The sequence below is a fragment of the Camellia sinensis genome, chromosome 6 (assembly GCF_055761805.1).
Source record: "Camellia sinensis isolate YWXY chromosome 6, ASM5576180v1, whole genome shotgun sequence".
NCBI lineage: Eukaryota > Viridiplantae > Streptophyta > Magnoliopsida > Ericales > Theaceae > Camellia > Camellia sinensis.
The window spans coordinates 101762262-101834350 of NC_138966.1; the positions used below are offsets into that span (position 1 = coordinate 101762262).

The 72089-nt window shown below is 34.8% G+C and overlaps 1 protein-coding gene across 4 annotated transcripts; it reads right to left on the reverse strand.

Moving 5' to 3' along the window:
- Positions 1–6991: 6991 nt before the first annotated feature.
- LOC114287286 (putative WD repeat-containing protein C2A9.03) lies at positions 6992–16025 on the reverse strand. Of its 4 annotated transcripts, none has more exons than XM_028230591.2 (10): positions 15744–16025; positions 13290–13446; positions 12935–13102; positions 12629–12715; positions 8987–9121; positions 8787–8897; positions 8577–8668; positions 8381–8486; positions 8187–8273; positions 6992–7826 (listed from the first exon to the last, which is right to left on the reverse strand). In XM_028230591.2, the coding sequence occupies exons 2-10, from the start codon at positions 13440–13442 to the stop codon at positions 7413–7415; spliced, it is 1353 nt and encodes a 450-aa protein (XP_028086392.2). In that variant the 5' UTR covers positions 13443–13446; positions 15744–16025; the 3' UTR covers positions 6992–7412. The 4 variants fall into 4 exon arrangements, with proteins under 4 accessions (XP_028086392.2, XP_028086394.2, XP_028086395.2 ...); XM_028230593.2 differs by having other exon boundaries at positions 15731–16003; XM_028230594.2 differs by lacking the exon at positions 15744–16025 and adding an exon at positions 13835–14422.
- Positions 16026–72089: the final 56064 nt, after the last annotated feature.

A 72089-nucleotide genomic window follows, 5' to 3' on the forward strand; every position in this document is an offset into this window, starting at 1 on the left:
GAAGGCCGACCATAGGAGGTGCCCCAGGCTTGGCTTTGCCGAGATGCCGCCTAGCCCGGTCCTCCTTGGGCCTAGCCAGTGAAGCGCTTAGGTATGAAGCGTAGCACGACCATGGATAGAGCAGCTCGGCTGCCGAGCTCCAGCTGAGAAGGCAGGCAGTTGTGATTAGGTGATGATCGGCAAGGTTTATGCTGACAGATGGAATAGCGGAGCCACGTGTCAGGAGATGACTGGGAGTGAATATGGGGCGCAGAGGGTATATAAGTATGTCTGCGCCCCCCCATACGGGACAGATGAACACTTTTGTAAGGAATTTCTTACATTCAAACACCTCTCTCTCTCTCTCTATCTCTCTATCCTAAGGTGTGTGCTAACTTGATCGTCGGAGGGTTTTTCCGGCCACACACCGCCGGGTAGCTCACCATTGTTTGCGCGCAGGTGATCGGACATAAACGGAGCTCGGAAGAAAGGAGTACGGACTTGCCGGAATATTTGCTCCCCGTACATTTGTATATATAATATATATTAAATATGATTTAATAATATAAATTACTTTAATATCATGTAATGACTAATAATTTATATATATATTTAATATTTTTATAAATCTATATATGTATAATTCGGATTTCGAGTTGTTCGGGTCGTTTGACGTCTTTGTCCAAGTCTGTCCAAATTTAATTCGGACTTCTAAATTTTTACCCAAACCCGTACTAAATTTGAAAATATTTTGTCTAAATCTTAAAAAAATTTAAGCTAAGCTCGGATTGTACGAATTGAACCCGCTCAAGTTACACTCCTAGATGAAACCACTTCATTAAGCAACAGCAACAAACAAAAAAAAATTGATTTGTTCACGTAGTATGACCAAATTTGATTTTCATTAATACTCTCGAAGAGCCATGCCAATGAAGGGTAGTGCTATTAATCTTATTTGGTTTAATTCACTTTTCAAAAAATTGCTATAGACTAAGAGTGTGCTTGTTTTGAGGGATTATTCCATGGGATTGGACTATTGGTCCATCCGAACTAAAAGTCAATTGTTTGATTCAATTTTTTTGTTCCGGATTAATAGTCCCTCCAGACTGTTAGTCCCTCATATGAGGGATTACTGTATCCTAAGGGGGAGGGTAGGATTATTTCTATGGGATTATTTTACCATCATGCTATTACTTAATAAACAATTAGAAAATGGTAAAATAGTCTTTTGAACATTTATAAATTATTTTTTTTAGTATTGTTAATTTAAAATTATATATTAAATTAAAAATATAAATTATAAATTATAAATTATAAATTTAATTTAATTAAAAATAATAAATTAAAAATTATGGCCTTATAATTTTTTTAGTGTTGTTAAATTAAAAAGGGTAAATTTCATTGACACCCCCTGAGATTTATGTTTATTACAGTTTCTCTCCTCACCTTTTGAAAATTATATCTCCCCCTGAGATTTAAAGTTTCATTACAGATTCTCTCCCTCAGCAATTTAATTTTTTTAAATACCAATTTTGTCCTCATTAGATAAATTACATTGATACTCCTCACATTTTGCCCTCATTGGCTAATAATTTATATGTATATTTAATATTTTTATATATCTATATATGTATAATTTGAGTTTCAAGTTGCTCGGGTTGTTTGACGTCTTTGCCCAAGTCTGTCATAATTTAATTCGAGTTTCTGAATTTTTACCCAAACCGTACTAAATTTGAAAATATTTTGTTCAAATCTTAAAAAAATTCAAGCTAAGCTCGGATTGTTCGGATTCAGCCCGCCCAAGTTACACCTCTAGATGAAACCACTTCATTAAGCAACCAAAAAAAAAAAAATTGATTTGTTCACGTAGTATAACCAAATTTGATTTTCATTAACACTCTCGAAGAGCAATGCCAATGAGGGGAAGTGCTATTAATCTTATTTGGTTTAACTCACTTTTCAAAAAATTGCTACACACATTCTCACTACCATATAATAAACAAAATAAAATAAAATAGAAAAAATTATATATTGAATACATTAATATGGTAGAGATGAGAATTGATCTTGTCTTGTTTTGTCTGTCTGTCTCGCATCACTAATTTATTTTTAATTATTTTTTTTATTTTTTGGTGAAATTCTATGGTATGTACTTTTAGTTATGATTTTTATATCTTTCATTATAATTTATTATATTATTAATTATGACATTATTTTGACTATGATTCAAGAATTATTTAGTTATAACTCATGTGATATTTGGATATAACTTAATTTTTTTTTTATTTTAGTTATGAATTTATAGTATTTAGTTATACTATTTGTGATAATCAAATTCACAAATGACATAACTTGCATATAGTATTACTTCTTTTTTTTTTTTTTTTTATGCATGGAAAAGGTCAAATTTCATTACGTAACATGAATGATAAATTATAAATACACCACATGAGATTTGATTAAATTACAAATTGCTCTTGGTGGTTCTACAAATTACAAATACTCTCCTATCAACAAAAAAAAAAATTATAAAATTCCTAAATACTTTCCTATATAATAATAAATTACCTAAATTATTATACTTTAAATATATTTTTGATATCATTAAAAACTATTAATTGACTTTATAATTTGTTAATAAAATGAGTCATTTGTTAAGTATTAGAAACTTAAAGTAGCAGAGATTAGGGTGTGTTTGGTTTGTGTTTGTAGAGTAGTTTTTGAGATAAAAAATATGAAAATTTGTTTGGTTTGCCTTTTTTCAGAAATGGTTTTAGAAAATTGTTTTGGGGAGAGAGTTTTAAAAAAAGTGATTGATTTGATGTGTATGAGAGAGAGAGTGATTTTGGAAAGTAGGTAACCAAACAAAATTTTGAGATTTTTTTTTGAAAAAATTTGTTTGATTTAATTACTCTTGAAAATTTGTTTGTAGAGAATTTTTCTCAAAAAAATTTCTGAAAAACAAACCAAACAAAATTTTCAAAATCACAAAAGACAATTTTTATTTTAAACAAATCGAAGAGGATATATTAATGATTTACCCTAACATTAACAAGAATCAGAGAATACAACTTAGGTGAAAATGCTCTGCTGCTGCAAATGCTTCAACGCAATATGCCTAAAATCTTTTCGGGCGTCCTGCCCTGCGGAGTTTCAACAAACCATGTTATATGTATATATGTTACTTGTAGTTTGGGAAATTTAATTACACTTGGACCCTCCAAAATTTTCATATTCTTAGTCATATGTATATTTTTTGTAATCTTTATGAGTTTTTGTGGTATTAGATACAAATTATTGTAGTTATGCTATGAAGGGATACACCACAAAAAAAAAAAAAATCTTAGTTACAATCAATTGTAGTTATGTAACGAATTGTTGTAGTTATGTTGTGAACATTAAAATTAGGGCAAATTACATATACCCCCTTGAGGTTTAACAAAATTACAGATACCCCCCTAAGGTTTGAGAAATTATAGATACCCCCTGAAGGTACTATTTACATAACAAATTAGGGAGCAAATTGTTTTGAAAATATAAACCTCAAAAGGCAATTTGTTATGAAAATATAAACCTCAGGGGGGTATTTGTAATTTCTGAAACCTCAGAGGAGTATTTGTAATTTAGTCAAACCTCAAGGGAGGTATATGTAATTTTCCCTTAAAATTATTAATTAGTGTGATTTTCGGAGTTTGTACTTTAATTTTCTCTTCACTTAACCATTTTTTTCTCTTTCATTCGTTAGTATGAAATAGCTTCAAAAACTTGTATAATTCATTGCTATTCATGTACAAAATGAATTATGTAATATTTTGATTTGCCTTTTTTAATGTCCAAAGGTTAAGTGTATACCTAATTTTTCTCCTTTTAAACACACATTAATATATACTAATTAAACGTCATTTTTATTTATTTATTTATTAACTTATTTTTAATAATAATTTTTTGATTTTAGTTATGTAACGCCCTACTTTTTAGTTTATGGATACCATTATCAAATCCATTAGTATAAAACAATTTCAGAGATAACGTACAAAAATTCAATACTTTAATAAGAACAATTAAGTAAAAGTTCTCTTATTTGAATACATGATGAATGCAACATGAGTTCTAATTAAATAAATTGTCTATAGGCTTACATCATTACATATAAAGAGAAAGGGTTAAATCCTTTTTATTTACAACGACGGCGTTCCGTTAACGAATAAAAGGCCCCGTGACCAACAGATAAAAAAAGCTCCTCGATCTTGAACTATTTCTCAACATTCACCTAAAAAAAAATTTACCAATGTGAGATAAACATAATGTCTGGTAGGGATCCCAACATTATCCTAAAAAATAACAACTTACAGATAGCTATGATCATGAATGTTTCATCTCATACTATATAAATAATGTGACGGTTTATAACCAAAGTATACTTATATAAGTACTTTTCCCAAAATTATCTAATTTATTCAACAATACAAATGATTCACTTTTCCTTCTCATTTTTCATTTCATAAATATCACTTACTACTGGTTGTTTGAAAATATGTTTACTTTTAAAATATCCATCACATTTCCTGACCTTAAACTCATGGTACAAATAAACACTTTCGATAACTCACCAATACGTCCAAATACATACGTATGCATGTTACACGAAAATAGAAACGACACATGCTTAACAACCTCTACCTAATCATATAAGACAATCCGTACTCATCTAACCATAACGATTGCCACACTTGATATACACAGATACACTGAGATAATAATGATAAACAAAACTCCATTTTACCTGCTTTAAGCACGATAAGCCAAGAGTACACCTTCTTAAAATGAAATGTCAATTTATCAAACAACATGTTGGAAGGTAATAATACCTCTGCTAAGTTCTCCAAACGCTAGCTGAAAAGTACTGGTACCTCTCATTCTCCGCGCGTCTACATCACCGATCATTTCAACATGCTAAAAGCATAAATAATGCAAGCCTAATACATATACATACTCTATTCAACACATCAATGTCATCTTCTACCGCTCACCAATGACAAAACCTCTAGGCACATGCATTTAATATGCGTAATACAATAATCTAAAACTCATGGGGCATTAAGCCCGACAGCAACGGTAACATGTAAAATGTTTAAAGCTTAATCACCGTTTATTCTCAATTTACAAAAGAATTATGATTTCATTTTCTTCTCCAAAAATCAATTCCATTATTCCTAATACTCCAATCATTTTCCACAAATTTCATTTTCTTTATTTAATCAAAAACCTAATCCATGGATATCAAGTCACTACCCAACTCAACTCAACTCAACTTAACAATTGTGTACTCAAAAACAATCTCATCATTGTGGTTAACCCTCTTTTTAGTAATTAACTCATAAATACAATCCACATAATACAAATATAATTATTATTCAACATTACCCCTTTATCTAATTGAACCAATTATATAACATTAGGGCTTTTTCCTCTCCCCAACGTAAAGATGTTTAAGTACTCTCCAATTAACCAAAACAACTACCAATTTAACAATTAAAATCTCCAAGTGTAAAACCCTAGATCCCTCTATTATGATTTTTGAAAAATTCATAATAAACATGATTTAATGCAATACCAATTTACGACATGTCTATCTATAGACGAGGTATTGGAAAGGAGCAAAGAAATTTCTACCTCTTGAAGTGATGATGAGAAAGCAGAAAAATCTAAGACGACGAAAACATGATCCGTTCAAATTAAATGGAAGTCCTCACTGAGCTCTACATTTTGGTATATGGAACTAGGGGTCAAAGATGCTTAAAAATAGATTAAGGCCTGGTTTGGCATAACCTATATAATCCATCTTTTTATCTTTTTTTCATCACATCACCTCTCTACTTTTCTGCACATCTTTTCGTAAAAAGACAAAAAGTGCACTTTATTAGGACACCCCAAACCAACCCTAAATCAAGGTTAAAAAGCTTGGAAATTAAAAAATAGCGGAAAGAGAGAGTGAAAAGTGAATAGATTTGACCCAAAAAGTGACTTTTAAATATATGATTCTAGACAGATCACTTGAGCGGTCAAAAGTGCATTCAAGTGGTGAATCGAGGCTTCCAGTATCTCAGACAATTTTGAAAAATAGAGCTGGAAGGGTCTATGGACCGCTCGAGTGGTGAAAGTTACTCTCGAGCAAACTATGCATATTGTACAGATTTACAAATTTCAAACCAACATAACTCTCTCGTTTGGACTCCGTTTAGGGTCATTCTTGTATCCGAATTGAAGCTCAGAAGTAAGTTTTCCAATGGTTTTAACCTTACATGAAGATTCAAAGTGTGGAGAGAGAAAATGATAAAAGAGTGAAAACTACTCAATAACAATTATTCGAATCAATAATAAATATTCGAATTTGGAGTTTTTGATCCAATCTTGCCTAACTACTATGATAACACCTCAATCAAAATTCAAATATCAACTAAGAAGGTTTTTAATCAAAATAATCAAAAAATCAAATATAATTCCATTATAACAAGAAATATAGAGCGCTACAAATTATTTAAACTTGACTTGACCTAACCACTTGAACTTGTTCATTGCCATGTCCTCCCCCTCCCCAACCAAAATAGTAACTTATTCATTGCCATTCCGGTCATGAATAATTTCATTTAAACTTTGATCTCATTTAATGTTTGTTTATTAGTTAGTTCTACCTTCACCTGGCAATGCCATATAATATCACATTTGTTAAGGATGTAAAGAAAATCAATAAAGCTACACTAACCGTCCAAAATTAATCAAAATTTCAATTTTCAATAAATTTTTCAAAAGATACTTTCTTGGTGTTTTAAAAAATGCTCTACACAGATACGGACAAAAATAGTACAATGTAGTACCTTTTTCATTCTTTTTTTTTTTTAAAATTTTAGAAAACAAATAACTAATGCTATACATTTTGCAATAATAATTAAAACCTATAGAGATTAATTTGACTCGTACAAAAATAGTAATAGTTGTAATAACAACCATTGCATTTCAAAGAAACAAGACCAACTTGCATAACAAGAAAATTTATCGAACAAATCTTCAAAACACACATGTAAACACGGAGTTGCTATAGCCTATATGCTTCAAGCTATACATTTTCAATTCACTTTTTTCTCAATATCAAGATTCTTCAAAGAAAACATAAAAACCCAAAACCCAACTGAATAAATGAAATACACCATTAAATCGTACAAAACTAACGCCAAAAAAGACCTTTACATATTGCAAAATTTCTTTTTCCCACTTCTACTTCAAAACATATTTGGCAGAAACATAATCTGGCTAATAGTAGGAACCATCAACTCTCAAACCTGTTCCTCGCCAACTCCAGGAGGATAAGCTGGAGGTATTGATAATGAACGCAAGCCAAGTCAAGTCGTCTCAGATGATGCATGGGCAAGCAGCTTCTAAAACATGGAATCCAGATAATGGTTATAATGCTTCCTGTTGAACTCTAATAAGCTACCATATGTCCGATCTGCAATGCCAACAAAAAGGGCTTCTGTGTCGGGGCTGAAGGAAATTCCAGCAATCTCTCCAAACAGATCGATCTCTTGTGCCTGGGCATAATTAGACTGTGTATCAAAGATATGAACAAAGTCTGCTGGCTCGGCCATAGCCATGAACCGGCCATCTGATGTGAACCTCACAGCTCTGATTGCACCCATCCTTCCCTTGAGAACACAGAGAGACTCGGACAGGTTTCTAATGTCCCAGAGTCTGCAAGTGGTATCCTGGTTTCCTGTGGCCAAAATTTGCCCATCTGGGTGCCAAGCTGAAGAAAACGAATAATCCAAGTGCCCCTTGAGATTCCCAAGGACCTGCAAAAGAGTCATTAAATCAGAAGGCAACCTTGAACAGATTAAATCAGTGAGTTCTTTACATAATACATTTCTCATATTTTCCCAATCTGAGTAGCTTTGAACTTTCTTTCTTTTTTTTTTTTAAATTCAAGCTTGAAGTTGTCTTGAAAACACAACTTCAAAAGATTTTACAAGTATTTATTTGAATTTCATTGAAAACTTTTAACACTAAAGTCGTGATACCAACCCACGATGCCAAGAAACATGTATTCGGTAACTATGTTTAAAACCACCTTTGTCAGAAAAATTTGTTTAAAAGTCACACAACTATGGTAGAAAAAACTTCTAAATCAGTAGCACAAAAGAGTAGCAACCAACCTTCCCGGACTGAGCATCAGCAAGCAAACAGTCTGCACTGTCCCCTAGGACTGCCAGCAATTTACCATCAGGACTGACAGCAGTGTTCTGCATTAAAAAAAAAAATGTAAATCTACAAATTAGAAATTTGAGAAATATAGCAGAGGTCGAGAATTGTATCACAGACAACACGACAGTTTTTGATGTCTACTCACATTCACGGACCAAGGGAAGGAGAAATGACCAACACATTGGAAATTCCCAGCATCAAAAACCCTGACCTGAGCATCGTTATTTGCCGCTGTGACCCGAACAGAGCCACTGTAAAGAATGTAGCCACATTAACGATGTTGCCCCAACAAATAGGCCGAGCTTTAATACTTTCTTAACTATTATAAGATTTGAACTCACTTGGAATTGTGGCATATGTCCACTGCATTAGTTATAGCATTTTCATCTGTGCTTACTTTTGTGCTGAAGGCAACCCCAGACTGGTTTAAGTTCTGCACAAGCAAAACAAATGTAAGCAAATATGTGATCAATTCGCAGGAAACAAACCACCGATGTATTTTTTTCGGAGGGGGGGTGGGGAGTTTCTTGAAACTTATATATTATATATACCTTGCAGATAAGCTCCCCCTGAAAACCACCTGCAACCAGTAGATTATCTTTAACAGCCATGGTGCTTATTTGGACTCTGGAGAGTGTCTGAGCCAAGGCTCCAGGAAATTTCTGTAAAAGCATCCTGAATTAACTCTTGTATGCTTCAAGGATAGATTGGCAAACAAAAGAAACCCAATGTAATACAATATACTACTTACCAGTGGGGGTACAATTGGTTTAGCAACATTTATTACTTCTTTGCCCCTCCTTAAAAGTGGGGACCAGTGCATTACGGAGTAGTTTTGCACAAGGTACACATCATGTTTTGAGGTTGCCCATAGAAGATTCCTCAGCTGCAAGAAGAAAACCCAGTTTGATGGGAACACTAGTAACAATATACAACCACTATACAATGCATTCAATTCATACCATAACAACAGCGATTTATCTTTTAGAAATAAACAAACAAACAACTGATAGCACAATGAAGATTATAGTATATACGACCACTATACAATGCATTCAATTCATACCATAACAACAGCGATTTATCTTGTAGAAATAAACAACCAAACGACTGATAGCACAATGAACATTATAGTATAAAAAACCAATCAGTTGTAATTAGCTGTATATATACAGTTGTATTGACAAAGAATGGAATTAATGAAAAATATGAAAACTTTTGCTTATGTTATGATTGTATCTTCTTCCTTTCTTTTCTAATTCTTTCAAGATTCCATCTGTGAGTTAGTTTGGCTTAAACATGATCGTGCTGACTGTGCTGAAAGACTTATGCTTGTTAGTTTGGCTTGCTTGGGAAAGCACCAAATGTAACTGCAAATTTGGCTACCAAGATTTCGTCAGAGGACATGTGATCAGTGAGCAACACAATGCAAGTAAAGCCAACTAAAACCTAGACAGCAACCGGACAAGGAACCAGAATAGAAGGGAAGGTATGACATGTGAACACATCAGGCAATCTGCTCGAAAGACCCACCAAATCAGTGTCATTCACAATAGTCTTCCATTCACTATATGAAAATTTTAAAGTTCAAAGCAGTACAACTTTCAGATCATGATTACACACTGCTAAACATAAAACAGAACTGGTAAACATGACTAGTTGTTCAACTTCAAGCTAAAAATTGACGACCTGGCAAAGCACCTGGTGGTTCAGAAATTCTAGGATGCATTATTTCCATAGTGAGCTTGTAGATGAAGTTAAAATGTGATGACTGTTAAATTAAAATGTGATGATGGGTCCTCTTACATAACTAATAACACTAACAAGTTTCACCAGGAAGAATAAATCCTCAAATGAGGATAATATCTAGTAAGCACCCAACAAAGAATATGAAGAATCCATTGAAGTTAAGATCATCCCAAGAGGGTCAAACAAATAAATGCCGAGCAAAATTTGAGTATCATTTGTCTCGGTGCAAAACATACATGCAACAAAAAATAAAATTAGTAGTAGAAGGAAAAGGAAAAGAAAATAGTGGGAAAAGGACCCAAAAACAAAGAAAATAATCAGCAACGTCTACCAATGGGCATCGTATTTCGCCAATCAAAACAAAATCCACACATGACATAATCTCAGTGAAACATAACATGACTAAAAAGCAAAGGAAGATGCATCACGCCAAGGAAATATGCAGCCCCTATCTTTTGGGTAAACATTAGCACCCATTTACTAAAATCCAAAACATCAGGACACAGAATTACCACTAATCAAGGAAAGACCTATGCAAGCATGATAGTGGGAAGTAGCTCAGAAGTTAAGTTAATCATGGAACTCTCCTACTCGATAAACATCACCCAAATCAAATGTGCATGCATCGCATTATTGAGATGATAAAAACAAGAAAAGCATAGTTTGAATTAGTCCCTGATGACAAGTAAATCAATAGTAACTACTAAGTGCAGGTATTTCTATAGAGGCCTCTTAAATGCTCAAATATTTCCCTATCATACCATATGAACAAGGATCCTTATCGCGCCAGCTGCTCAGACATAACTGCCACCCTGCTTCTAAAGCTGAAATCAAGATAAAATAACATTCCCAAATGCCACAGGAGTTATGTTAAAAAAGCCAAATTAAACAGTCAAGTATAAAAGCACAATTAAAAAGCAAAACTCTCAACGCAGAGACAAATCGACATTTGCACCATCACCATGATGAGTTAGTGACAATAGACCAACAGATCTAACAAAGATCACAGCAGAAGACACCGATGTAATATGAAACAGTAAAGTGCAAAATGACACTCTTATTGTCACTTGATCTGAAGATACATGCATATCACGTACTATTTTTTGACACTATGTACTAAAGGGTAACCCAATGTATGAGACTCCCACTAAGACAAGGTCTGTGGAGAGCAAGATGTATGTAGCCTTAACCCCATTGCAGGCAACAAGGTTTCTGTGAGTTGAACCTGTGACGTCAAGGATACTTAAAAGCAAGCCTTAAGGTTGGGCCCAATCATCATTTTTTAATGCTATGGACAAAAAGATTATTAAAAGAATGAAAAAGTGCCATGATGATAATGCTTTACAGATTGTTGAGTTGATAACATTATCAAACATACACAATACACAGAAACATGTGCGCATAAAAGTGCAAAATAGCAATTTCATATTTGTTAGCGTATATAACACCAATCCATCCTAAAGAACATATCAAAGCACTGGAAGGTACATTTACATCCGCAACAAATAGCAGATTTTAGTACAGCTAAGTTATATTCTCACCACAATGCTTCCTCATCCATAACTTAGCATCAAAACTATCCAGTTGTTTGCAAACCAATACCTACACATTCAAGATCGTACCTTCCAAATACAGATCTTGTAATTTTATTAAAATGCATGCGTAACTTGGCAAGTGTAAATAATCTGCACAAAAAGGATTTAGTAAATACAAGACCCGGCTCAATGCAAGTTGAACCGGCACAAACAAACAAAAAATAAAGAAAAAACACTTAAATTCTAAAACCAGCTGATATACAAAGAAAAGGGCTAGTGCGAGCTCAGTTTTTGTTGCTTCCAGAAATGTTCAGTAATATTCTTAACTCAGGTCCTCCCATCATTCCAGAAGCAACAAAATAACGCTGGCATAAGCCTAATCCAATAACATAGTCTACACTAGCCTGTATAGAATAACCTCAGCTGTCAGAAAGCTAAAGATAATTACGATATTTTAAATCAAGGCAAGGCAAATTCACCAGCTTGCATGCCAGAACAAGGTTAGTCCCAAGCATTATGGCCTTTACTAAAGCATTATTTAATCTGGAACACTTCTCAAAGTAATGTTAGTAGTTTGGGAGCCAATTACTTCATAATTACAAATGAATTACAAAAAGAATGGAAGAACAGAGAAACAACAGTAACTTAAGTTATTGATAAGTGTTAATAATAAATACACAAAACCTGCAAAACTATATTCACCATGGTATGCATATAACCTAGTCCAAAGGGATTTCAGAAAAAAGAATACAGAGTGTTTGACAAATCTCTGAAAAGTTACAATCCCAACAAGTATATGTAATTTTTCATCCCTGTAAAAGGAATCAAGGATGCCATAAATACAAAAATTCCAAAGGATTTTATTGTATTTTTAGTTCAAGCGCACAAGTAATAACTGGTTAGACTCCAATCAACATCCATTGAAAAGATTTAATCAGGAAACAGGACAATATTTGGCATAAAAGAAGTTAGTTGTAGAAGCTCTTTTAATTAACTTACTAATGTACTGTTTTGAACTAATTTATCGATAATTCTAATATTGAATATGAGAAAAAAATATATGCCTAGATGGAAACTCAAGCCTTAAAATCTGTTGAGAGTGCCTATACCTGAAAATGCACAATTGTCGATTTGACAAGCCTTGTATTGAACTGGAAGTCATAGAAGCTGTGCCCCTTCTCCACCTCCTTGCACTCCTGCCAGAACTCAGTATTTTTAGAGGCAATGCTCAACAGAGAATAAGAGGTGGTATTTCGTATAACGGGTAAATTAAATAAAGTTAAGAACAAAAATTTGCCTTAAAAGTTTCAAATTCTCAAAAAGGCCCTCTTCTTGATAGAACAATCATTGATCATATAACAACAACAGTGGTTGTCATTGAAACAGATGGGATGATTGATGAAGCAAAGACTGACCTTTCCAAGCTCCTCACGAGAGCGTGAGAGGTTCTCATAATTTTTGTACTGTTTTAATCTCGTCTCGCGATACTTGTCTCTGGTGTAATTAAGCCTATCCCAAGGAATTCCTTGAATATCTTTGCCATTTCTAGCTTCCAAGGCTGAAGTATCAGTCTTTGGCTTGTTCTGTAAAGCCAAAATCCATTATTGATGACAATACTATAACAACATATTTTATTTAAAAATTTGAAAATTCTAGAGCTCATATAATCTCTCTAGGATCTTCAACATACTTTAATATAATCACTGAAGATTCTACAGCTATAATAACAACAAAATTTAATATAATTGCTTATACCAGACTTAAACATACCAGCTCAATGTCATCCTCGAAGTCCGAGTCCAAAGACTCATCAACACCACCCCTCCGTGATTCAATGTCCTCAAAAGGGTAATCATCGAAATCAGTCATATCATAATAGTCATCGACCATGTATTCGAGGTCTTGATTCAGAAATTGCGCCATTGCTCTGGAATCAGAAATTGTAATTTCATGAGGCAAAGCACAATTTCATCCCTTAAGACATCCATGCCGCATAAATTAAAGGGCAAATCACTCAGTACCTCTAGGCTATTATCACTTTAGACCCATCTAAAAATTGCTACGTTTTACCCCTTAAATCTTTTAATTTATTTCAAATTAAACCTTTTTCTTTTTTCTCTGTTTCTGTTTTTATAATTCCGTATCCGGTCCGACTAATCCAGGACAGTCCCACCATCCACTAGGATACCTTATCTTTCTTATGAAAGGATGGGAAAAAAAAAAAAAGTGACATGAAGTTGTATATGCCAATTTTTTGGACTAAAATACTCATTTACATGTATGTAAAACATAAGTATATATATCTTTATCCTTACGTGGATCGACGAAGGGTCTTCACGATCACCTCGCAGATCTTCGAAGGGTCTTCACGATACTTCTTTGAAAGCACATGAAACCCCTAAGATGTTTTTATATGAAAATATACATATACCTCCAAATTCTATTTCTATAATCAGATATGAAATATATATATATATATATATATATATATATATGTTTCTTATATATACACATAAATTAACTTTTGAATCAACAATTTAACCAGAAAGTCTAGGAACCCAGATTTTGGGTCCCAGATTTTGGCCAAGAACAGGTTGTATGGTGGAGATTAAAATTATGTATTGTGGGGTCTATGGAATGAATACGAATCACTTGTTGATATCCTGGGTACATTCTGATTATATTTTTCTGGATTTGTAGTATCCCCCCATTTTAATCATACAACTATGCTAGGAACGTGAAGATTTCAACAAAATGTGAGACAACATATTAATCAACATTCCACTTGGGACACACCATTTATCTCTCATTTTGTAAAAATGAATAAAAATTTCTGTACGCTTAGATTAATTAAAGATATCCACACGTGTCACTTTTTCGTTCTAGGTTAATTAAAAACAAAAACATCAAAAACATCGTAATATAATTTTTATTTAAACGATAAAGTGAAAACGACCTATAATTAAAGAATTTAACTGTAATTTGTCCTAAATTAAAATATATACATAAAAAATTATTTTCAGGATTATGAAAGAAAAATAAGCAAATGAACACGAAATACAAAGCAAATTAAGAAAACTCCGAAGAAAAGTGATTAAGAATGTACGAAAACCAACTTCAAACCAAAACCACAACAAAAAAAACAAATCAGTGTGTTGGTTTTAGTTTTTGAAAATTGAATTTTTCATATTTTGTTTTTATTTTTTTATTTTTATTTTTAGTGTATATTTATAAAAATTTAAACATTTATTTTTTATTTTATTAAATACACCTTGCTTAGGACTCGTTTGAGAAAGTCAAAAAGTTAATAAAAAAGTAAAAAAATTAATAACTTATATCAAAAAGTTAAAAATTTATTTTTTTCTTTACTTTTTACATATAAAAAGTTAAAAAATCATCTCACACGTACTAATTTTTTTTATATCACATTTTAATTAAAAAATCAAAAAAATTACTAAAAAAGTCTGTGCTCGAACCAGGCCTAAGATCTAAAAAAATAAAATATTTATAAAAAAATATTTTAAAAAATTAATAAATACGCAAAAATATAAAAAATATATTATTATTATTTTATATTTTTAATATTTAATGAATTTTTTAAAGATTTTTTAACAAAAATTATGGGTATGTTTGGTTTGTGTTTGAGAGATGTGTTTTAGAGATAAAAAGTACGAAAAGTTGTTTGGTTTGATTTTTTTCAAAAGATGTTTTGAAAATTTATTTTGAGAGAGAGTTTTAGAAAAAATGATTGATTTGATGTGTGTGAGAGAGAAATTTGGTTTACAAGTTTTGAGAAATTTTTTTGAAAAAATTTGTTTGGTTTGATTACTTTTAAAAACTTATTTGTAGAGAAAATTTTCCAAAAATTTTTCAGAAATTCAAACCAAACGAGCCTAAAAATTATGTTAAGTGTGTCTAAAAATTAAAAATATTGCTTAAAATATTTAAAAAATTACGAAAAATAAGAAATTATAATTTTCTAAAAAAGTATTTTCAAAAAATTGGAAACAAACTGGTGAATGATAATCATGATTTTTTAGCAAATTTTGGGAGGCAAAATACGCAAATTAGAACGAAAATCAAGCTGAATCACGTCCTATCACATACAACAGAAACGAGTATATACAATCTGAAAGAAACAACAGACAATAAAAGAAATCATACACATACACTATACGAAGCTAAATAAACAACACAACAAAAAAAATTACCTATGAATCTTACCAGAAATAACTTGAGTGGCTGAAGTCGAGTAGATCGCAATGAATCAAAGGTCCGGGAGGTTAAATCATCAAAGAAAATAGGAAGAGTGTGGAGGATTTTCTCGGGAAACAAACAGAAAAGTAGGATTTCCTCGCGAAACAAACAGAAAAGGATGGCGACTGAAACGAAAAATCTGGATATAACGGAAATGAAGAAGAAGACGAAGGAAGTAAGGAGGAAGAGAAGAATCTGGAGAGAGGTTTGCCAAAAGAGCGAGGGAGAATGAGCCACCGGTGGTGTCCTACTTATAAAGGCCAGGGGTGAAGTATGAGTAGGGTTGGTGTGGGATCCACACGTGGACCCCATTATTAAATAATTAAATTACTTACCCTTTCAAAATTTTATGGGTAAATTACAAACACAGATTTGGTGAAAATATAAATTACTCCTTAAAGTTTGAGAAATTACATCTCGTTTTCTGAGGTTTATATTCCATAACAAATTGCTCCTTGAAATTTTTATTTTCATATAAATTTCCCCTAATTTCCCCTAATTTATTATGAAAATTTGACCTTCAGGGGTCAATTTGTAATTTTTCAAATCTCATGAGGGAATCTGTATTTTTATCAAATATCGAGGGGTGTTTGTAATTTGTCCAAATTTTATTATAAAGTTATAAAAAAATATATATTTTTAATTATTAATGTTTATAAAATTTTATAATATAATAGTAAGAAAAAGGATTTATTTGCACAATTTCTCCTTCTTAAACCCTCCGAATAATGTGACAAGTAAAATTTAAAAAGTTGACTCACATTTTAATATTTTCTCATAGAGTTATGATAGGAATTCTAAATATTTTATCAAATATTCTATCAAACTTCTCATGTGGATTTGTGTGAGTCCCATCTCATGTGAGAGATTTGATAGAATGTTTGGATACAGTCTCCGTTTGGGAAGTGGGTTGACTTTTTAAATTTTTGACTTTTTTGGTTATTTTAGCGTAGGCTAAAAAGCTTGGTTTAGGAAGGACTTTTGAACTTTTTGGCTTTTTTAACTTTTTTTGTGAAAGAACAGTGTAATGATTATGGGTTGGATGTGATGTTTTGTTTATTGTGGCTAAAATAGTCTATTTGGTCTTTTGTGGCTATTTTAGCCACAAACCAACTTGCCAAACACCACCCGCATTTCTCTTTCTCAAAACTCTCTTTACATGCATTTTGTCTTGCCACCTCATTCAAATAATTTTAAGATAAAAAATTGTATGAATGTAATACTGATATATTTGTAATTATTTTTTAAAATTACTATAGCATTAAAAATTTTCTTAAAGAAATTAGTGAGTAGTCTGTGAAAATTTATTATTAATTTAAATTAGAGAAATGCAATAATAATTTAAATTAGAGAAATGCAATAATGTGATTATTTTTAGAGAGCCGTTTATTTTCACTTCATTTTATTCTAGTTTGGGAAGAAAATTTTGGGGCTTTTTTGGCTATTTTAGCCACAAAAGACAAAATAGGCTATTTTAGCCACAAAAAACAAAACATCACATCCAACCCATAATCATTATACTCTTCTCTCACAAAAAAAGTCAAAAAAGCCAAAAAGTCAAAAAGCCCTTCCCAAACCAAACTTTTTAGCCCAGGCTAAAATAGCAAAAAAAGCCAAAAAGCCAAAAAGCCAACCCACTTCCCAAACGTAGGCTAAATATACTCCTTTCTTGACTCTAAATACATTAATACCTTTGAAATTTTGGTTTGTTCAAGGAAGATATTTTGTATAAAAGAATATTAACGCAACCATATATAATAAAAAAACAAAGAAAAAAATATATTTAGAGTAAAATAGAGTGGGAATACAACTCTTTTTTATCACTACACAAATTTCATTATTTTTTGATATAATTATTACAGAATTAATAAAAATAAATAATATTTTATCATTTAATTTTATGATAAAAAAAGTGATATACAACAACTCTTTTTAAAATATGAGATTTATCATTTTTATATTAAAGTTTTTGTATTAAAGTTTTTGTAGATTATATATAAGGTGTTTTGAAAAAATGATTAAAAATTAATTTTTTTAATTTTATTTTATTTTATTTTATTTTTAAAAAATATGTATAAAATGTGAGAGATAATGTAATTTAAAATTAATTAAAAATTGAGAAGTGATTTTTAATTATTTTTTTAAAAAGGCTATAATATAATAGGTTAGTTAATATATAAAACAAATTATTATTCTAAAAGTACGTAATAGTTTTTTTCAAATTGTGGACCCCTTGAAACATTAAATGAGTAATTTGACCGTGCTTGTTTTAAAAAATAAAAAGATAAAAGAAAAGATGATATAAAAGAGTGTTTGGATTTAGTAAGTTTATTTTGAGACTGATTTTGTGACATGAATTGTTTATTTTTGTAAGATTTATTAAATAAAATATACATGTAAAAAAAAAGATGATTGAATAACAGTAATTATATATTTGAATTATATTTTTTTTTAAAAATAGACTACATGTCTAATTTCAAAAAGAGTCATTTATTTTTTATAATATAAATCTAATTTAAATATATAGCTACCGAGTTTAATCATCTTAATAATGTACATGAATATTTTACTTAATAAGTTTTAAAAATTGAATGATTTAAATTACTGAAGTCAATTTTAAGATGGACCAGGGAAGTCAAATTAAAAATTAAGGGGTGTTTTGGGAAGTGGGTTAAAAGTCACTTCCCAGCTTTTAACCCACTTCCTCTTTCACAAAAAATTTAAAAGTCAAAAAATAACTTTTAACTATCTTTCCAAAACACCCTAAGAAAAAATAAAATAAAATTAACGTATTGTGCCATTGTTGATCGCTTTTACCCTTTTAAATTGCAGTTTTTTTTTTTTTTTTTGGGTTGGCGGAGAAATATAGATTATTAAAAAAAAGATAAATTATGTTAACAATTTTGTTTTGATAAAAAAAAAAATAGTGCTTGTTTGACATATATAAAAAAAAAAATTTTTTTTTATACATGTATTCTTATTTGGATCATATCAATTAATATTTATCAACATGTCTTCTTTACATTTTTACTTATTTTTTATTTTTCTATATATTTGATAATAAAAAATTAAAAAATATATTTATTTAAAATATCTCAAACATTCCCTTGATAAAGTAGAGAATTATATGATTTGAGTGTTGCGAGTTTTTTATTAGGGAGGTGATTGAGACCCCTTTCAATCACCATCTTCACCATTCTACACACGCGTAACGGGTGGTGATTGAAATAGAAAGGAAAAAAAAAAAAAAAAAAAATTGACCAATCAAAAAAAAAAAAAAAAAAAAAAAAAAAAAAAAAAGAAAAGAAAGAAGAAGTAAAAGGGGTGAGTGGAAAGAAGTTCGAATCATTTTTCTTTTTATTAACCCAGACAGCGGTACATGGGAAGGGTAATTACGTAAAACGACGGTTACGTTGCGTAGATCAACCGCACCAATATACATTGGACGCTCTTTTGCTGTATGGTTCAGATAAGAATCTTCATATTGACTTCCACCGCCCAAGGAGGACCAACCGACTAGAAGGACCTGCTATGCAACTGACAGCTGTGAGTCGAGCGACCACCGTACAGTCCCAAATCCCAATAAATGCCTATTTTTTTATTTTTAAAAAATTAGTTAGAAATTTCTTTTTAAGATAAATTATAAATAGATATTAATAGTCAGATTTAATTTTTAATGAATCCTAAAATATTAAAAATAAGTTATAGTAAAATTATTATTAAAGATAATTTTTTATGTTGATTTTTTTGTATATGTCGCTAAAAATTAACATTTTTTTTACGATTTTTATAAATTATCACTAAAATTTATAATTAGTGAGGTTTTTCTATGATGAATTTTTCAAACTATGGTTAAAAGTTAAAAATTAGTAACTTTTTTATAACGATTTTTTTCAAAATTATTGATAAAATTTATAATTAATAATATTTTTTGTGACAATTTTTTAAATTGTTACTGAAAATTAACAATTAGTGACCTTTTGTAATATTGTTTAATTAAAAACACCATTAATTCTCACAAAATCTATTAATTAAATAATAAGTTCACCTATTATGATCCACACGTAAGTCTCCCTTCTTTTTATAATACAATTATTACACTTTAAAAATATTTAATTTTTCAAAACTACTCTTTTGTAGTATAATTATTACAGTTTAAAAATATTAATTAATGAATTTAAGAGAATGAAAAAATAAAAATTTTATGTTGTTTTAATCATTAATTTTTAAAAAGAGATTAATATTTTGAAATAATAAAAAAATGAAAGAATGATTCTATTTTCACCACAAAACTATCTCCTTACAATCTTAAAAATTAAACTTTCATTTTATTTTTTTACAATTTTTATAATATCAATTTTACTCTTTGAATTTCTCCTTACCTCCAAAACCTTTCAAACCTTAGATAGCGTCTGATAAAATTTTCTAAATATAATTTGACAATAGATTTGTATTTTGAGTTTACAAATTTTCAAACCTTTGACCCCATCACTACCACCTCCATTGACCCACCACCGTCACTAGGGGTGCAACTTAGGTGGGCTCAACCCGAGCCCAACTCAATTTTTTTTAAGGTTTAGATAAAATATTTTTAAATTGGTACAGATTTAGGCAAAAATTCAATTAAATTTGGGCGGACTTAAGCAAAGATACCAAACAACCTGAGCAACCCGAAACTCGAATTATACATATATAGATATATAAAAATATTAAATATACATATAAATTATTAACCATTACATGATATTAAAATAATTTATATTATTAAATTATATTAAATATATTATATATATATATATATATAACATAAAATTTTATTTTTTTTCTTTTTATTTTCACTCACAAATTGTAAGGATTATTATAGTGACATCTCTTTTATATTATATAAATTGTTTATTTTGATGATATTAATGATTTTCTATTTTAAAAAATTGTAAATAGAGTCAAATTTTAATAATTTAATAATGTAGTTTAAAAAAAAATAAAATTCATTTACAATTCGGACAACTTAGACAATTCGAATTTAACTCGAGTCGGGTTTGGACAGACAACCTTGGGTTACAATTTAGACTTGGGCAAACTTAGACAAGTCTTAGCATAACTTGAGCTGGGCTTGAACAATCTCCTAATTTTACCGAACCCGCCCGAACTCCACCCTAACCGTCGCTGCCCGCCACCACTCTAATTTTACCCGGAATTGAGGTGGCTGCTGTGCGGGGGTGCACAACAGCCACTGCTGTGCAGTTATTTGGGCAATTTTCGGGACTCATTTTGATAATCCGAACCATTCACATTTTAGAATACATCAAGTGGAACATACCTATAAAAAATTAAGTTAATCGGATATTGTTTACCTATTCATCCACTCACATTTGTCTCTACAAAAATAAATAACAATTGTAATTTAAAGTATTAAAATGAATACAAATGTGAGAGGATGAATGGGTAAACGATATCCGATTAACTTGATTTTTTACAGGTATGTTCTACTTGATGTATTCTAAAATGTGAACGGTTCGGATTATCAAAATGGGCCCCGAAAAGGGCCCAAATGGCTGCACAGCAGTGGCTGCTGTGCATCCCGCACAGCAGCCACACCAATTCCATTTTACCCTCATCCCTACCCTCATATCTCTCTCTCTCTCTCACTCTAATTTTACCTAGGGGTGAGCATGGTCCGGATTGGACCGGATTGGGATAAAACCAGGACCAATCCGTTATTTACGGTTCCTAAAAAATTGGAACCAATCCAATCCGTTTAAATCATGGAACCAATCCGAACCAATCCATTTAAATACGGATTGGATCGGTTTAGGACCACGGATTCACATAATTAAATAACAAAAATATATATATAACACTTGAATTTCATAAAAATATAAACATAGCGCTATATTAGTTCCATAATAGCAACATGTTTTTCTATAATAACGACATACTGTTCTAGAATTTAAACAACCATAAGAAAACTGGTTTCACCATAAGTATTTAGACCATTGCAAATTAAAACTTAAAACTAACAAACAAAAGTAATAAAAGAAGATATTATACGATTTTAGGTTTGAGTTTAGATTTTACATAGAATAAGAAAAGATACTATGGGGGAGGATGTATAATAAAAATATAGACTATTTGTATACGGTCCGGATCGGTTCCAATCCGGAACCGTGGGATTCAATCCGGAACCAATCCGTGAACTACGGATTTTTAATTATTCAATCCGAAACCGAACCACGGATTCAAAAAACCAATCCAAACCTATCGGATTGGACTGGACTGGATCGGATTACGGATTTCACGGATTCCTTGCTCAGCCCTAATTTTACCCTCATCCCTACCCTCATATCTCTCTCTCTCTCTCTCTCTCTCTCTCTCTCTCTCTCTCTCTCTCTCTCTATTCAGACCAGTGATCTTCAGCTTTTGTGATATTGGCAATCATCTCAACAGGCCAAGAACAATGTTGGTAGTGTCTGATAAAATCAATTGCTAACAGCCCCGAGGCTCTGCAGATTCCACACTCAGACTCAATCTCTGCACTCAAAGATGGGTTTGTGGGTCAACATTTCTCTTCCTTACACTCAGGTTCGGTCACCGTCAATACCCATTTCTCTTTCCTCCATTGACAGACAGAACCTCCTCATCCCAAGGTTCAATACCCATTTTCCTGTTCTGGGTTATTTTCCAATTTTTGTGCTTGATCTGATCATTGTAACTTCTGGATTGTTTTTATTTATTTTTTAACGCTATGTATATGTGTGTGTATATATATTAGTTGTGGGTGAAAATGAGATGCATTTGCAATTTTATATTTAAATATTTAGATGGATAGAGGAGAAGGGTGGTGGAGTGGTGGTGATAGTGGTGGGCCAGTGGAGGTGGTGGTGATGGGGGTGGAAGTGGAGGTGAAGAAATTAGAATTTGAAAGGTTTGGATGTAAAGAAAAGAGTCAAAGATAGGAGTAAAAGTAAAATTGATATTATGAAAATTGTAAAAAAATAAAGAGTGCTGCTATTAGCACATACCTTTCTTCTTTGGATCACTCCATTTTATTTTATTTTATTTTTTTATTTCAATTTTGTTCAAATATGAAGTTATATTTTTACCCTTATCCATAACCTTCTAACCCTAATTTTTCTAGCCCCAACCCTAATTTTCCAAACCCACCAACAAGCTCTTCTACAAGGCCAACTCCTCTCCCTCCACCTCTTCTCCTACCTTTCCATGGTCCGCATCCTCCTTATCTCCTTCTCCAACACCTCCTTCTCCTCCTCCTCCTCCGACACCACCACCACCGCCTCCCGCGACTCCACGGCATTGAGGTGTTAGGATTCTGAGCTTGATCTCTAGTGGCTTGGACTTTCTTCTTCTTTCTCCTCTTCGATGATTCGCGTGCTCCATGTGAGTTCGTTACAGGATTCGAGATCAGAGTTGACCCATCATCAAATTAACTCGATTTGGAACGATTTTTGAGCACCGATTCGGATCTAATTGAATCACGTATATACGTGAATAGATGATTCCAATCACAACAAGAGAGAAAGAGAGATTCAAGACAGAAATAGGTAATTTCTGTTGAATTTAATTAGAATGATGAACAACTTGAAATCAGATATAGGAAAACTTCAAAAAAAAAAATCATAAAAGTTTTTATATATTTTTTTAATACTAATCTTCAGATCAAAATCAAGTAATAGAAGAATTGAAACGATTGCAACACACAAAGGAATGATCAGAACAGTTGGAACAGATCGATTGAAGAGATTTAAAACCTTGAATTGATATATATGTGTATATATATATATAGAGAGAGAGAGAGACTAGCTATGGGGAGGGGAAAAAAGAGGGGGTCTGTCACGATCCAAACTCGCCCCCATAGGTTTAGCTTCATAACCGGCCAGTAATCCATGGATCACCAAAGACCTCGGAACAGATTAGAAAAAGTAAGGGGCTGCGGAAGCAATTATATAGAACAGACAAGGTCCAATGAGCTGTGATAACGTACATGGGACAGAAGATTTTAAAACTTATATATACGTAAGCATGCTAGTCAAAGGACACCAATATTTACAAATATCTACAGAAGTGTACTTCCTAAGACCTGACTTTACAAACAGTCACAGAGACTAGCATAAGTACAAAAACAACTATGCAACTATACTGCGATCGGAACCTCCTCAGGAGGCACAACAGTTGGCTGAAAAAAACAGAACTGAAGGCCGCCAACTCTGGCCCTGGTCACATGCCGGCTCACCTATATACATAATATAAACTGTAAGCGAAGGCCAAGTGAACAATAACAGAGTAAAGGGGTTGCAATGAATGAGTCTGTACAGGTTCAGAAATCATAATTCAGTTTTGTATCAAAAATGCATTGGAAAACATTTTTCAAAACTTGCTAAAAACAGGGGTCACGCTCGAGCGAGCTTACCAAAACAGAGGGGTTGCTCGAGCGTAAACTCCTTCGCTCGAGGTCTGTAAAAATGCAAAAGTACTGGTTGTTGAAAATTCCCGCTCGATGCTCGCTCAAACGTGAGACACAGCTCTTCGCTTGATCTTCGCTCGAGCGTGCGTTTGCGTGCACCAAAAACCTGAGAGCTTGCAATCTGCGCTCGAGCCAACACTCCTTCACTCGAGTGGAGCTCTGAACAAAAGGTGGTCACTCGAGCGTGGAATCCTTCGCTCGAGCGAGGAAGCCAAAATCTGGAATTTTCAGATTTACCTTCAAAGCTCAAACCAAGAATTCAACACACCAAAACTCAACCTTTTGGGCCAATTTTCTGGGAAACACTTGTAAACTAACAATATAATATGTTTTGAAGATCATTTGAAAAATCAAGCCCAAAGGTGAGACAATTGAACACCAAATCCAAAGAAGCTTCAAGAATAATGCAAGAACTTAATATGCAAGTGTTCATTAGAAATCCAATGCTCTAAAACATGACCAAATGTAAGATTTGAGCTCAAAACATGGTGAATTCATGGACTATAACCCAAATATGGACATGCATGTGGGGAATTCATGAAAACATCTTCAAAACTCAATAATGTGCACATACATGCATGAATTACTTCTCAATTCAACATTTAAACCAATTCTTGACTTTAATCTTCAATTTTACCATGGACTATGCAAGGTATAACTTAAATTCACAATCAAGAAGATGATTTTCCTACCTTGGGTCTTCAATTCCAAGTATGGAGGCTCAATTATGCAATTCTTTTATAATTCCTCAAATTTCCAAGCAAAATCTTGTTGAAAACTAAATTTTTCCCTATCTCCTACTCTCTCTCTCTCTCCCACGGTTTGGCCTCTCAATGGATGATGAAAAGATGCAACAAATGTATGAATCAGTCTCAAGGTTGCCTTAGGTAATGGGCCACTCAATGGCAATTTGGTAATAAACTTAACTAATGTAATTTAACGTTATTTAATCATACCAAATCAAATTTTAATTAAACCTACCATAAAATCACATATATCCTTACTAGTATAAAACACTAATCAATTTCTGAATCGGTCGCCGATAAGGCTTTCAATTCGCAATTTAGAGTCAAAGACATGAACAGGTCATTTTATCGCAAACAGATAGAAACACAAAAATAATGCAATACACATGCAAATTAATCCCAAATCCTTTCTAAATTACCATTAGACATAATTAAGTACGGATTAACGTTAATCAGAGGTTGGATTGTTACAATCTTCCCCTCTTAAAAGAGTTTGGTCCTCCAAACTCGAATTACCTTCATTCGGACTCATCATTGGGTCCAGTGGAAACAGATTTGGATATCTCTTCATCATGTCGTCCTTGGTTTCCCAAGTTGCATAGGTTCCTCCGTGGTTTTGCCAATCAACTTTTACCAACGGTATTTCTTTATTTCTCAACCTTTTGATCCAGCGATTCACAATCTGGATAGGTCTTTCCTCATAAGTGTAGTCATCTTTCAAAAGCACATGTGTCAGTTCAATGACGTGAAGCGAATCCCTCAAGTATTCTCGAAGTATCGATATATGAAAGGCGTTATGCATATGCTCCATTACTGGAGGTAAGGCTATCCGATACGATACCAGATTGATCTTTTCAAGGACTTCGTAAGGTCCAACGTACCTTGGCGCTAATTTGCCCTTAACACCAAACCGAGTTTGACCCTTCATCGGGGTCACTTTAATGAACACATGATCCCCAACTTCGTATTCCTTATCTCTTCTTCAGATATCAGCATAGCTCTTCTGCCGACTCTATGCAGTTTTCAGACGTTGTTGGATTAGTTTCACTTTCTCGGTTGTTTCATGCACAAGTTCCGGTCCCAACAAAGGTCTATCACCTACTTCAGCCTAACATATCGAAGAACGGCATGTTCTTCCATACAAAGCTTCGTAAGAAGCCATTTCAATGCTTGAATGGTAACTATTGTTGTACACAAATTCAACTAATGGCAAGTAGGTCTCTCAATTCTCTTGGAAGTCTAACACACACATTTTGAGCATATCTTCCAAAGTTTGGTTAGTCCGTTCAGTTTGTCCATCCGTCTGTGGGTAATAGGCACTACTCAATCTCAGTTCAATCCCCAAAGCCTGTTGCAAACTCTGCCAAAATCTTGACACAAACTTTGAGTCCCTGTCAGACACAATAGATACTGGCACTCCATGCAGCCTCACAATTTCAGTCATATAAATATTGGCCAATTTGTTAGCATTATAAATAGTTTTGACAGGCAGAAAATGAGCAGACTTAGTTAAACGATCAACTATAACTCAGATAGAGTTCATACCTCGGGAAGAACGAGACAATCCCACAATGAAGTCCATGGTAATATGCTCCCATTTCCATTCCGGTATTGGGAGTGGTTGTAGCAAACCAGCGGGTCGTTGATGTTCAGCTTTAACTTGTTGACAATAGAGATATCTAGCCACAAAATCTGCAATACTCCTTTTCATTCCAGGCCACCAAAAATTCTGTTTCAAATTGCGATACATTTTTGTGTTCCCCGGATGCATAGCAAACTTACTGCTGTGAGCTTCGGTCATAACATGTTTCTTCAAACCACTACAATCGGGTACACAAAGACGGTTATGAAATTTCAGTACATCATTCTCAAACACAAATCCTGGCCTTGGCTTTGAATCAAATTCCTCTATGATCTTTTTCAAGTATTCATCTTCGCATTGTTTTTGTTTGATCTCATCAAGAATTAAAGGTTGAGCAGAAATAATAGTTAACAGCTCATCTTGTTCTAGGTCATTCAGCAATTCTTTTCGATTGGGCAACAAACATGACAAACTTGCATCGGATTTTCGGCTCAAGACATCTGCTACGGTATTAGCCTTTCCTGGACGATACAAGATTTGCAAGTCATAATCCTTGATTAGTTCTAATCATCACCTCTGTCTTATGTTCAATTCCTTTTGGGTGAAAAAATATTTCAAGCTTTTATGATCGGTGTACACCTCACAAGTTACCCCATACAAGTAGTGACACCAGATTTTCAAAGCAAACACTACAGCTGCTAATTCAAGATCATGTGTTGGGTAATTCCTTTCATGAGGTTGGAGTTGTCGAGAAGCATAGGTAATCACCCTTCCGTTTTGCATTAACACACACCCCAAGCCTTTGTATGAAGCATCACTATAAACTTGAAATCTATCAGTACCATTAGGCAAAGTTAAGATTAGTGCAGTTACTAACCTGGTTTTCAACTCTTGAAAAGCTGCCTCTCTCTGTTCACTCTAGTCAAATGACACATTTTTTTGAGTTAACTGGGTCAATGGCATGGCAAGCTTGGAAAAGTCTTTCACAAATCTCCGGTAGTAACCTGCAAGTCCCAGAAAACTTCGAATCTCTATCACATTTGTCGGTTTAGGCCAATCCACGATAGCTTCGATTTTCTGAGGGTTAACAGAAACACCATCCTTGTTGATTACATGGCCCAAAATGTCACACTGTCAAGCTAGAACTCACATTTGGACAATTTAGCATACAATTTCTTTTCCTTCAAAATCTGCATGGTAGTTCTCAGATACTTCTCATGTTCTTCCCTGTCTTTAGAATAGATCAGAATGTCATCGATAAAAACAACAATAAATTCATCCAGAAATGATTTAAACACTCTGTTCATAAGATCCATAAAAGCAGCAGGTGCATTGGTTATCCCAAATGGCATTACTAAAAATTCATAATGTCCATATCTAGTTCGGAATGCAGTTTTCTCTATGTCCTCGGCTCTAACCTTTAATTGATGATACCCAGATTTGAGGTCAATTTTAGAGAACACTTTGGCTCCTTGGAGTTGATCAAACAAATCATCTATTCAATGTAATGGATATTTGTTCTTAATGGTCATTTTGTTCAGTTCTCGATAATCTATACACAATCTCAAAGATCCGTCCTTCTTTTTGACAAACAAGACTGGAGCACCCCAAGGTGAAGTGCTCGGATGGATAAATTTCTTATTTAACAGTTCTTGAAGTTGAGTTTTCAATTCTTTCAATTCTGAGATAGACATTTTATAGGGAGTCTTGGAAATAGGTTGTGTCCCCGGAAGCGCATCAACAGTGAATTCAATTTCTCTCTCAACTAAGTCCCCAGGTAAGTCATTCGGAAACACATCGGGGAATTCACAAGCAACAGGGATAGTTTCTACATTAGTTCTATCAGATGAGGCAGTTAGTATACAACACAAGTAACCCCTACATCCCTTCCTAAGCAGTTTTCTAGCTTTCAGAGCTGAAATCAAATATGGGGGAGAGACTACCCCACTCCCAGTAAAAGTAAATTCAAGCATACCCGGTGGTCTAAACACAACAGATTTACTTGCACAGTCAATAGTAGCACAGTATTTAGTCAACCAATCCATCCCCAAATACAATTAAAATGATCAATGTTCAGGGGTAATAAATCAACATATAACATCATATCGCCAATCATAATATCACATGCTGGATAAACATGAGCACACATCATAGAATCCCCAGAGGACGTAGATACAGATAACACATATGTCATACATTCTAAAGGTCTAGTCAATTTTCGAGAAAAAGCATGCGATACAAAGGAATGTGTAGAACCAGAATCTATCAATACAAATGCATTTTGAGAACATACAGAGAGTGTACCTGACACCACTGTATAGGTGTTCGGTACATCACCGGGCACTAAGGCAAATACTCGACCTTGTCTCAAAGGTTCTTTTCCAGTATTGGCTTTGGCATTTGTTTTGGCTGGAGGAGCGGATCTAGCTGAACTTGTCGTAGGACGGTTAGCATTCTCAGACCTGAGTGGGCAATCCTTCACTACATGACTTGACTGTCCACATCGGAAACAAGCACCGGATACTCAGTAGCACACACTCCTATGCCTTCTACCACAATCAGAACAGACCGGGATAGACCCACTACTCTGACTCGAGCTGTTTGTAGACCCTGTGTTTTGCTTCTTACTGACAAAAGACCGGCCTCCTTTAAAACCAAACCCAGACCTTTTTCCTCTTCAATCATTTGTTGTAGTTGCTGGGGCTTTACCTTGCTTCATGGCGGCTATGGTGGCTTCTGCCATTAAGGATTTGTCTAAGACTTCCACATAAGTCGGCAATTTCAATACGCCTACCCGATCAAACACCTCTAAATCTAGTCCACCCTCAAATTTTCGTGCTTTCTTGTAATCGGTATCCACCATATGAAGAGCAAACCGTGCAAGTTCGGTAAATTTAGCTTCATACTCTGCCACAGACATTCTTTCTTGTTTGAGTTCCTGAAATTCAGACACCTTCCAATCCCTGAAACATTGGGAAAAATACTTATCATAAAAGATGGCATTAAACTGTGCCCACGTCAAATTTCCATTGCCACTTCAAATCAGTAACCACCACCTTCGGGCTTCATCTTTCAGAGTATAGGTGGCTAGGAGGACTTTCTGAACTTCAGAACAAGGAAACACTTCATACGGTTTCTCCATTTCAAGTAGCCACGTCTCTGCTTTCAACGATTCAATCCCACCATAGAATGTTGACGATTTCATTTTCATGAATTTTTGTGTCAAGTTGATGATGTCATTATTATCTGCTTCGACGTGTACCGGCGGAGGTAGAGGGGGTAAATGTTGCTGACTTTGCTGTTGTGTCAAAGATTCAGTTAATGCTGCAAGCATTTGTTCTATTTGGCCCATGTGAGCCTCTGAAGATTCACTTACATCGCTTCCCCTTGCATTCTCCATGCTACTATACAAACATCAACTAATAATAAACACATGCATAATCTTATTCGTTTCTTTCAATCCATTTGTTCGAATTTACATTCAGTTTTCATGTTCATTTGAATTACCACACACTCACACATGCAGATGGCATGCCTCTAACTCTTACTAGGACATTCTAAGCTCATACGGACCTGTGTGTGCTGTAGAACACGTGCTCTGATACCACTCTGTCACGACCCAAACCCGCCCCCACAGGTTTCGCTTCGTAACCGGCCTGTAATCCGTGGATCACCAAAGGCCTCTGAACAGATTAGCACAAAGTAAGGGGCTGCGGAAGCAATTATATAAAACAGACAAGGTCCAATGAGCTGTGATAACGTACATGGGACAGAAGATTTCAAAACTTATATATACGTAAGCATGCCAGTCAAAGGACACCAATATTTACAAATATCTACAGAAGTGTACTTCCCAATACCTGACTTTACAAACAGTCACAGAGACTAGCATAAGTACAAAAACAGCCATGCAATTATACTGTGATAGGAACCTCCTCAGGAGGCACAATGGTTGGCTGACAAAAACAGAACTGAAGGCCGTCAACTCTGGCTCTAGTCACATGCCGGCTCACCTACATATATAATATAAATTGTGAGCGAAGGCCCAGTGAACAATAACGGAGTAAAGGGGTTGCAATGAATGAGTCTGTACAGGTTCAGAAATCATAATGTAGTTTTGTCTCAAATTCATAGTTTGCCCAGATCATATACAGAAATCATGAGTCATGCTCACATTTACGTGATACATCCATTAGCATTAACAGAGCAGATGCAGAACAGATACAGACACGTGAGGGTTACGAATAACCAGTTCCATAAAGGAACCTCCAGATCCGGGTAACAGAGAATAGATACGCTGAGCCCCGATGAGGGAGCCTCCGGTACGGGTAACAGAGTATAGACAGATTAAGTTCCATAAAGGAACCTCCGATTCCAGGTAACAGCCAACAGATATCACATAATGCTAAGGATGTCACGAATACATATCAGAAATTGGACAATCATTCATTGTACAAAACATATCATTTCGGAAAACAGGTCTTATTTTATCACACAGAAAACAGATATAGTTGAACATAACTTTACTAAGTTATTACTCACAGTTGGCCTTGAGACAGACAGACGGAGCAGATTAGTCAAACAGTACGCGACACGTGACCTACATAACACATAATAGGCAGACACTTGAAACACACAATCTAATCGTACATAATTTACTTCGTGGCTCTTAATGTGTTTCTAACCCTTAATCCTCACTATGGATGTCACGACCCAAACCTGGCCCTATGGGTTTAGCACCGTAACCGGCCAGTAATCCGAGATTACCGAAGGCCTGCTGAACAGTAATACAGTAAAACAGAGTACAGGGCCTGGCGGAAGCCAAAACAGTAAATAAACAATGCCCAATGAGCTGCGACAGTCTATATGAAAAGATTTTTCATACATTTATACGTAAACAGTACAGAACGGTAAGCACAATATTTACAATCATTCAGACTAGGGACTCAACCCTAGATAACAGTACGGTAAAACAGTGAAACAGTACAAAATGGGGAGTTGTAAAACACCCCTAAGCCCTAACACGTTAGGCTCGGAACCTCGCAGTGAGGCACAAAGGCTGGCTTGACAAAACTGGAGTAACCCTGACGCTTCTAGCTTCAATCCGGTGCCTGTACACCTACATATATATATATGAGCAGTGAGCTAAAGCCCAGTGAATAACATAAAGCGTAAAGGGGTTTAGAATGAATGTCCTTACAGTAATGAAATCAGTTCATTAAACAATACTTCAGTCTTTCAGTCAGAACAGTTATTCAATCATATGTGGTACATCCATTAGCATAACAGTAAACAGTAGGTCTTAAAGACCGAACAGTAGTGATGGCCATCAATCAGTAAACAGTAGTGGTTCCACGAGGGAACCGACAGAGATCTCTGTAACAGTAACAGTAACAGTAGGTACTAAGGATGCCACAGTACAGTTCAGAAATAAAGGATATACATTCATTCAGTAATACCAGTTCAGTAAACAGTTCAGTTCAGTATTCAAAAGATATCAGTTGAACATATCTTTACACAATTGTTACTCACAGAGTTTGGGCTACGGTATGCTAGAGCGTGTCTCTCCAGTCGCCAACCCTACACAATTAACAGATTGAACACACTAAGCTATACAGCTGGGAAAGATAATAACTTAACCCCTAATGCCTCGGTGTGTTCTACATCTATATCCTCAACAAGACGCCTTAAACTAGGCCTAAGAATGCCTAGAATGGGATGAGGATGCAAAGATGTACATTTAAAAGCATTTTCAGAAAAACAGAGTTCCGCTCGAGCGCAGGTTTCCCCGCTCGAGCGTACAGGCAAACAAAGGTACACGCTCGAGCGTAAACTTTCCCGCTCGAGCGTACCGTAAAAGTACTGGATGGGTGAAATCTCCGCTCGACGCCTGCTCGAGTGTGAGACATGACCCCGCTCGAGCGCCCAATCCTACGCTCGAGCGGACTGCAAAACAGTGCAGAGATGCTGGGTGCTCGAATTCTACGCTCGAGCGTCACTATACCCGCTCGAGCGGAAGTGCGAAATCTGGAAATTCCAGATTGCACCTTCAAGCTCAAAACCAAGTTGCTAACAACTCAAACCGATCCTCTTGGGCTCATTTTCTGGAAAACTCTTATAAACATATAGAATGTCATAGTTCAAAGCTCAATTTGAGAAATCAAAGCCCAAGGGTTTTCAATTCAAACCCAATTTCAAACCAATTTCAAGAACAATATGAACATGCAACATGCATGAATTCAAACCATTTTGAAGCTTCAATTTGATGCTCTTAGGAGCCAATTCTTTTCAGAACATGGTGAAATCATGGACTTAAACATGATTATGAACATGCATGTAACCTTTTGCCATGAAAATAACTCAAACATCTACAATACAAACATGCATGCATGAAATGAGCTTCAAATCAACAACAATGAACCAAAATATGACTTAGTTCTACAATGAAGCATGAATCATGCAAGAACTAGCTCAATTCACAAACAAGAGAGTAATTACTCTACCTTAGGTCTCCAATGCAAGGCTAGAGGCTCAAATTAGTAATCTACACTTCAATTACCAAGCAATTCCACCAATAAACTCGAACTCAACTCAATTCCCTCTCACTCTCTATTTCTCTCTCTCTAGTCGGTGCTGTGCTCAAGAATGAGCTGATGAAATGTGTATGTATGAGTGTAATGAGATGAGCCAAGTAGTGGGCCACTTAAGTGGCATTTAGGTAATTACGGCAAACTTTGCAATTAACTCATTTTAATCTAATTCAATCACACCTAATCAGTTTTCAAGTAAATACACCGTAAAATCACATTAATTACGAGGGTCAAGGAACATCAATCGGTTTCTAATTCGGCCGCCGATAAGGCCTTCAATTAGCAGTTTAAACATATAAGCATGAACAGATAATCATGCAGTTAAACAGATAGAATGCAATTTAACTAACATATACTCAATCGATTCGGTTTCCAATTTCAGTCAGTCAGTTTAGTACTTTAATCAGTTCAATTATCAGTCATTATCAGTTCCATTTCGCAGTAATCAATGATTAACGGTAATCATTCAGTCATTAATCAGTAAACAGTATGGGGGTTGTTACAGTCTCCCCTCCTTATAAAGAGTTTAGTCCTCTAAACTCGAGTTACCTTCATTCTGGAAGAAAACAGGATTCAGTGGAAACAGTTCAGGATATCGTTTGGCCATGTCATCTTCCCTTTCCCAAGTGGCATACACGCCACCGTGGTTTTGCCAGTCAACTTTCACTAACGGGATCTCTTTGTTCCTCAGTTTCTTGATTCGTCTATTTACAATCTGTATAGGCCGTTCCTCGTAAGTGTAGTCATCACTCAACACTACGTGGGTAGGCTCTATTACATGGAAGGGATCCCGGAGATAATCTCTTAACATGGAAATGTGGAAAACATTATGCATGTGTTCCATTTAAGGAGGAAGCGCAACTTGATACGCCACCGGATTGATTTTCTCAATAATCTCATACGGTCCGACATATCTCGGCGCTAACTTGCCTTTGACTCCAAAACGAGTCTGGCCTTTCATTGGTGTCACTTTCACAAAAACGTGATCACCCACTTCATACTCTCTGTCCCGTCTTCTGACATCTGCATAACTTTTCTGTCTACTCTGTGCAGTTTTCAGTCTTTGCTGTATCAGTTTCACTTTTTCAGTTGTTTCATACACAATCTCGGGCCCAAGCAAAGGCCCATCTCCAACTTCTGCCCAGCAGATCGGAGATCTACATTTTCTGCCATACAATGCCTCGAAAGGCGCCATACCAATACTCGAATGGTAGCTGTTGTTGTAGGCGAATTCAGCCAATGGCAGATGACTTTCCCAGTCTCCCTGAAAATCAAGGACACACATTCTCAGTAAATCCTCTAGAGTTTGGATGGTCCTTTCTGATTGGCCATCTGTCTGAGGATGATAGGCACTACTCAGTCTCAGTTCAGTACCCAGTGCAGTTTGTAGGCTTTGCCAAAACCTCGATGTAAACTTCGAATCCCTATCAGAAACAATAGACACAGGCACTCCATGCAGTCTTACAATCTCATCAATATAGATAACAGCCAATTTGTCCGCATTATAGATTGTCTTGACAGGTAAGAAGTGAGCGGATTTGGTTAATCTATCAACAATAACCCAAATTGAATCCATACCTTTTCTGGAGCGAGGCAACCCAACGATAAAATCCATCGTGATATGCTCCCATTTCCACTCTGGTATGGGTAGGGGTCGCAATAGTCCGGCAGGTCGTTGGTGTTCAGCTTTGACCTGTTGGCAATGAAGACATTTGGATACAAAATCAGCAATTTCTTTCTTTATTCCCGGCCACCAGAAATTCTGTTTCAGATCTTGGTACATTTTCGTATTCCCCGGATGGATAGACAATTTCGAATTGTGGCCTTCTTGCAGAACTCTTCTTTTCAGTTCAGTATCATTTGGCACACACAGTCTTTCTTGAAATTTCAGTACATTATTCTCAAATTTGAATCCCGGTCTCGGTTTAGATTCTCTTTCTTCGATGATCTTTTTCAAGAAGTCATCCAGTTGCTGTTTCTCTTTAATTTCTTCAATCAGTGCCGGTTGAGCAGAAATAGCAGCTAAGGTTCCACCTTGTTCTCTCAAAACAATTTCGATTTCAGATTTTTCAAGGTCACAAAGCAACTCTTTCTGTCCTGTAAGCAAACAGGCTAAATTTCCAATCGATTTCCGGCTCAATGCATCGGCAACGGTATTGGCTTTTCCTGGGTGGTACAAGATCTGTAGGTCATAGTCCTTTATCAATTCTAGCCATCTCCGCTGTCTCATGTTCAGTTCTTTCTGTGTGAAGAAATATTTCAAACTCTTGTGGTCGGTATATACTTCACATGTTACCCCGTACAGGTAGTGACGCCAGATTTTCAGTGCGAATACCACTGCAGCAAGTTCCAGATCATGGGTCGGGTAGTTCTTTTCATGCGGTCTCAGTTGACGGGAAGCATAGGCAATTACTCTCCCATTCTGCATTAAAACACACCCCAAACCCTTATGAGAAGCATCACTAAATACAGTATAACCATCCATACCTGAAAGTAAGGTTAAAACAGGTGCAGTCACAAGTCGAGTTTTCAACTCTTGGAAGGCAGATTCTCTTTGATCAGTCCAATCAAATGATATCCCTTTCTGAGTCAACTGAGTCAACGGTAAAGCAATCTTGGAGAAATCTTTGACAAACCTTCTGTAGTATCCAGCCAACCCCAAAAAGCTTCGGACTTCGGTCACATTTGTTGGTCGAGGCCAGTTCACTACAGCTTCAATTTTCTGCGGATCAACAGAAATTCCATCTTTGCTAACAACATGCCCCAAAAACATAACATGGTCAAGCCAAAATTCACATTTAGACAGTTTACCATACAGTTTCTGTTCTCTTAAAGTTTGTAGGGCAAGTCTCAGATGATATTCATGTTCTTCTATATTCTTGGAGTAAATCAATATGTCATCAATAAATACAACAATAAAGTCATCAAGGTATGGTTTAAAAATTCTATTCATGAGGTCCGTAAAGGCAGCAGGGGCGTTCGTGACTCCGAACGGCATAACTAAAAATTCGTAATGTCCATACCTCGTTCTAAAAGCAGTTTTATCAATGTCTTCCGGTTTAACCTTCAGTTGATGATACCCGGATCTGAGATCAATCTTGGAAAACACTTGTGCACCCTGTAACTGATCAAATAAATCATCAATACGTGGCAATGGGTATTTATTTTTCACAGTTACCTTATTCAGTTCGCGATAGTCAATGCACAGTCTCAGTGAGCCATCTTTCTTCTTTACAAACAAAACAGGTGCACCCCATGGCGAAGTGCTAGGCCTGATAAACTTCTTATCCAGTAGTTCCTGTAGTTGCACTTTCAACTCCTTCAGTTCAGTTGGAGCCATTCTGTAAGGAGCTTTAGATATCGGCTGTGTGCCCGGAATTACCTCAATGGTAAATTCAATCTCTCTATCAGTCAAATCCCCTGGAAGATTATCTGGAAATACATCTGGGAATTCTCTGACTATAGGAATACAGTTCATATTAGCATTATCATCAGTAGACACGGTCAAAACAGAACACAGATACCCTTTACATCCCTTTCTAATCAGTTTAACAGCTTTTACAGATGAAATCAGATACGGGGGAGGTACTACTCCAACCCCATTAAACACAAATTCAGGTAGACCAGGTGGACGGAAAACTACTTGTTTCGTTACACAGTCTATGGTGGCATGATATTTCGTTAACCAGTCCATCCCCAATATAACATCAAAATGGTCTATGTTCAGTGGCAGTAAATCAATAAACAGATGTGCATCTTCAACAATAATTTCACAAGCAGGATACATATATGCACAGGTCATAGATCCTCCTACGGGTGATGACACTGCTAACAGATAGTTCATGGGTTCCAAGGGTCTATTCAATTTACGCGAAAAAGCATGCGATACATAAGAATGTGTAGACCCCGAATCAATCAATACATATGCATTTTGTGTACAAATAGAGAGAATACCTGACACAACGGTCTCGGTATTCTGCACATCTCCTGGTACTAGGGCGAACACTCGGCCCTGCCTCATAGGCTCTTTCCCGGTAGCTTTAGGGTTCGGTTTTGGTGGAGCGTTTGATGCTGCACCGCTGGCTGCAGCTTTGCTGTTGCCCTGAGGAGCAGAAGGACAATCTTTAACCATGTGGCCCACCTTGCCACACCTATAACAAGCTCCAGATAGTTTGTAACAAACTCCCTTATGATTTTTCCCACATTCAGAACAGGGCGGTATTGTACGGTTTCCTTGACTAGAAGTAGTCATTGACCCTGTGTTTTGCTTTTTGTTCAACGGGTTGTGTTTGCCTTTCTTAAATTTGAAACCCTGCCTTTTACCATGCCATTCGGTTGTTGGTGTTTCAGATTGTTTTACTGCTGCAATGTTCGACTCGGCCATCAATGCCCGGTCGAGAACACCCACAAAAGTCGGTAGTTTCAACACATTTATTCGGTCAAGAATTGCAACATTAAGGCCACCTTCAAATTTCCTGGCCTTCTTATACTCAGTATCCACCATATGCGGTGCATAACGGGCAAGTTCAGTAAATTTCGTTTCATATTCGGCAACCGACATGGTGCCCTGTTTCAGTTGTTCAAACTCAGTTACTTTCCTATCCCTGACACATTGTGGGAAGTACTTTTCAAAGAAGGACTCCTTGAACTGAGCCCAAGTCATAACAGCATTTGTATCGCGAATCAACATCCACCACCTTCTAGCTTCTTCTTGAAGGGTGAAGGTAGCTAACAATACTTTGTTCGCTTCTGAGCACGGAAATACTTCAAATAGTTTCTCTGTTTCCAGAATCCAAGCTTCAGCTTTTAACGGTTCAAGGCCTCCCTGAAAGGTTGGCGGTTTCATTTTGCTGAACTTCTGGGTCAGAGCAATAATATCCCCATCATTCACATTCACATTAGGCTCCGGCTGTACCGGAGGAGGAGGAGGCTGTTGGTTCTGTTGTTGTTCAAGTCTAGCAGTTATCAGTTCCATCATTCTTTCCATTCTTTCCATTCTTGCCTCAGTAGATGAGGACTCAGGTTCATTTGCATTGTCCATTTCACTATAAGTAGTTATAACAGTTTTAAACATAAGCAGTCATTTGTTTAACAGTTTACCACATTAGTATGTATTCAGTCATAACATAACCACACACTTATCATGCTCATGAGATGCCCTAATCACTTTTCTAGGACACCCTATAGCTCATTTGGACACGTGTGTGCGGTATAACTCGTGGTAAGTATCGCTCTGATACCACTCTGTCACGACCCAAACCTGGCCCTATGGGTTTAGCACCGTAACCAGCCAGTAATCCGAGATTACCGAAGGCCTGCTGAACAGTAATACAGTAAAACAGAGTACAGGGCCTGGCGGAAGCCAAAACAGTAAATAAACAATGCCCAATGAGCTGCGACAGTCTATATGAAAAGATTTTTCATACATTTATACGTAAACAGTACAGAACGGTAAGCACAATATTTACAATCATTCAGACTAGGGACTCAACCCTAGATAACAGTACGGTAAAACAGTGAAACAGTACAAAATGGGGAGTTGTAAAACACCCCTAAGCCCTAACACGTTAGGCTCGGAACCTCGCAGTGATGCACAAAGGCTGGCTTGACAAAACTGGAGTAACCCTGACGCTTCTAGCTTCAATCCGGTGCCTGTACACCTACATATATATATATGAGCAGTGAGCTAAAGCCCAGTGAATAACATAAAGCGTAAAGGGGTTTAGAATGAATGTCCTTACAGTAATGAAATCAGTTCATTAAACAATACTTCAGTCTTTCAGTCAGAACAGTTATTCAATCATATGTGGTACATCCATTAGCATAACAGTAAACAGTAGGTCTTAAAGACCGAACAGTAGTGATGGCCATCAATCAGTAAACAGTAGTGGTTCCACGAGGGAACCGACAGAGATCTCTGTAACAGTAACAGTAACAGTAGGTACTAAGGATGCCACAGTACAGTTCAGAAATAAAGGATATACATTCATTCAGTAATACCAGTTCAGTAAACAGTTCAGTTCAGTATTCAAAAGATATCAGTTGAACATATCTTTACACAATTGTTACTCACAGAGTTTGGGCTACGGTATGCTAGAGCGTGTCTCTCCAGTCGCCAACCCTACACAATTAACAGATTGAACACACTAAGCTATACAGCTGGGAAAGATAATAACTTAACCCCTAATGCCTCGGTGTGTTCTACATCTATATCCTCAACAAGACGCCTTAAACTAGGCCTAAGAATGCCTAGAATGGGATGAGGATGCAAAGATGTACATTTAAAAGCATTTTCAGAAAAACAGAGTTCCGCTCGAGCGCAGGTTTCCCCGCTCGAGCGTACAGGCAAACAAAGGTACACGCTCGAACGTAAACTTTCCCGCTCGAGCGTACCGTAAAAGTACTGGATGGGTGAAATCTCCGCTCGACGCCTGCTCGAGTGTGAGACATGACCCCGCTCGAGCGCCCAATCCTACGCTCGAGCGGACTGCAAAACAGTGCAGAGATGCTGGGTGCTCGAATTCTACGCTCGAGCGTCACTATACCCGCTCGAGCGGAAGTGCGAAATCTGGAAATTCCAGATTGCACCTTCAAGCTCAAAACCAAGTTGCTAACAACTCAAACCGATCCTCTTGGGCTCATTTTCTGGAAAACTCTTATAAACATATAGAATGTCATAGTTCAAAGCTCAATTTGAGAAATCAAAGCCCAAGGGTTTTCAATTCAAACCCAATTTCAAACCAATTTCAAGAACAATATGAACATGCAACATGCATGAATTCAAACCATTTTGAAGCTTCAATTTGATGCTCTTAGGAGCCAATTCTTTTTAGAACATGGTGAAATCATGGACTTAAACATGATTATGAACATGCATGTAACCTTTTGCCATGAAAACAACTCAAACATCTACAATACAAACATGCATGCATGAAATGAGCTTCAAATCAACAACAATGAACCAAAATATGACTTAGTTCTACAATGAAGCATGAATCATGCAAGAACTAGCTCAATTCACAAACAAGAGAGTAATTACTCTACCTTAGGTCTCCAATGCAAGGCTAGAGGCTCAAATTAGTAATCTACACTTCAATTACCAAGCAATTCCACCAATAAACTCGAACTCAACTCAATTCCCTCTCACTCTCTATTTCTCTCTCTCTAGTCGGTGCTGTGCTCAAGAATGAGCTGATGAAATGTGTATGTATGAGTGTAATGAGATGAGCCAAGTAGTGGGCCACTTAAGTGGCATTTAGGTCATTACGGCAAACTTTGCAATTAACTCATTTTAATCTAATTCAATCACACCTAATCAGTTTTCAAGTAAATACACCGTAAAATCACATTAATTACGAGGGTCAAGGAACATCAATCGGTTTCTAATTCGGCCGCCGATAAGGCCTTCAATTAGCAGTTTAAACATATAAGCATGAACAGATAATCATGCAGTTAAACAGATAGAATGCAATTTAACTAACATATACTCAATCGATTCGGTTTCCAATTTCAGTCAGTCAGTTTAGTACTTTAATCAGTTCAATTATCAGTCATTATCAGTTCCATTTCGCAGTAATCAATGATTAACGGTAATCATTCAGTCATTAATCAGTAAACAGTATGGGGGTTGTTACAATGGAGTCTTAAACATGGCCTAGAAATGCCTAAGATGGAATGAGGATGCAAAAATGCCTTGGAAAATATTTTGCAAAACTTGCTGAAAACAGGGGTCTCGCTCGAGCGTGGCTTTTTTCGCTCGACCGAGCTTAACAAAACAGAGGGGTCGGTCGAGCGTAAACTCCTTCACTCGAGTGGTCTGTAAAAATGCAAAAGTATTGGTTGTTGAAAATCCCTGCTCGTTGCTCGTTCAAGCGTAGGTCTCTTCGCTTGAGCGTGCGTCTGCGTGTACCAAAACCCTGAGAGCTTGCAATCTACGCTCGAGCCAGCACTCCTTCGCTTGAGCGGAGCTCTGAACAAAAGGTGTTCGCTTGAGCGTGGAATCCTTCGCTCGAACGAGGAAGCCAAAATTTGGAATTTCTAGATTTGCTTTCAAAGTTCAAACCAAGAATTCAACACACCAAAACTCAACCTTTGGGGCTAATTTTTTGGGAAACACTTGAAAACCAACAATATAATATGTTTTGAAGATCATTTGAAAAATCAAGCCCAAAGGTGAGACAATTGAACACCAAATCCAAAGAAGCTTCAAGAATAATGCAAGAACTTAACATGCAAGTGTTCATTAGAAATCTAATGCTCTAAAACATGACTAAATGTAAGATTTGAGCTCAAAACATGGTGAATTCATGGACTATAACCCAAATATGGACATGCATGTGGGGAATTCATGAAAACATCTTCAAAACTCAATAATGTGCACATGCATGCATGAATTACTTCTCAATTCAACATTTAAACCAATTCTTGACTTTAATCTTCAATTTTACCATGGATTATGCAAGGTATAACTTAAATTCACAATCAAGAAGATGATTTTCCTACCTTGGGTCTTCAATTCCAAGTATGGAGGCTCAATTATGCAATTCTTCTATAATTTCTCAAATTTCCAAGCAAAATCTTGTTGAAACTAAATTTTTCCCTATCTCCTACTCTCTCTCTCCCACAGTTTGGTCTCTCAATGGATGATGAAAAGATGCAACAAATGTATGAATCAGTCTCAAGGTTGCCTTAGGTAATGGGCCACTCAATGGCAATTTGGTAATAAACTTAACTAATGTAATTTAACGTTATTTAATCTAATTTAATCATACCAAATCAAATTTTAATTAAACCTACCATAAAATCACATATATTTTTACTACTATAAAACACTAATTAATTTCTGAATCGGTCGCCGATAAGGCTTTCAATTCGCAGCTTAAAGTCAAAGACATGAACAGGTCATTTTATCGCAAACAGATAGAAACAGAAAAATAATGCAATACACATGCAAATTAATCCCAAATCCTTCCTAAATTACCATTAGACATAATTAAGTACGGATTAACGTTAATTAGAGGTTGGGGTTGTTACAGGGTCACCGGTTGGGAGGTCACCGGAGGGGTGAGACTGCCAGTGGTGGTAGAAAAATAGCAGAAAAAAGTTTGGAGTCAAAAAGACGAGGAGTATAATTGGTATTAAGGTGGGGGTTTAAGGAAAAAATGGAGGGGTTTCATTTTGTTGGGTAAGGGTTCAAAGAAATTTGGGAAGGGGCAAAGAAGAAAGGTAAGTGCTAATAGCAGCACTCAAAATAAAATAAAAATTTAATATTTTAAGGGGGTAAAGAGATAGTTTATAGTGTAAGTAGAATCACTCAAAATAAAAAAAAGGGACTAATACTTTAAGATGGAAAGAGTATTTGTAACCCCCCCAAATAAAAGACATAATGATAATAATAATAATAAAATTGCATTCAATCAATACGATCTTAATTTAATTGGTCAAATCTCTGTTTTTGTATTTATGTGATAGACATACAAAAGAAGTTCACATGCAATACATATTCAATCTTCTTAAAGTTTGAATCCATAGCATTTGAGACAATTAGTACAAATAACTAATATAAAAGAATGCCCCAAGGGTTACAAGTTCCAAGGCTTAGGCCTAATTGCACAAGATGGTCATCAAACCCATACATATAAAGCCCTTGGCTTGTCAAAATGAACAACAAAGAAATTTTTTAAAAAGGCTCTCAAAACACTTCTTACAATTTTAGTTAGGTGGGATCACCACACCCTTTCTTGCACAAATCCACTAGGAGTAGGGATGGCCACGAGACGGGTTTGTCATCTCCCCACCCCTACTTTCAAACCCCATCCCCGCCTTCGCTCCCGCCCCATCCCCACCCCCGTGGATACTTGACCACATTTCAAATAACCAAAAAAATTAAGAATCATTTAAATCCTTAACACACTAAATAATTTCTCTTGTTATATAAACAGTGAGACTTTTACGATTATTATTTATTTATATTTAAACAAAATCACAGACTTTTAGTATATCTAATTATATTATATACGTACATATATATTATTTATTTGTATATATTATTAATTATATTGGGTTTGTTTTGGATCAGGGAATACGATACCCGCCTCCGCCTCACATAAGTGTTGGGTCGGGTAAAATCTGCTCCATTCGGGCGGGTATAGGCGGGCCCCCACAGATCGGATTAAAATGGCCATCCTTAACTAGGAGTGAGCACAAAACTTAATGGAGAAATCTTAACAAAGTATATATGTTTAAGTAGTCATATATATATATATATATATATGTGCTATGTCATGCCATGCTCCAAATTCACAAGTTACATTTTTTTGAAATCATATGCACTATTCTTTTCAAAAGCTCATTATCTCAATGAATTTCAAATATCACATATGGGGTAGTAAATACAAATCAAGTAATCCGTAAATTGGTGTCTGTAAATAGGCATATCAAGCGCTACCAATCCTCTCATCCTAGACACTTAAGCCAATTTAAACAATACCAAACTACATCCTCTATCCAAACTTACCAAACATATTAACATTTCCAGGTCATCAATTGTTTTATCAAAATAATAAAGCATAGCCATAATAGTAAATATTCAAAAGCTATGCAAATAAATGAAATGTCAATGCAAATAATACACAATCTCATTATATAACTTTCCCACAATGCTCAACATTTCCTCAATGTATAACGACAATAATTATTCATATTTTGTTCATGGCCCACGCATATATATATCATGCTATCCATATCAATAAAAAAAAAAAAAAAACTCATTCATACCATAGATATCTCAATAAACACAATGACATGCGAGACTTCCTCAATTTCTTAAAGATGTTTCTAGCATTTACATAAATCTTTCACAAAATTCATTTTTCCCTAATTTTCCCAAAATCTAGGGTTTAATCACAAGAGGGTTTGCCTCATTTTCAAAGACATTTTTCTTCCATGCACTCCCAAGAGATTCATGAGTTCACAAAAAAAATTACTTTGGGTAATATCATAAAAAAAAAAGTCATTTTTCAACATTTTTTAAACTCAACACCTCAAATCCCAAACTCTCTACTCAATAATCACATCAAAATAAGGAAGGACATGCTAAACCATGTATATAACTCAAAAGAAACTTCTTACCTCAATATTGAAGAAGAAAATATGAAAAAAACCTCCAAAATCAATGGTGTCAAAATTCGATCTTCACCACACACTACGTAGCCTTTGAGGAGCTCTCCAATTTTAATGAAAACACAAGGAGCAAAACCCCAAGAGATTTGGAAGGATCAAGAAATTAATGAGGTGGGTGGATGGTTTCTACACAAAGATGAGAGAAAAGAGATAGTGAAATTTAGAGAGACAGTGAAGTGAAAAGTGAGGGAGATAAAGTGTATGGCTCAACTTTTAAGTGATTGGGTACATTTTTCGAAACTGACTTTAGACAGACTGCTCGAGTGATGAAACCTGCACTTGAGCAGTGGAAGCACATTCCTAGTATTTCAAACTTTAGGACAAAAAATTGGGTGGACAAGTTTACCGCTTGAGCGACAAAATGGCCGCTTGTGCGGTCTCAACTTTGAAGTGAGATAAAAACAACCTTAGACCTTTGATATGCCCACTATTCCCGGATTTACTCCAACACCCAATGATGCAAGTTGAGACTTGGAACCACATTAGGACATACATGAACAACCACAAAAATAAAAATAAAAATAAAAAGGTGACAACACAAGACTCGTAGAGCTTAATAATAGTAAGGACATTTACAAGGATAAAAAATTTTGAATTAAAACACTCAAATTGCTTTAAAAATCCCGGGATATCACAGTATTTGTTTTAATAATTTGTTAGTATTGTGATTTATTTGTTTGTAAAATATATTACTTTCATCTTATTAAGATTCATTTTTTAAAGTTGGATAAATTACACTTTCCCTTATCTTTGGTTACTTTCCCATTTTGACTCTTAAATTTTTTTTTTTATTTTTTTATTTTTGTTTTTTATTTTTTTTTACTTTAGCCCTTCATGTTTCAAGTTATTTCCAATTTATTCTTAAAACTAATTTCTATTAAAAATTAAACAGAAAATGACACATTAATAGTCGCGTAGTATAAAAATATCTTATTATATATAACTCACATCTCTAATATAAACTGAAACTCAAATATAATAATATATTTTTTATGTTATGTGACCGTCATTATAGTATTTTCTGTCTAATTTTGAACCAAAATTAATTTTAGTAGTAAATTGAAAAAAATTTGAAACATAAAGGATCAAAGTGATAAAAAATAAATTTTAAAGGTCAAAGTAGAAAAGTGATCAAACTAAAGTGACAAAGTGGCCTCATTTGAGAAATTGACTATAAATATTTTATGAGATAAAAAAGAGTTGTGTAACTCGTCAATTTTTTTGTTGTTGAATAGATGATTGTAAGAGAAAAACTAATTAATTGATGCATAAAATATAATATTTTGTTATTGGCTATTTTAATCTTTTTTGTCTTTATTGACTATTTTATTTTTGTTTCTTTGTGGGCTACTTATCATCTATATTTTACGGTTGGTTGTTTTAAACTTACTGAAAAAGAGGACAATATATGTAAAATATTTGAGATTCCAAAATAATTCCCACAACAATGTAGTATGATTGGTGTTAATTTTAAATTTATCACATGCTCAATCATATATGATTTAATTTCTTGTCACATTATTTGTGAGTAGATTTGGGAGACTATAATTCAAAACGATACTCTAACAAGATCACATTAATTGCAAAATTTACTAATATCATTTTATTTCAGTGATAATTTTTTTTGGTAAGAACAATTTTTTTTCTTTGCACATTAAAATATTATTCTAAGAAATATTATGCTCTAAAATAATGAACCCTTGATTGGATTTAGGATTTTTTTGTTCTAACTTTAAAGGTTCACTGGCCTCATTGGGTAGTTGATATTTTAGTTTAAAAGTTAAAAAGTTATTAAAAAAATTAGAAAGTCAAAAAAAAAAAAAAAAAATAATTCAACACATACAAAAAAGTGAAAGATTGCTTTTCATTCACTCTATTTTTGCATATTTTTTTGTAAAATGTTAAAAAAAAAATAAAAAACCACTAAGAATGTATTTCATCTGTAACAATTTATTAGATTTTGTCAATTCATCTTTAATAATTTATTTTAAAGATATTTTTCAAATTTGAATTTAAGAATCTAAAAAATAAAATCATTTTGATTACAAATCTAATATAATAAAATGAAAATAAATTGAGTAATATTAAATAAGTTTAAAAAAATTTAGGAGAAAAAAAACTCAGAATTTGACATTTATAATAAAATAAACCTTAATTTTTTTTATTTTGTCAATTCAAACATTAATATTATAATTAATTTTTAATCTAAATTATTTGCCGAATTTTATTAAGCAAAATTAACCAAAAAAATTATTTTCAGCTCAACAAAAAATGATATTTTAAACATTACACTTACATTAGTTTAATGATTAAAATATTATTTTCTCGCAAGTTTTCCTTAATATAAATGGAAAAATAATTTAAATTAAAATAATTAAAAAATAACGATTTATTTTATTATATAGATCAAACCATATTTTATTATTTTATTTTTTTGGTAATATTTTTCAAAAAATTTATTACACATTTAAGGATAGATCTAAGGGATGAGGGTACAGTCACACCCCCAAAAATTATTAATATTATATATATTATACTAGTAATTAGTAAGATAATTTTAAAAAATGAGAAGTGGCATGTATTTTTAACCCTATAAAGTTCGAATAGATTCGTCTAACTACATTCTTTATGGCATGTTTACAAGTACCCTTATGCATTGTGTAATATTGAAAAATGTATATAAAATGTCTTAAAAAAATTTAAAATTATTTTAAAATGTATTAATTTCAATAAAAGTGTATTGATTTAATAAAATGTGTCTTTTGTTTTTTAATTTTTTAATTTTTTACTTATATTCTAAGAGTACTTGTTAATGAGGCCTTATTTTTTATGCACAATATATAATAGTTTTAAATTACTATATCTAGTTAAAAATAAATGTTAACAAAATTCATTTTTAGAGTACTAAAAAATAGGGTTGCAAATGAGTTGAGCTAAACGTTAGTATGTTTAGGTTTATTTATTAAGATTTTAACAAATTCGAGCTCAATAAAAATTTAACAAACCGAGCTCGAGTCGAGTTGGTTTGGACTATACTTGAGCTCGAACATATTCACGAGCTTTAAAGAGCCAAAAAAATTATTATATTCATATTTGTATATGAGACTAAAGTTACAATTAAAATTTTGATTATACAATTATATATATATATATATATATATATATAAGCATTCTAAAAAAAAGTCAATATTTTATCAAAATAATAATATCTACTACCACTATTATATAAATATACTATCTATAGTTAACTATTATTTATATTTATATTTTTTACATATATAAATAACATATTTATCTTATTTTTTATACATATGTTTACATTATTTAATACATAAATAATAGATATTAAAAGAGCTAGCTAACGAGCCGAGTTTTAGAATGTTTAGACTTGTTTATTAAAAATTTAACAAGCTCGAGTTCGAGCTCGAATACAAAAAAAATAAATTAACGAACTGAATTTGAACGAGCTCTTACTGAGTCGAATTTGAGCCTATTCATAAACGATTATATTCATTTGCAACTCTACTAAAAAAAAATGGGTTTCACTCAAAGGGGAGAAAAAAAAAGAGTTAATTAAGAAAAACATTTGAACCAAAAAAAAAAAAAAAAACATAAGAATGGAGGCCACCAGGTAGAGCCGAAATGTAAAAATTATCCGTGACTCGTGAGCGACCAAAAATCATCCGCGGCTCGGGGTGAACCCGTGACCCAACTCGGACCGGTCCGAATTTTGACGGGACTGGGCCAAATTTACACCTAGCCACCCATCAACAGTATACAAAGTCCACGTGGTAGGCTCTCAAGGCGTCATACAGAGCTTTGGCAAAGCCTGGTGACGACACGTGTAATTGCGGCAGCTCAGGGAACACACACCTTTCGCCTGGATTTTCCCGTAGCCATTCTATGCCGCTTTGCTCAATAACGTCGTTAATGGTGGTGGGCCCTCATGAGACACGTCAATACTAACCATGGTTTGGTTAGGTAGGAGAGTGGTTTGGTTTACTTTGGTTAGAAGTTACCAGGTGTTCAGTTGAGTTGAGTTCTGTTTTTGTTTTTGAAATCCATCGGGGCGTTCTCCTCTTCTTCTATTTTGGTCGGCTAAATCGGTCCCACCTCCGATCCAACCTTTGAACCACACGTAGCGGAAAAATTACCCAATAACAATTCCGGCGACGCTTTAGTCAAAAAGTAAAGTTAAAATTTTATTTATTTTTTGTTTTTTTTTATAAAAAATTAAAAGTTAATCACTGTATTTGGTTTGAGTTTTTTGGATTAAATTTTTTAAAAATTGAATTTTTTGATTTTCGTGTTTTTTTATTTTTGTTTTTAAATATTTTTAAAATTTTAAATATTTTTTTTACTTTTTTAAATGCACTTTACTTAGATGTGTCTAAAAAGTAAAAAAATTGTGAAAAAATATTTTAAAAAATTAAAAAATACATAAAAATACAAAAAAATGTACTAAAATTCTTGTATTTTTTTTTAATTTTTTGGTATTTAGTGAATTTTTAAAAGATTTTTTTTACAATTTTTTTACTTTTTAGGTGCATTTATGTTAGGTGTGTCTAAAAAGTAAAAAATTTGCATAAAATATTTAAAAAATTCAGTAAAAATAAAAAAACACAAAAAATAAGAGTGTAGAATTTTCTGAAAATTATTTTTAAAAAATGGGAACCAATGTGATTTAAAAAAAACAAAAAGTTAATTTTTAATCAATTTTTTAAAATAGGCATGTGTGTCTACAAGATGATGGTCTTATTTAGAAACTTAGGCCTCGTTTGGCAACTAAACTTTTTAGTCAAAAAGTCAAAAAGTTACTAAATTAGCCAAAAAGTCAACAATCCATACAAAAAAGTCAAAGATTCTCTTTTCTCTCTATTTTTTGCACATCTTTTCGTAAAAAGCTAAAAAGTCATCCCAAACATACTAGTTTTTTTTAACTCATATTTTAACCAAATAACCAAAAAGTTACTAAATTAGCCTGTTCCCAAACGAGGCCTTAACTATTTAGTTTTTTAACTATTTTAATCTGACTAAACTAGATGTGTTTGCAAAGTTAGTTGACTTTTTTTGTATTTGATTTGATGATTATAAGAAAAAAAAATAAAATGATTATAGGTTAAATATGACATTTTGTTATATTAATTATTTTAGTCTATTTTACCTTTTAATGGGCTATTTTAGTCAAATTCTCTTCTCAAACATAAAACACCGGCCATGTACGCTCTCAAATAAATAATTAAAAATTTATCTTAAAAATTAAAGTAATAATTTTAAAATTTAAAAACAAATAATTGAAATTATGTGAATTAATTGTTTTCATTTAAATTACACTAAAATCGTGTTCTAATTATGTTATCATTAATATTTTATTTTAAATATTAATAAATAGATATGTATGTCATTACGTAGATCAGTAACATTTTAGAGATATAAAATATATTTAGCATAAATGATAAAGATATTTAGGGGTTGTTTGGAATGTCCTAAATAAATGCACTTTTTGAATTTTTAGACTAAAAAGTTGAGGAAAAAAATATGATTGTTTAAGTTAATTTTTTGACTTTTTATGAAAAAATGTGTATTCAAAAATTATATAAATTAATGTGTAGGGGAAAATTAGGATTAAGAGTTGTGCCGTCGTAATTTTTGACTCTTAGTGAATAGTGATAATTTTTTTAATTTTTTAAGTAACTTTTTGACTTTTTGACTTTTTAGCCACATGTCAAACTTTGCCTTATTTTTATTGAATTTTCTTGAAAGTCATAATAACTAAAATTTCTAATTTACAATTACATAATAAAATTCATTTAAAATTTGTAAGAGTATCTCCAACGGTGAACTTCTTTTTTCACCAAATCTGAATAAAAAATGACTCATTTCATCAAATCTGATATCAGTAACTCCAACGGTGCATCAAATCCCGTAGGTCAACCGATTGGTCGACCGGTGGGTTGACCGGTAAGCGTAAATATATATATATATATATATATATATATATTTTTTTGCAGCTTGAAACATTTTCGTAACCACTCTCCATAACCACTCTCCATCAAATTCTGAGGAAAATTGAAACAGAGCTCATTGATTCCATAACCACTCTCCATCAAATTCTGTGAAACACCCAAAGGAAACCCAAAATTATCTAGATACAACTGTGCCCATCATATACGCAAACAAGACCAGAATCGAAATGGGTTTTTGATTCAAAACAAGAACTTGATTGATTGTTTTGGTATGTAATTGTTAACATACAGCTTGGTTTTGGTATGTAATTGTTAACATACAGCTTCATCATCTTCATCAAGAACTTGGTATGTAATCAGAACAGCTTCATCTCTGTTTTGGTTTTGGTGGGTTGACCGGCCGGTCAACCGGTAAGGGAAAATGTAATTTTTTTTTTACCTGTTTGAACCTTTTTTTGACCGGTTTGAACCAACCTATTTGAAAGGAATTCGGTCGACCGGTTGGTCAACCGGCCGAGCAACCGGTTGGTCGACTGGGTCCTCCCTCCAACGATCACAAACAGTGTTTTGGTGAAATCAGTATCTTGTCTTCAGTTTGATGAATTGTTTGATGAAATTTCAATCTGATATCGATTTGGTGCAACCGTTAGAGTAGTAAACAGTAACTTTTTCATCAAAATTTAAATTTGATGTCAACTTTGATGAACCGTTAGAGATGATCTTAGAGTCGAAAACAGATTAGAGAATGAAATAATTTTTTTTTTTTGGAGAGAGCAATAGTGATTCCTTTTCCAGAGCCATCCCAAATAAAGTCCTCTCTAACCCCGTAAGTCTCGCCTTCTAAATCATTTTACCTCTCTGGTTAACCACTTTCAATTCCAGTTTCTAATTCCTTTCCTTAGCCACACTTTTTTATTCCCCTCCCCAAACAACCCTTATAATTCTCAACCTTACAATCAACCTTTAACTGAATTTTGTTAGAATCCATATTGGCCATATTCTATGATATCATATCTATCCACGGTAATTAAACTAACCCCTTGTAAATATTATCATCAAATGATTTATCTTGAAAGGAGATTATTATTTAATTTATAAAAATATGGAATGGTTAAATATGCCATTCAAGGTTAAAATTAGATCAATTATTAAAAATATGAGAGAAAAACTCAAATCAATTAGAAAATGGATTTAAAAAAAAAAAAAGAGATCTCATTTTCATGGGGTGCAAATCTGTCTTATATTTGGTGTAAGTCATTTCTTGTGTTTGATACAAGTCTTTTTTATATGTCAGAATTGCAACCAAATGATTCAAATGTATAGTGCAATTTTTTTTTTTTTAATTTTTTATTCTTTTAATTTACCCCACTAATACGTAATTCTCTTAAAATATATACTCAATGTCGGACATAACTTTATTTGGTCACAAACTTATAAGTAGATCATTTGTGCCAAATTATCTTGGCCCAATTTTATGCCATTTTCTTTGTTCAATCTAACACTATAAATCAACATTTTTTACTTTTTAGTTTCAAAATTAATTAATTTAAATATTCTAACTATAATTAAAAAAGAAAGGAAAAGAAAAGAGAAATCAATCTATATATAACTAAAATATAAATCATATACAATTATTGAAAATTTTTATTTATTAAGAAGAACTTTTTCTTATTAAATTTATTAATATCATACATAAATTTTGTAAGTGAGATTTATTAGTCAATAATTGTGAGGTTAATAAAGAGAATGACTTCAAAAATATACTCATGTGTGCAAAAAAATGATGTGAAAAGCTGAAAGGATGTGTTGGCAGAGTCTGAAGATCCATGTGTTTATACTCTCTGTTCTCTTTGCAATTTTATTTTTTTAATTTTTTATATGAACCATTTTTTTATTGGGTAGCTCGAGGAAGAGAGTTATATACTCTTTGTTCTCTTTTCTATTTTATTTTTTCAATTTTTTATATGAACTATTTTTTTATTGGGTAAAAATAAAGTACAAAGTATTTGGAAATGGACAAATGTGATTTGTTATATTATTGAATGAATTCTAATATAAGGCTAATTATAATTATGAAATTTCAAAGACAGAATGTGTTCATGTTTTAACCTAAGTGCAATTTTTATAAATTACATTATTATGTCTTTAATTTTTAAATATTTTTATAATGTAAACAATTCAGATCATCAAGATTAGTTCTAAAATAAACTCATTAAACCCAAACACTCTTAAGTTGGATGGTCAACTTGAGATAATTCAAGCATTTATATTTGGAAAACACACCATCAATGCCCGTGCAAAAAATAAATAAACTTTTTAAATGTAATAAAGATGAAAATAATTGAGATTTATATGATTTTAAATAGTTTTTTCTTTCACATTTTAATTTCAAAATTAATTTTTATTTATTTATTTACAACCACGCGTAGCACAGATATTATAATAGTAAAAAAATTAAAACAGTGAACAAAATTATTGATTAAAAATTAGTTTCTTGCCTGAGTAATATACTATAAAATCATACTTAAGATATGGGGCTTTTAAGTAATACACTTTAATACACAGATTCATTTTTACATATTGTAAAATAATTATTTTTACAAAAGCAATTTGATTTTTAAATCTAAAATATCTGAAGAATATATGATGTGTATCATGGTATTATTCTAAAGTTTCGTTAGACATTGGTTAATATAGTTAATTTTTTTGTGTTGTAACTTTTTTAGCTTAGTTTTTTTAGCCTCGCTTGGTTTGAATTTTTTTGATTTTTTTGACTTTTGTGAGAGAAAAAATATAATGATTATGAATTGGATGTGATATTTTATCTTATTAGATTATTTAGCCTATTTTATGTTTTTTAGCCCTAAAATGATAGCCAAACTAGGGCTACGTTGACCATAAAGTTTAACAAAAATGCTAGATGTTCCAAAATTCTATAAAAATTTCTATTATATATCTCATATGGGTGTGAGACCGACATGAGACCCATACGGTATAGGTCTTACACTCATGTGAGACATTTGATAGAAATTTTAGTAGAATTTTTGAGGTCTCTACCATTACTCTAAGAGGTGATTTGAGATATTCTAAATAAACACATTTTTTTGACTTTTTATAAAAAAAATATATAAAAAAATAGAAAAAATTAATAGAAAAATAGAAAAAAAATAGTAATAGATGTTGATTAATATAACCTAAATAAGTATATGTATAAAAGAAATGTATTTTTTTAGTGCAGGTGAAACAAACACTAAAGTTTAATAGGACAGATAGGCTTGGGACCTATAACCTCTAGGTATCCAGTTCAACTTTTGATGAAGTTAAGGTCCTTGATTTTCACCTGGTGGCTGGTGACCAGGAGTGGTCGAACTCTCACTGATTTGGATGTCTGATTTAACTAATTGTGAAACTTATAAATGTCTAATCTACCTTGAAATGAGTCATATCTTGAGTTATATAAAAACAATTGAAAAAATCACTTAACAGTGAATAGAAATAAAAAATTACACAAACATGATGAGTTGAACCCCTTCATATTGGTGGAACTCGTTTGTAGTGATGTTAATTTTGTTAAGTTATTATTTATTATTATTATTATTATTTATTTTTAGATTTCATTAATTGTATAATTATATGAGAATTTAATTTAATATTTAATTAATTTAATGTGATAATTAATTATTTATAATTAATCTGAATATTATATATTTTATATAGAAAAAAAGTGTTTTATATATTGATAAAATATATAGTATATTTATATATGTTATAGTTATTTAATAAAATAAAATATAATATATTATCACATTAGGTTATAAGCATTACAGAGGTGTTGAAAAACAAAAGAATAAAACAAAACAAAAAAGAGAGGAGCAGTAGCAAGCCGAGAGAGAGAGAGAGAGAGCCTTGGTGATCATCAAAGAAAACCAACCAGAGAGTGCACCCGAGAGAAAGAGAGACGGGGGAGAGCGGAGAAAAATAAGGGGTTTGGGTTTTATTTTGATGGTTTCATTAATTCTCTAAGTGATTCTTTGATTTTCAAAAATAACTGTGAGTGTAAAACTCACTTCCCTTGATTTATGTTTAATTCGTTGTTTTTATTTATTTATTTTTATTTATTTGATGTTGGTTTGATTTTACATTTGCATGTAGATGATTGATTGATTTCATTATTTGGTTAGATGTGTATGTAAGGTTTAGGGTTTTTATATATATTTATTTTATTATTGTAATCACGCTCATGGTTATATGAAATTAAAATAAACTTAGAATCCATAGATAAATTTCTTACACTCCACCATGACTCCATGGATTATTGTTTTATTTGAATGTTGGTGAGAAAGAGTGTATAAAAAAAAAAGGTAAAGATTATGAGATTTATTTGAATGCCTTAGGCTTGGCATTGTTATATTTGTTCTCATGAGTGGATGAGAGATTGTGTATATATACACTGTTGCCTCATTCTCAAGAGTAGACGAATGTTTTGATTTACGCTTGTACGTATACGCTAACAATCCGAGGAGTGCGGGTCAAACTCGGGACGATATTTCGGTACAAGTTTGGCTTCAGAGCGGTGTTAGGTATACGGGAGGCACATGGGATATATGTGTAGGCCAAAAGTGAAGGGCCGAAGTGGTGGAGTTAATGTACAAAGAATTAAATATGAACTTATTGGTATAGTTTGAATTGCTTCGATTTGTACATCTCGAAAAATAAGACCTTGATGAATTATGAAATTTGGGCAGAGGCATGTATATGTAATTCTACACAACTTTTGTATTTTTACTTTGTACTAAAAAGATCGATTAGAACTTGTAATCGGACGATCTTAGTTATAATAATTTTTATTCATTTTAGCATTGTAGATTTTAGATGCTTTTTTAACCCACGAAACAAGCTCATTTTTATTGATTTCGCATAAACTGAAGTAAAACATTATTCTGAATACTTTTTGTGTTTTTTCGAAAAAAATCATCTTAAGGCAGTTTCTTTTCATTTTCAGTTACAGATTTTTTGATCAAATTTTGTCTAGGTTCTTCTATTAAGTTTTTCTCTCAACTTGTTCAGTTTTTACTAAATTCATTCGCGCTGCCTTGAGGAAATTGGATTCTGTATAACTTTTGTTTTTCAAGTTTTGGTCAATTCAAATGATTTAAGCATGACACAGTGCGTTTTTATACTTCTTCAGCAATTTACTTATGATTAAATGATATTTTTTTGCAGAATGGTGGGTCTTACTAACTTTTTATGCAGGGCTGACCCACCATATTTTTTTATGTTTATTTTGTTATTTTATACTCAATTTATAATTAGTTATATACAGGCAAGAAACTAAATGCTACCGTATCTCAGGAAACTACCCCTTTATCTCGGTGCGGGTGGAACTATTTGTCTTGTCCCATAACAAGAATTAAATATATTTTTATTTGTGTCTGGTGGACACATGTGTGTCAAATATTTGTACTCATACTAGTACATTTGCATATTGACCTGTTTTGTCTTTTAGCATCTCGGGTGCGTTTTGTTTGAGCGCAGCTAAGCTTCCTTTGTAGGATTAATTGGGACTACGATAGTGACGAGAAATAACTATAGTTATTGGACATGTCTCTTGGACTTCTTTTGTTTTCTTGAGCTTAGGATAGATATTAGTTTATTGTATTTATTATATTTTGATGAGCTTAGTATTTTGACAATTTGACATTGTGGGTTATTTTTCAAATTTACATTATTTAAGTTGTTTTGACTAGTTGTTGTTACTTTAATATTTGAGGTATTGGATAGTTATGAATCTATGATGGATAATTTGATTGGTGTTTGTTAATTATTTTTTTATCCCTTGTATTTTTTTTAACATTGGAATTTACTTAAACTTTATAGGAAGAGAACATTTAGATTTTGTTTACCTCTAAGATTTGGATGATGAAATATTGATTGGGGTTTAGTTCTAATTTAATATTTAATTGTCCAAATTTTGGGGCGTGACAGTTTGGTATCAGAGCTCTAGGTTACCCTAGACTTGTGAGAGTTTAGGTAATCCTGGGATTGTGAAAACATGGGTTAGCTAGTTTAGTTTGGTGGTTGAATTTATTCTAAGTATTTATTAACGATTTTTTTTTTTGTGTGTTTAACTTGACGATAATGGCTGGAAGGTATAATTTGAGAAGTGCTGAGCCCAATGGCACATGGGAAAAAATAATTGCTAACGTGGCGGTAGCGGCGGCTACTACCGGGGCAACCAATACGGTGCAGGTTAATGTGGGGGACATGATAGCTCAATTACTTTAGGTTGTGTAGAATAATAATCAAGGCCATCAGGGAGATCCCTTTGCGAAGAAAAACAAAGACTTTGGCTATTTGGGAGGTCAGAAATTCTCTGGAGATGGAGGACCCACTGCAGCTGACGCTTGGGTTCAGCTATGTGAGATGGTGTTTGGTCGTATGTAGCTCACCGAGGTCCAAAAACAAGAGTTGGCTACACATCATCTTGAGGGAGTAGCCCTATTTTGATGGAACTCGTGGAAGGAGGGTCTAGATTTGATGACTTTGACTTGGGCAAATTTCAAGACCCGTTTTGACCGAAAGCTTGTTCCTGTTGCTATTCGGTTTCAGCTAAGTGATGAATTTTCAAGTTGACTCAAGAGAGTAGAACAGTGATCGAGTATGTCACCAAGTTTAATGAGTTGTCTCGTTATGCCCCTTACTTGGTTGATACGCAGGAGAAGAAGAATGAGAAGTTTATTAAGGGATTAAATCATTACTTGTCTAAGTCCTTTATTCCCTTTGATGTTGAACCGTTTGACAGAGTTCTTGACTTGGCACTGAAGTATGAGGAAAAGAAGAAACAGTTTATGGAAGGGAAGGCCAGGGTCGGAGAGACTTCTAGAGGGAGTCACTTCCAGTAGCGCGATGGGAATAGATACTGACCTTATGATCAAAGGCATAGGGGTCAGTAGTTTCAGAGGCCACCACAGCAAGGTAATCAGGGAAATTTCTAACCTCAGAGTAATTTTCGGCCTCAGAGCAATTTCCAGCCTCAGGGGCTCTATTATCAGAAATAGGGTAGTCCGCGCCCCTAGGGTTATCAAAGACAGTGGCAGCAAGTGCCACAGTTGGGTTATCGTCCTCTCGTACCTTAGTTGGAGGGCCCCCCACCTATCAAAGCAGTAGCACCTCAACCGATCAATAAGAAGTGTCTTGGGAGTCAGTAGTTAGGACATGCAGTCAAGGATTGCCCTCAGAGACAACAGACGCAACAAGGTCAGGCAGCTCCAGCTAGGGCATTTGTAATGATGCCAGGAAATGACAAAGTGCAAGGTACCTTTAATATTTTTCAAGAGCCCATCAGAGTACTTTTTGATACTAGTGTCTCTCATTCTTTCATATCTAGATAGTTTGTAGAAAGAGAACACCTTTTAACTACCTCATTATCTAGACCTATTCGTGTTGAGACCCCTTTAAGAGGGGCAGTTACTCTTTATGAGATGTGTAAAGATTTTGAGATTGATTTTGCGGCAGAGTCTTGTATGCGGACCTAATTATGTTAGGGTTTGAGGGGTTTATAATTATTTTAGGTATGGATTGGCTGCGAAAACACTTTGTGACTCTAGATTGTGCTAGAAGGACTGTGAATATAGATATTCCCGGTATGTCACGACTTACCCATACTTCTAGTGATGGAGAAGAGTCGGTGATAACTAGTTTTCTGTGCTCGGTAGAAATCCCTAAGCAAGATATTAGTGAGGTAGATGTGGTACATGAGTTTGAGGATGTAGTTCAGGAGATACCTGGACCTTTACCTCAACGGGTAATAGAATCTCGCATTGACTTAATGCCAGGAACTACACCAATTTCTATGGCGGCATACAAAATGGCGCCTAAAGAGCTTGTGAAGATGAAGAAGCAGCTGGAAAAGATACTTCAGAAAGGGTTCATTCATTCAAACAACTCCCCGTAGAGAGCACCCGCGATCTTTATCTCAAAGAAAGATGGCACTCTCCGCATATGCATAGATTACAGAGAGCTGAACAAGGTGACTATCAAGAACAAGTATCTGCTACCTAGGATTGATGACTTGTTTGATCAGTTGAAGGGGGCAACCATGTTTTCTCAGTTTGATCTCAGAACGGGTTACTATCAGATCGGTGTGTCAAAGGAAAGTATACTGCTTACTGTTTTTCGGACTCAGTATGGGTTGTATAAATTTCTTGTAATGCTTTTTGGTTTGACAAATGCTCCTGCCTATTTCATGGACTTGATGAACAAAAATTTTCAACCATATCTAGATAAGTTTGTGATTATCTTCATAGATAATATCCTAGTGTATTCTAAGAATAAGGAAGAACATAGAGAACACTTGAAAGTTGTATTACAGACTTTGAGGGAGCAATAGTTATACGCTAAGTTCAGTAAGTGTCACTTTTGGGAGAAAGAAGTTTGGTTTTTAGGACATGTTGTGTCCAATCAAGCGATCGTGGTAAATCTTGAGGAAGTTGTTGCGGTCAAAGAATGGAAGCAACCCATGAACCCTTCAGAGGTAAGGAGTTTTTTACGACTAGCCAGTTATTACAGGAGATTTATAGAGAAGTTTTTCACTATTGCAGCACCCATAACCAAGTTGACCAGTAAGAATGTGAAGTTCTCATGGACATATTATTGTGAGAGAGCTTTCTAGGAGTTAAAGCAGCGTTTGACTACAGCACCAGTGTTAACTATACCAGTATAAGGGGAAAAGTTAGTAGTGTTTACTGATGCGAGTGGAACTAGGTTGGGATGTGTATTGATGCAGCATTAGAAGGTTGTATCTTATGCTTCTCGATAGTTAAAACCTCATGAGAGACGATACCCTACTCATGACTTGGAGCTGGCTACAATTGTTTTTGCGTTGAAAGTGTAGCGACACTACTTGTTTGGGGAGTGCTTTGAGTTATATACAGATCATAAGAGCCTTAGATATCTTTTTTCTCAAAAAGAGTTGAACATGAGGCAACAAAGGTGGGTTGAATTCATCAGCAGTTATGATTTCGAGATCTTTTACCACTTGGGGAAAGGAAATGTGGTCGCAGATGCACTTAGTCGACAACATAACATTATAGCTTCTTTGATGATTTAGGAATGGAAGTCCTTGGAGTTCGTTTCGATGCATGATGTTCAACTAATAAAAAGTGTCAAGAGGGCATACATTGGTAGTTTGACTGTGCAGCTGACGTTACTGGGTAAAGTTCGTCAAATGCAGTTGTAATGACCCCAAAATCCGTATTAGTGATTACCTTTATGGCCTTATGGGTTAATGCATTTTAATTTAATGATATCTATTCAAATTGAGGAATTATCTATTGAGCCACGGCTTTAAAATTGAAATTACGGACCTTTATGGGTTCAGAAATCACAATTGAGTACTTGAGTGTGTTAATGGAAATTTTTAGAACTATTTGGAAAAATTAATTGGAAATCTAATTTGTCTGATTCGTTAATGCACGTTTGGGTGGTTAATTTGGTACTGCAAATTGAAGGCCTTAGAGGCTTCAGAAACCAGAACATGGGACATATTTATGATTAGCACAATTTTTAGAGTCACCTGGGAACTTTAATTGAAATTTGATTTTGTGCGATTCGTAAGGCCACGTTTGGCTCTCCCTATTGTGTTACGCCATGTGTGTGTGTTTATTTATATATATATATATATATATATATATAGATGTGCCTTTGAGTGGTTGGTCTCATCTTTTGGGAGCTCAAAATATCTAAAAAGAGAGAGAAGAGAACTGTGAGAGAGAAAGAGAGAAGAGAGACCAAGATTCTTGAAGAAAAGCTTAACATCATGGGGGTTTGAAGAGGATTGAAGGGAATTGAAGAAAGAGAAGGGAGATCAACCATGGAGGCTTGAGGAAATGGAGGAGAATTAAGAGGAAGACAAAGATTGAACTAAGGTATGATTTTCTATCTTGAATCCTTATGTTTAAAGCATCAATTACATGAAATCAAGGATTGATATGGAAGATGTGAACTTTGAACCCCAACTATGGCTATATTATGCTCTTGTGTTCTTGTGCTTGGGAATGGAGTAATATTTTGCGGTTATGATGTTTGATGGAGATTAATAATGTGAAATTTGTCATGTATTAAAGGGTTTTGGGCTTTGATTTACATGGAATTGAGGTTTGATTTTGGAAATGTGAAGTTCCAATTTTATAGCCATTTTCGGACTGTAAACTGCCTAGGGCCACACGTGCGGCTCTGTTTCCCGCACGTACGAGAGATAGCTCTGTTCAGCCAACTATGAATAAGCATATCGTTTGTCTCGGGACTCCGTTTTGGGTGATTCTTGAACCTAAAATCAAGCCCTGGAAGTCTAGTTTCCAATGGTGGTGGTCTCACTCCCAAATTTTAAATACAGAAATAGTTATGCTCAAATTAGTAACGCCTGTTCACTTTCTGTCAACCAATTTTGTACCATTTCTTTACCTAAACCATTTCCCATCGACTTCTCCTGTTTTTTGAGACATGGATTATAACTTATTAAGGAATAATGAGCTTGGTACCACCATGGCTAATTGATTGAATGATCAAAGAGAATAAGTAAGGATCGAGTATAATCTCATATTATGTGTTGTGCACTGTACTTGTAGGTCGAGACGAGAACATTGTCCCATTACTATCGAGAGCTGATCATTGGGAGTAATAGTAGTGTAACAATATGTTTCACTTACTTTCTGTGATTATGATTTATGTATTGTTATTTGTGAATGATCTATTCCATTGATGTTGTGCTTTGATTCAATTAATTGATATGATTGAATAATGGCATTGATATAGACCTAAGGTCGTTCTGTCCCTAGTAATAGACGTGGGCTCGAGGCCGTTATGATATGAATTGTTCTGTCCCTATTAATGCAGTGATACATTTGCCTTCTGTTAATAGTTATTATTAATGTTCTGTTATCTGCAAGACAACTATGTCGACTTGTAATAAACCATGGGAAAATCTTTGTGCACTAATGAGTAATAGTACTGTAGCAGTACATTTTGCTTACTGTTAATAGTTAATACTGACGTTCTGTTATTGCAAGTTAACTATCTAAATTCATGATGAACAAATAGAACATATGTGTATTATGGAACAATGATATCTTTGTGTATCTGGAATCATTCTGTTTTGTTAATAATGGGCCCGAGGCCACTCTGTTGATATCTGGGCCTGAGGCCGCTTTGCATAATATGTTGGGCCTAAGGCTGTTCTATATTATCTGTGGGCTTAAAGCCAATCTATATCACGTCTAGGCTTAAAGCCGTTCTGTATTATATCTGGGCTTATAGCAGTTCTGTATTATCTCTGGGCTTACAGCCGTCCTGTATCATACATATGGGTCTGAGGTCGTTCTGTGTTACATATGGGTCTGAGGCCGTTTTAAAATATGATTATATATAAGATCTGTGTACAGTTTGATATGCATATTTACATTCTCTAAGTCTATGCTCAATTAATTAACCTCCTTACATTGCTATTATTCACTGAGCCTTGCTCACTCCGTTTTTATGAATATTTCTGTAGGTGAGCCGTCGGAGATTGACACTAGAGTTGTACTAAGGTTTGCCTGTCTACCAAGTCACCGGGGTATGTCTCCATGTGGAGGCCTTAATTTGTGATGGGAGTCATATAAATTATTAAGTCTTATGTAAGAGTGTGTGAGATCTATATGAATTCTGTGATTATATATATAACTCTGGGAATGTATTTAAATGCTTAAATCCAATTAAATCATCATGTATGCTCAAGCTAAATGGATGTTGTCTTTTATTGATATTGCTTCTGCCTAAGGCCCCGTATATGGTTAAATATTATTTTAAAATTCTGTTTTGAGGCCTATACACAGGCCGGTCATGGACCAAACTTTTAGGGGCGGGTTTGGGTCGTGACAGGTGGTCCCTCAATAGATCTGATTTTATGTTATTTTATAATAATAAATGCTTCCGTTCAGGCCCCATAGGTTATGCATATCGGATTTTGTGTTTGTTTCTAAAGTGGTCATGCTCAAACTTTTCGGGGCGGGTTTAAGGGCGTGACAAGTGGTATCAGAGCACGAGTTGCTATCTCACACACGGATCCATTGAGCTCTAGGATATCTAGCAAAGATTTGGATGGGTTCTTCATCAGCAAGCTCGATGAGCTTGTAGTGGATTTGATCGATGGTTCTCCTACTAATTGGTCTGGGGACTCAGATGGGGGATTTCGATTCAGAGACAGGTTGTGTGTACCTAACATTGTTGAATTGAGGAAAGAGATTATGGATGATGCCCATAGGTCCTAATATACCATTCACTTTGGTGAGACTAAGATGTATCATGACCTAAAAATGACGTTTTGGTGGGAAGGTATGAAAAAGGACGTAGGAGAGTATGTTTCTCGATGTTATGTGTGTCAACAGGTTAAGGCAAAACACCAACGACCGTTTGGACTTTTGTAACCTCTCGAGATCTTTATTTGAAAATGAGAGTACATCTCTGTGGACTTCATGAATAGATTGTCGTGGTCTAAGCAAGGCAATGAATCTATTTGGGTAATAATGAATCGACTCACCAAGTCTGCTCATTTTATTCCTATCAGTGTTCATCGAACTACCGATAAACTAGCTAGGCTATATATTTGGGAGGTGGCGTGCCAGTTTCTATAGTTTTAGATCATGATTTGTTGTTTGTAGCAAAGTTTTGGGAGAGTTTTCAGCATGCTTTGGATGCTAAGTTAGACTTGAGTACTTCTTATCATTCGCAGACATATGGGCAAACTGAGCGAGTAAATCAAATCTTGAAAGATATGTTGAGAGCTTACGTCTTCAATCTTGGTGGTAGTTGGGAAGAACACTTGCCATTGGTGAAGTGTACTTATAATAATTGTTATCACTCCAGTATCGAGATGACATCTTTTGAGGCTTTGTATGGGTGGCTATGTCGATTACCTACTTGTTAGATGGAGGTAGGAGATGCGCCGTTGTTAGGGCCAGAGTTGGTGAGAGAGACCACAGAGAAGGTGAACATTATTCGGGAAGGTATTAAGACTGCGTAGAGTCGTCAGAAGAGTTATGCTGATAGAAAACGTAAGGGGGTTGAGTTGAATGTTGGAGATTTTGAGTTTTTGAAGGTCTTGCAGATGAAGGGTATCATGCGATTCAGAAAGAAGGGAAAGTTGGCACCTAGATTTGTGGAATCATACGAGATCACTAAGAAGATTGGTAATGTAGCTTACAAGTTAGCCTTACCACATGCTTTAGCTATGATTCACAATATGTTCTATGTATCTTTATTGCGGAAGTGTGTGCAAGACTCTTACCAAGTAGTATCACCAGAAGTGTTGGAGATTAGTGACGATCTAACGTATGTGGTGCGACCGGTTACTATTCTAGACCGAGATGTAAAGCAATTACAACACAAGAAAGTGAACTTGGTGAAAGTGCAATGGAGCAAGAATGAGGACGATATCACTTGGGAATTGGAAGAGAAAGTTCAGTGTATGCACCCAGAGTTTTTTGCTTAGTACTCTTTTCTATCGAATCTCAGGATGAGATTCTTTTGAGGTGTGTATATTGTACCGACCCTAATTTTCTTAAGTCATTATGTATTAATATTATTATTATTACCACCTTATTTTATTTTTGGACTTCATTAATTGCGTGGCTACATGAGAATTTAATGTGATAATTAATTATATATAATTAATCCAAATATTTATATATTTTATATATAAAAAAAGTGTTTTATATATTGATAAAATATATAGTATATTTATATATGTTGTAGTTATTTAATAAAATAAAATATAATATATTGTCAAATTAGGTTATAAACATTAGAGAGGTGTTAAAAAAAAAAGAATAAAACAAAACAAAAAAGAGAGGACCAACAGTAAGTCAAGAAAGAAAGAGAGAGAGAGAGAGAGAGAGAGAGAGAGAGAGAGAGAGAGAGAGAGAGAGAGAGAGAGAGAGAGAGAGAGAGAGAGAGAGTCTTGGTGATTATCAAAGAAAACCAACCAGAGAGTGCAGCCGAGAGAAAGAGAGACGGCAGGAGAATGGAGAAAAATAAGGGGTTAGGGTTTTATTTTGGTGGTTCCGTTAATTCTTCAAGTGATTCTTTGATTTTCAATAATAATTATGAGTGCAAAATTCACTTCCCTTAATTTAGGTTTAATTTGTTGTTTTTATTTATTTATTTTTATTTATTTGATGTTGGTTTGATTTTGTATTTGCATATAGATGATTGATTGATTTCATTATTTGGTTAGATGTGTATGTAAGGTTTAAGGTTTTTATATGTATTTATTTAATGATTGTAATCACACCCATGGTTATATGAAATTAAAATAAACTTAGAATCCATAGATAAATTTCTTACACTCCACCATGACTCCATGGATTGTTATTTTATTTGAATGTTGGTGAGAAAGAGTGTATAAAAAAAGGTGAGATTTATGAGATTTATTTGAATATCTTAGGCTTGGTATTGTTATGTTTGTTTTCATGAGTAGATAAGAGATTGCGTATATATAAATTGTTGCCTCGTTCTCAGGAGTGGGCGAGTGTTTTGATTTACGCGCATATGCATACGCTAACCATTCGGGGAGTATAGGTCAAACTCGGGACGATATCCCCGTGCAAGTTTGGCTTCGAAGTGGTGTTAGGTATACGAGAGGCACATGAGATATATGTGTAGGCCGGAAGTAAAGGGCCAAAGTGGTAGAGTTAATATATAAAGAATTAAATATAAACTTATTGGTATAGTTTGAATTGCTTTGATTTGTATATCTCGAAAAATAGTAAATGATCTTGATGAATTATGAAATTTAGGCAGAGGCATGTATATGTAATTTTAGACAACTTTTGTATTTTAACTTTGTACTAAAAAGATCGATTAGAACTTGTAATTGGATGATCTCAATTACAATAGCTTTTATTCATTTTAGCATTGCAGATTTTAGATGCTGTTTTAACTCACGAAACGAGCTCATTTTTATTGGTTTCACATAAACTGAAGTAAAACATTATTCTGAACACTTTTCGTGTTTTGAACTTTTTCAAAAAAAAATCTTCATAGTTTCTTTTCGTTTTCAATTTCAGATTTTTTGATCGAATTTCGTCTAGGTCCTTCTATTAAGTTTTTCTCTCAATCTGTTTAGTTTTTACTAAATTCATTCGTGCGGCCTTTTAGTAAATTTGATTCTGTACAACTTTTATTCTTTAAGTTTTGGTCAATTCGAATGATTTAAGCATGAAACAGTATGTTTTTATATTCCTTTAGCAATTTACTTATGATTAAATGATATTTTTTTATAGAATGGTGGATCTTACTAAATTTTTACGCAAGGCTGACCCACCATATTTTTTTTTATGTTTATTTTGTTATTTTATATTCAATTTATATTTAGTTATGTACGAGCAAGAAACTAAATGCCACTGTATCTCGAGAAACTACCCCTTGTCATGGTGCGAGTGGAACTACTTATCTTGTCTTGTAACAAGAATTAAATATATTTTTATTTGTGTCTGGTGGACATATAGGTGTCAAATATTTGTTCTCATACCAGTATACTTGTATACTGACTTGTTTTGTCTCTTGGCATCTCGGGTGCGTTCCGTTTGAGCGGAGCTGAGTTTCCTTTACAGGATTAGTTGGGACTACGGTGGTAACAAGAAATAACTATAGTTGTTGGACATGTCTCTTGGACTTCTTTTGTTTTCTTGAGCTTAGGGTTGATATTAGTTTATTGTATTTATTATTTTTTGATAAGCTTAGTATTTTGACAATTTGACATTGTGGGTTATTTTTTAATTTTACATTATTTAAGTTATTTTGACTAGTTGTTGTTACTTTAATGTTGGAGGTATTGGATAGTTATGAATCTATGATAGATAGTTTGGTTGGTGTTTGGTAATTATTTTTTTATCCCTTGTATTTTTTTTTTAGCATTGAAATTTACTTAAACCTTATGGGACGAGAACATTTAGATTTTGTTTCACCCCTAGGATTTAGATGATAGAATATTGATTGGGGTTTAGTCCTAATTTAATATTTTATTATCAAAATTTTGGGGCGTGATATCGTTACTCTCAGATTTGGATGTCTAATCTAAATAACTGTGAAACTTATAAGTGTATAATCTAACTTGAAATAAGTCATATCTTGAGTTATATAAAAATAAAAAAATAAAAATAAAAAACATTGGGAAAATCACTCAACAATGGACAGGAATTAAAAAAATTACATAAACATAGAGGGTGCAACTCATCTTGTGATGGGGTGCAACTCTGAATTGCACCACTCTATATTGGTAGAACTCATTACTCTTAGATTTGGATGTCTAATCTAACTAATTGTGGAACTTATAATGGTTTGTTTGGTAACGTTTACGTTTTCAGTTTATATTTACAAAAATTTTATAAACTGGTTTTTGCTTATTTTTAGAAAAACATAAACAACAAACGTGTTTGGTAATTGACAAAATGTTTAAAAAAATTTAAAAATATAAAAAAGAATGAGAAATGACAAGTAGTGGCAAGTAGCGGCGAAAGACGGTGGTGGAAAGTGGTGACGGTGGGTGGTGGGTAGCGGATGGTGGTGGTGGGTGGGTGGGTGGGTGACGGTAGCGAGTGGTGGGTGGTGGTGGTGGTGGCGGCGGCGGGTGGTGGGTAGTGGTGACAGGTGGTGGCGGATGACGAGTGGTAGTGGGTAGGTGGCGGGTGGTAGTGGTGGGTGGGTGGGTGACGGTGGCGGGTGGTGGGTGGCATCGAGTGGGTAGTGGTGGTGGTGGCAAGTGGGTGGCAGATGACGGGTGGTGGTGGGTGGGTAGGTGACAGTGGCGGGTGGTAGCGAGTTGGTGGTGGCGGTGGTGGCAGGTGGGTGGCGGATGACGGGTGGTGGTGGGTAGGTGGCGGGTGGTGGTGGTGGTGGTGGTGAGTGGGTGGGTGATGGTGGCGGGTAGTGGGTGGTAACGAGTGAGTGGTGGATGACGGGTGGTAGGTGGGTGGCGGATGACGGGCGGTGGCGGGTGGGTGGTGGTGGCGGGTGGTGATGGTGATGGTGGGTGGGTGGGTGGCGGTGGCGGGTGGTGGGTGGTAGCGAGTGGGTGGTGGCGGGTGGTGGTGGTGGCGGGTGGCGGGTGGTGGTGGCAGGTGGGTGGCGGATGGCGGGTAGGTCGTGGGTGGTGGTAGTGGTGGATGGATGGGTGACCATGGCGGGTGGTGGTGGTGGTGGGTGGTGGCAGGTGGATGGCGGGTGGGTAGTGGGTGGTGGTGGTGGGTGGTGGTGGCGGGTGGTAGCGAGTGGGCGGTGGTGGGTAGTGGTGGGTGGTGGTGGTGGCGGGTGGCGGGTAGTGGGTGGTGGTGGCAGGTGGGTTGCGGATGGCGGGTAGGTGGCGGGTGGTGGTAGTGGTGGGTGGGTGGGTGACCATGGCGGGTGGTGGTGGTGGTGGGTGGTGGCAGGTGGATGGCGGGTGGGTAGTGGGTGGTGGTGGTGGTGGTGGTGGTGGTGGGTGGTGGGTGGTGGTGGCGGGTGGGTAGCAAGTGGCTGGTGGTGGCGAGTGGTGGATGGTGGTGGCAGGTGGGTGGTGAGTGGTGGTGGCAAGTAGGTGGCGAGTGGGGGTGGTGGTGGGCGGTGGATGGTAGTGGCAGGTGGTGGGTGGATGACAGGTGGGTGGTGGTGGTGGTGGTGGCGGCGGCGAGGGATGGGTGGTGGTGGGTGGTGGTGGCAGGTAGGTGATGAGTGGTGGTGGCAGGTGGTGGTAGGGGGTGGGTGATGGGCAGTGGTGGCGGAAGACGGTGGTGGAAAATGGTGGCGGGTGGTGGCTAATGTTCGGTGGTAAAAAAAAAAAAACTAAAAACTCAAAATGGAAACACATTTTTTGTGTTTTCATTTTTTGGCCAAATTTATAAACTGAGACCACTGATTTATAAATCAAAAATTTTACCAAACAAGTTTTTATTTGAGTTTTTTAAATTTTTGTAAATATAAACAGAAAACTGAAAATGTAAGTGTTACTAAACGGCACCTAAGTGTATAATCTAACTTGTAATGTGTTATGTCTTGAGTTATATAAAAAAAATTAAAAAAATCACTCAACAGTGAATAGGAAAAAAAAAATTACACAAATATAGAGGGTGGAACTCATCTTGTAATAGGGTGCAACTCAAATTCTATGCGGATGCAACTCTGGGCTACACCCCTCCATGTTTGTATTTTTTTTTCTCTATGCCACTGTTGAGTGATTTCTCCCAAAAAATAGGATGAAACACCACTAAATCCCAAAATCTAAACTCGTGAACTAGTTAGTCCTGTGTTTTATTTTATGGACCCAAAGGTCCCATCATAAATGAAATTACGAAAAAATGATAGACTACCAGCACATGTTTGACTGGATTGAGGGGTTAATGTGGGATTTCGTAGGAAGGTGAAATTACACATTTGGACGAACCTCACTATAGACTTTTATCATTTCCTTCCTTTGCGTGCGAATCCCACGATATCAGGAATGGAAAGATTTTGTTTGTTGATGTTGAGTTGCTTGTTTCTGCTTAACTAGTTTGAATCGTATGATGTTGATAAGAGATTGTTGTTGGCCGTAATCACATAAGGCATTAACGTTTCGACAATGAAACCATGTGTTGGTCGATCGAGGAATTCTGATGGACACCAATAGACGTTGATAGTCACGCGGTTGAACCAGATGTGTAGAAGATGACGTCGAGATGGGACGATTAGTGATGTTATTTGTGTATGTAATCGATGTTGGAGGTTATAATGTTAGGGTTTGTAAGTTTGAGGGTCTGGGTTTATCAAATTTGGATTAGATTGGAAACATTTTTTGCGATGAGTGTATGGTATGAGTCTGGTATTGAATATCCCAATATGTATAAATGCACATTGGGTTATGAGTTTGGTATTTAATGTGTAATCTTGTGTTGATTTTTGTGGTATTCGTTGGTATGATGTTATGTGAATGATGGAACCAGGGATGTTATGTGAATGCTGGTGTGGTATTCAACTAGTGAGTATTTTGTGACGTTGTTGTGTGTAATGTTACTGGACCCAGAATTGATAGCAAAAAGTACATTGAACTATGCAATGCAGATGTGGGCATAATGTTCTATACGTGTAAATGGTTTGACCGGGCATAGTGGCCCTCTGTTATTGGTTAGTGTATATTGGAAATGTGAACATAGCGTCTATGATTTTGGGACACCAGCATTTACAAGTTAGCAGATTGTGTTAATGTGTGATGTGTCAATGTTCTTTGAGGTTTGTCATGTGGATGTGCATACAGTATTTTGTAGGTTAGAAAGATTTGTGTATCGTTGGCTATCTGTGTTGCGTTATGATTTGTTGTGTGATAATTGACAAAATGATGTTGTAACGCCCTCAAAATCAACCCATTATATATATATATATATATATCATTGACATGCATTATTTAAAGAAAACAATTTATTAATTCATTCATCAGAGTATTACTAAATAAAAGCTTTACATGTAACATCGAATAAAATGCCCTACAGGCTTACATCTTTCCAAGCCAACACTTGGATACAAAAAGATGAGTTCTAACTCAATACAAGAAAAGCCCTAGGTTTGGATGTTTACATGTACTAATAAATAAAGACAATTAACTAAAGATAGTCTTCAAAATCCAAGTCCCTTCCAAGCTAAGTCCTTGGAGGTAGCTTATCACCTGAACCTGAAAATGATGTTCCCATCTAGGGTGAGCCACAGCCCAGTAGAAATATACTAAACCACATATAAGCAATGAATAAAGCAATAGCATTCAACAGATGGTTAACCAAGATAATCAATTACTCCGTTTTACAGTCTCATGACACTATTGTCTAAGACACGTTTTACTTTCCAACTTTATCAACATGGCTCAGAACCTGGCCAAACTTACCACAAAGAATTATGTATATCAGATTCACATTCCTCCAATATCAACAAACAAATGAGACTCAAGCTCAAATCAAAACACTTCATACTTCCAGTTTGATACACATTTTAGTGCTGTATCAATAAAACCACTTCTATATAAATAAGCACACTTAAAAGTGATGCTAATGGAGTCCATCCCCTATCTCCTCCCAAACAAAATCCGGTTTAGAGGTCCATCCCCTATCTTCCCCTAAACCGTGGAGTACATCCCCTATCTCCTCCCACACAAAACAATATATGCAAATGCAATGCTCAATCAATACACGTATTTTCTGTATCAATGCAATAATCAAAATTAATGACTTAACCAATGTGATTAGTTTCAGTTATTCCTAATCCACATGCAATGTCTACAACAATCACGACTATCCTCCACCGATAGCCCAAAACAGTTATTTCTAAACTGAAAATAACTATGTCAACAATTCAATAGACAAATGATTCAAATTAACCAATTACACTATTTAATCAATGAATTCCCCAATTTCATGAATTTAACCTTCTTTTCCCAATTCCATGAATTAATTATACTAATTAATTTAATACTACAACTAGGGTTTTTCCCAAAATTACCAAAGTATCCCCAACATATCAAAATACCAAAACTTAGATCAAAACTTATAAAATGGAGTAGGAAATCCCTACCTCGAAGAGAACAACACAAAAGGAGAAGACAGAGATGAATACCCAAAAACCAAAGTGCTCCAAATCGCCAAATGTTCAGATTAAATGGAAGCCCTCGACTCACTCTATCTTTTTAATGAAGGATCTATGGTAGAAACACACCCTAAGTGGATCAAATCTAAGAGAGAAGGTGAGTATGGAGAGAGAGAAGTCGGACCTAGGGTTTGGGATCAAAAAGAAGATGAAAAAGACTGATCAAAACCCGCTGCTGCGTATATAAGCTAAACAGGCTCGCTCGAGCGAAGACTTGGTCGCTCGAGCGACCAGACACAGAAAATCTACGCTCGAGCCAAGGGAGCCTTGCTCGAGCCAACAACACAAAAGCTCGCTCGAGCAAAAGAAAACTCGATCGAGCGAAGAACTCAAACCCTCAGGTCTGCAATCAGACACACGCTCGAGCTAAGAAACTATCGCTCGAGCGAAGAACGAACTAACTCGCTCGAGCGAAGAAAAGCTCGCTCGAGCCAAAAACCTCAGCTCTCAGGTCTAACTCAAAACGCAACCCTCGCTCGATCGAAGCTACCCTGGCTCAAGCGAAGGACCAAAACAAAGAGATCGCTCGAGCGAAGAACTTCTCGCTCGAGCGAAGAGTCAAAATTCTGGGCAGCAACACTGGATTTCTAAACCCAACCAACCTGAAACAAACCTGCCCAACACATCCTATAACTCCAAATGAGAAAATAAAGGACAACAACAACAATTATACAATGACAGAGTCTACGGAACCTAAGTCCGGATACAATAATCAAATGGGAAAAGACCGGGGTCGCTATAGATGTGGTACGCCGTATAAAGTTATGCCCCTGTCAGTTTGTCTATGTATGTTCAGGTTTCGTTTTCAAAATTTGGCATGTTTGTATAGGTGTTTGTTCTAAAAATGTTGAAGGGTATTACTCTGTATTGTGTAACTTACAAAGCATTTGGTGGTTATGGTGTTATGTAACGCATGTGAACTCGAATAGTATCCTGAAATGATAAACTACACGTAGGAAAGTAACACAATCGAAAAAGCGTATTTGAACATTATATAATCTGGTGGACTGAATATGGTGTAATGCTGTTTATGATGTGTTATGTTTAACTACGCCTTGGTGCATCCGAAACAAATAATATATGTGTGATACGG

Coding starts and splice junctions, on each gene's coding strand:
- LOC114287286 (XM_028230591.2), bottom strand. CDS start 13,442: ATGGCGCAATTTCTGAATCAAGACCTCGAATACATGGTCGATGACTAT. Junction 8,669..8,786: donor AGGGGGAGCTTATCTGCAAG/GTATATATAATA, acceptor TTGCTTGTGCAG/AACTTAAACCAGTCTGGGGT. Junction 8,274..8,380: donor CCTTCCCTTGGTCCGTGAAT/GTGAGTAGACAT, acceptor TTTTTAATGCAG/AACACTGCTGTCAGTCCTGA.